Source organism: Pithys albifrons, chromosome 2, assembly GCF_047495875.1.
Source record: "Pithys albifrons albifrons isolate INPA30051 chromosome 2, PitAlb_v1, whole genome shotgun sequence".
NCBI lineage: Eukaryota > Metazoa > Chordata > Aves > Passeriformes > Thamnophilidae > Pithys > Pithys albifrons.
The window spans coordinates 22147887-22219975 of NC_092459.1; the positions used below are offsets into that span (position 1 = coordinate 22147887).

Genomic DNA, 72089 nt, shown 5'->3' on the forward strand with positions numbered 1-72089 from the left:
GTTTGTTTCCCCACCTCAGAGTGGGTGCAGATACTACAGAGCCACCTCTAAGGTATATTCAAACTAGTAGCAAAGTTTGCCTCCCTTCCCTGCAGCAACTCTGGCCTTCACCATGCCACACTGTAAAGAACAGGCTGGAGCACATACCTTAACTCGTCATCGAGCCAATGTAAGCTGCTTAGATACTGCAACCATGGATGTCTCAACAAACAGCAGCAGTTCTGCGTTTGATGCCTCTCATCCTTTCTGAAAACATGCATACAAGAAGTCATGAGGGAAACTTCCAGCCACAACTTTCAGGGCATCATGACAAAATGTTCTTTCACTTAGAGGACACATAGTAGGCCAGAAGGGTAATTTAATGTCAGCTGAAAAGGAATAATAAGGACATGTATTGATGTAGTACCAGCAGGAAAGCACTCTACCTATTTTTAGGGGTTTTCCAAGCATAGCGGTTCATGCTGTGCAATCAGACAGATGCTACTTTGACAAGGGCAAGGATTTCTCTCTTGTAGAGGTGGCAGATAATTTGCCATTAGTCCTGAGAAGCTGCACTGTGAACAAAGTGAGACTGGATGAGTTGTACTTGCCAGGTACTCAATTCCTTTTTTTTGTGAATCTGAAAATGTAGGTTCAAGTCATGCAAGTGACCAACACATACTGCAAATTTTATTTTTATTTCCTTATTACAGAAACTAAATCAGCATATGCCTATATCTTAATTAAAACAAATTCACCACTGCAGAAAAAGAGCACTTTTTATTCTCTACAGAAAACCTGTGAACACAGAACAAAATCTAATTCAGTACATAAAAGCTTCTTCTTAGTGCACCTCTTCATTGCAGTTTCTCTGTTAGTTCTTTTAAAAAAATCATTACACCTCAGGTATTTATATATGCTTACATTGAGCTTTGCATCATCTACCCATAATGCAATTCATGTCTAGAAGTCAGTTAAGAAGCTAAATCAAAAAGGCCCCTTAAATTTGCTTTATTTACAGTTGCAATGGCTAAATTTTAAATACTTTACAGTCACTCCCAGCACCAGCTACCAATTCAAAAAATTAGTGCATTCCAAAATTTCTCTTTATAACTTATTTTCTAGAGGGGGTTAAGTTGTCCAAACTACAACTATGTAGGTACTGTACCCTCAGTTACCTACATAATGTACCTTATAGGAAATAAACATACTCACACAAGTATTTATAAAAATAAATGATGAAATGAGAAACTCAACCCTTACGAAGAATGGACAGGAGTCTGGTTTTGTGCTGCAGTCATTGTTGACTGTGGCAACATCAGCAATGTGGGGGAACAGCCATCAAGGATGCTCAAGTCCACAGTGGTTCCTGGTTCCTTTGTGAAGAGAGCCTTACGTTCAGCTCTCATTTCCTCCTCTACTTCACCACATTTCCTATTACTTTTTTGTTAAATCACTGGGTAAATTTCTGAACCGTGATAGCACACAGATTTATTTCAGAGGGGAAGAAAGTAACAATGCAGCTGCAGGCAGGCAGACTTGCATTATCTGAATAAAAACTCATCTGTTCCTCTGAGTTTTACAGTTTAGAAGTGGATGCAGGTCTTGTGGTAACCAAGAAACTGCTGTAAAGATTAACAATTGGGATGCACATGCATTTATCTGTTCTTACATACTTTCAAAACTCAAATGGAAGGAAGAAGTATCTGTGATTCAGGTAGATCCAGAAGAACTGTTTTTTCTTACACAATAAGGTAAATTACTTAGCACATTCCAGGTTAAAAAAATTACAGTAAACATTTGGTAACTGGAATGCATATAATATACAAGTGCCATTACAATTACAAAGCTGTTCAGGGCAATTTTTCTTTCTAGAATAAGCATAAAAAAGTTACAAGCTAATTCACAATAACTTTAGTTACAATGTTATTAAAATACATTGATGTTAATCATAAAAATATTTTACTATTTACATGTATATTGTATAAACCTTAACAATAAGAATATGCCTATTTCAGGATGCCTTAAACGCATATTTAGGCGGATCAGCCCATTTTATAGTGCAGTAAACCCTGTTTTGGTCTTCACACCATGAAACTGTACCAGATTCACAGTATCTTTGCTAGTGCTTTGCTAAAAGGCTTAAACTTTTTATTACTTAAGAAGCATTCATTCATTACAAAGAGTCAGTTTTGTTTCCGCTTTGTTTCTTATTAAATCCCACTCCCAACAGTTCAGGACACTCTGCCTGGCCTTGTGCAATTTGGTTGCATTTCCAGATAAGGCTGTAATTCATTTCATCAGTTATCACACTGTCTTGCTTGTAGGCTGGATGCTGTGCGATAAACTCCCTCATCCATCGAGCAACTGTCATTAACTCTCCTGTGGGCAAGGGGAAGTCAAATGTCAGTTTACATACCTAACTTAGCACCTGGAGTTCTCTGCATTATATACACAATTAAAGAGTAGTCCGTGTTTTCATGAGAAACGCATTCCTATACTTTCTGTTTTTTGAATATGGCTAAACTGCAGGCATAATTAAACTGACGGTCCAAAAGCCATTCATCTGGTGTGATCTTCAAACTTTCAGATGTTGCAATGACACAGTGCAGAGAGAAGCAGCTACTAGAACAGGTGTTACCAACAGATTGTATAGCAAGATGACTCAAACATTTCATTTAACAGAGAATCTGGCTGAGATGAACCAACAGACACCTCTACACAACTACACCTATACAAAACAATTTCGTAGTTCATCCATCCAACTAAGCTGCTAGTTTTGATGTCTACCTGGGCTCACTATTCTTTCTGCCTCTGGCAGCTATTCTAGCAAAAAAATAGGCAGGTTCGCAATTATACCAACTTCTGGTTTGTACACACTGCCTCTTCTTCACTACACAGTTCTTGGGGTGGTCAGCATGTGCCTAAGGGTCCCCAGCACTTCTAAACAGGGTCATTGAACAGGACACACCACTTGCAGGAAACTGACATCCACACAAAGTAGCAGCTGGAGGCCAACTGGACACCAGTGTCCAGGCTGCTGAATCTTGCTTCTGAATGCAGAATATGCAAGCAAACCTTAACTACTATAAGTTTAAGGTAACTCTGACAGCAAGATATTAAGATAGGCTGGTGGGATGCTCAAAAGGACCTAGCAAAACTTCTCTGGCTAGCTACTGAGATGTCAGTTTCCTCCTGCGAGTCTAAAGATCATGGGCTTCCACTACAGAAGTCTTCAGTTTAAGAACATTATAAAAAGAAAGAGAAATCAAGTTAGAGAGAAGGCATGGAGGAACACACATATAAAAAGTAAAAATTCATGTGGTACATGAACACAAATCAGAAAAATTGCAAAAAATACAGGAAAGAAAAGCAGAATAAAAAGCATTATTAGAAATAAAAAATGTCCTTCAAAAACAAAAAGTCATGTGTTAAAGAAATGAGGCCAGAGTTTACACTTTACAGAAGAAGGGCAGAAAAAAACAATACCCAAGAAGCATTATTTATTGAAGGCAATGAAAAGTCACAGGAAAACTTTCTCACAACCACAAGAAGCAGGGGTCCTGTAAGAAAATCAGTGGAACCAGGAGATGAGCAGAGTGAGGCATAAAAAAGAGACACATTCCTGGACTGAAAGCCATGCAGGTTTGTCCATGCAGGAGTAGCCGGGGAACAGTCCAGAGCACACCAACACAGACACCTAGTGGTTAGGCAGCCCAGGCACTCCCCATCCTTGTCAGGGTGTAAGCCTGCAGAACCTTCAGTATGAGCACAGCCTGTGGCTCTCAAAGAACATACAGGGATAAGGCACCAGACTGACAAAAGGTGTGAGACAGCTTCCAAGCAAGGAGAGAAAAGACAAAGGGAATCAGAAGCTCAGAAGCAGCTGAAGTTGTTCCAGAGGTTATTGGAGAAGTCTGCACAATTATCAATGTTGTTGAGAAGTGAGTAGAAAAACATGATCCTTCAACACAGGAACTAGAAGGCATATCATGGAATAACTGGGAAAAGCATTTAAAGAATAAAAACTAGAGGAATTACATTAAGAGGATATAATAGAACAGCAGCATTTCTTATTGTATGAATTTATGGGGACCAAAAGCGTAACTGGTTCAAGAAGGGTAAGGCAAAGATCACGGAAATCACGTTTGTGAATGGTCATGAAGCACTGTGATTACTGCAGCAGTGTCAGCCGAGACTCCCACACTGCAGGCAGCTGGGAGAGCATGCCAGGAACACGGACCACTTGATGTTACTATCTCAGTACTACTCTCAGGAATATTTGATGGTGGTCAGCATCTGCTGCCTGCCTAGCAAATCTGTAGTCTCACTGAGTGGTGGCAGTCAGACACCAGCTAGACAGAGACCAGGAAGCCAATAGCCAGCTGCGCTGCAATAGAAGATGTGAATGAAGCTCAGATGGATGATATCAGGGCAAGGTTACAGCCACAGCAGCTAAGGCGTCAGTGTTTAACTCATGAGTACTGTGTTCACCATTTGAGGACAGACATCTGAAAAATGGCCACTTTGTGGACATGACTCATGATAAACAGGCTGCAGATCTGGAACATTCAAGATTGAGAGTAAACTGGAATAATCTAAAGCGCACAGCTGAGAAGCGCCATGGCCCAGCAATACAATACCTAATGCTTTTTATTCTGTGAATTCTGGCTCTTAAGAAGCATAATTTAAAAGTCATTTCAGTTCATCAGAGCTAAACTATAAACTCTAGACTCTGATCTACCTCCCTCTCACACGTTTTCCGTCTGTGTAAATACACAAACTGACTTTGGCAATAACTGCAACCTTGCATACCAGGTAGCAAAGTTGTTCTCTGGAGGGGAACACCTGCCACTGGGGATTGGACCGAGGTCGCTAGGTTTTGGGGAAAAAAACCTCTGTTAAGACTCATGCATTCCTTCTTTTTCCAATGGCACTTCTCTTAAGGGGAAAAAAAAACAACAACAGACAAGGGAATATTTAAAAACTTGTTATGATTCTGAAGTACTGCTAAAGTACTGCTCCCCTTTAAAAAGGTCCTTACCTAGAAGCTTCTACAGCAATTTTCAAGAATTAAAAAGGAATGCAACACTTTAGTTTTAAATTGGGGGGGGGTGGAGGAATTGAATTAGGAGACTAAAAAGCTGCTGTAGCCAGTCCTAAGCATCCACTTCTGAATTAACCTTTTACTGATTATATTGCTGCATTTTAAGAAGGAACATAGAAAGTCTTTATACCACCTGTCTTGAAAAACATTGCCACATGAGAAAGACAGTGGAAGAGCCTGGTTTGCTCTGCCTTGAAGGAGTTTTGCTACTTACAAAAGGGCTTTCTTATCAGGAAGCTAAGCTCAGGTCCCGTGCTCTAGCATACCCAAGATTAGACTTATGAATGTTTGGAGTCACACCAGTAACATCAGCCAGGCTACCAGACCCAGCCTTAGAGACACTTACATCTCCCAGGTGACAAGGCAAAGTGGATTAGTACAAGTACAAACTACTGCAAAGCAGACAATACACTGGCAAAAGCAGCAGTAAGCGGTGCTGAAAAAGAAATCTTGGATTGGACATATACTACCCTCTAAACTGTGATTGTTACTTATCAGTTATTCCTAATTTAAGTTCTAAACTGGATCACTAACGGTTAATAATCAAAATTAAACAGGATGAGTTTAAAGCCAGAGAACACACTCCAGTCCTTTGCTCTTATGATTCAACACTTAACCAGACATCAGTTTTTCCCAACTGAAAGCAGAAAAATGCCAGGAAAATCAATGTTCAAAAATGTCAAACATACCAGAGGCTCTCTTTTTTATTAGTTTCAGGTAGTTTAGGATGGTGCACCTTGTGTCCACATCCACTTCCATGTTTTCAAGATAGGAATTCAAAATTGGGATCAAACCAGGAAAGACTCCTTCCTGTGCAAGAGAAAAAAATCAGCATAAAATGCACTCAGGCTGATCTGTGGGAGGGCAGAATAGAGTTATGTTCCAGGTAGAAGAGGCTATGACCTTCCCATTGATAATTGTATCAATGCTCATCAAAGTGTACTCTTCTGTGTCGGTGCCTGTCCCATTCTGTGCAGAGCCACATCCATCCACAACAGCATTTCCTCCTTAATGGGTGACAAGGGGAAAGGAGAAACGGTTAGAAGGCAAGAGATGCACTGAACATCCACAACAGTGTTAGTCAGATTGCTTGTTGTGATACCTTTGCATATATCTTTTCTGAAGTAAAACATTCCCTGTCGGACAGCATCTCTTTTCTGGGCCACCTTCATATTTTCATCCACCTGGCAAAGGAAGTATTTTAGAGATCTGTGACATTTCATAAGAGTAGGATTCTCCCAAACTCTCACATTTTGGTTTCTTAACTTGAAACATCTACTATGTTACTTATTATTTCATCACACAGGCCAAGCTGTGGAAATAAGTCTTATTTCATTCTTCAGTGTCCAGGACAAACCCACAAAGAGATAACATTTTATGAAACTGGACCTCCAGCAGAAAAGGTAATGATAGAATGTTAGAATATGCTATGCTAACTTAAGTTTGGATGAAAACATAGGAATATTTGTGATTAACAGGTTGCTTCCCATCTGGCAGACTTCTTCCTATGTTTGGATGCATTTCAGATGAGTATGGAAAAAGAAAACTGCCATCTCCCTAGCCATGGTTTGCTGCTTTTATTAACAAAATCGTTGTTGCCTTTAGAAGAGTTATCACTGTATTAAACAAACTTTCGGAAACAGCATTGAAGCAACTTTGTATGGGAATTGTATCTATTCTATTCCCAAACATCTGTTAGATATTTAAACTTAAGATGCGTAGTAAAAAAGTCCTTAATTGCAGACTTCTCAAAAATTCTGCAAATTACAAACTATGTGTGCTCTGCAAATGACATAAGCGTTGCTCTCTCTGGATGGAGGATTTTGCCCAAGTTACTTGGCCGGCATGTTCTCAGGGAATTAACATCACACAGCTTTTGGACATCAGCTTTACTGTATTGTCTTCAGAAGGAGGAATATGATTTGCTGAATTCTTTGTCTGACCTTTAATTAAGGGGAATGCAAAATCTTTACTTGCTTCTTACCTTTGCAAAGCTTTGTTTTCTAAAGTCCAGTTTTATTAATTTTATATTATGAAACCTGTTTACACAACAGGCTGTTTTGAAAGTTTTAAAGAACACCAGTCCCAGCTGATGAGCATTCAACCACATTCAACCAGACAGCAAAGATTAGTGAGATTAGCCCCATAACCCCCTATTATTTTACATGAAAGGGGCAGGCTTACCAATGGTTGTGCAATTCTGTGTTGCATTACCTGCCAAATTACTGGGCAAGCTCAAGCAATTTTAAGCCCCCAAGTTCCCCAGTTCTGTTCAGGTTCTTTCAGCACCTAATCTTTTTTTCACTCTTAACTGATAGTTAAAAATTTTGTGCTTTTGAGACACTTCAAATAACCATGTGCTTATGTAATATAAGGGCTAAATTGCTGCATTATTTATCAAGTCTGAACTCCCTGACATCTCATTTTAGAAGTCATACCAAATGTCATTATTGTATATTTACAACTTCAGTATTTTTGTCCATCTTAATTAAAAAACACTATAAAAAGCCACAGGATACTATGGTTATACTGTAGCCAGTACAGGCAGGATTTTCCAGTGTAGAGTTTGTCAAAATCCTTCTGCACTACAAGACCGTTTTTTACAGTTATCTATAACATTGCAGGAATATACACTTAAAAAGACATTTTTTTGGTCCAGGGGCTCAGAAAGAGGACATGCAAGAAGAGTTTACAGAAAAAATTTCAGCAATTGTGACGACAAGATTAAGGAAAAAACACACTTTGCATGACTGGTCTGTTTAAATACTAGTCACAGCTGTGACCAGAATCAGCAGTATTTGTTTTCACTCAAATACTGTGTAACACTAAGTATGCCTAAATCCTCCTTTCTCTCTCCACCAGATACAAACAAAACAGAGAATAATGCCATGTTAAAATAAATATCTGAAGGTTTTATTTTGACCTCCACGGGATATTTGTGTCCCCCATCCCCTCCCCCAATGTAAAAAGGTGCAAACATGCCCTTTTCCCAGCCTCCCAACAGCCTTGTGACAATGGCTCGACATTTCTGCAGTAATCAGACCCTGTCAGGCACCACAGAAATTCCTACAGTGTTTATCTATAAGTTTAATTCCATGAGACAGAAGTAAAATATTTGTTTAATACCACAGAGTTGAAATCAATTCAAAGTACTGGTATAGATGAAAACTGACTGAAAGATAAAAGTGACTGTTCTGTAAGTGCACAAATACCATTTCCTAGCTTGCAGTGGATAAAAATCAGATAATGCAAATACACTCCATTTAGTTGTATTGGATTTGATATTTCACACCTACCTTGGACAAAGGAATGAGAAAATCCAGTTTATATGATAGAATCACTCTGGTTAGCAATACCACAAACACAACATATGCAGAGTTTTCAAAGTCTGTTAGCTGGACCTAGACATGAAAGGATTAGAGATTCAATTACTTTAGTGGGAACACACTCATGCAAGTAGTCAAATATGGAGGACAGTTTAAAAAAGTTTGACGTGAATGTTCATGTTGGCACTTGTATTAACACACACTCTACTCATCGAGATGTGACGCACACACAGGAATGATCAGCAGAGACTTGAAATGCACAACGTACACACAACACACTTCAACAAATTGAACCCTTCAATCCAATGCCAAAACACACTTGTGTTTCAAAAGACTACCTAATAACCTGCACCTTCAGGGTCTCTATCTAATTACAGATGTATAGTAGCTTTTACATTTCTGCTCTAAGGGGACTAAATTCAGAGAGCTCAGAAACAGGCAGCTATAGAATAAAAGCACTTGTGAAAAACAAAACAGTGACAGTGGAATTGTTCAGTACCAGGAAATGTACTGGAAAAATACAGTCTGTAGAAGCTAAATGGGGCTTTGTTTACTGTTGCTTTAATACAAGCCTAATTCCTTTTACCATCACCCCAAATCCATTAGCATGCGTTGCTGTGCTGCAGTGGATTCACCTGTCAGTTACATTCCCACAGTTCATGTCTGATTAAACACTGCTGTCCACTTCACTTGCATCTAGCGATTCAGAGGGGAGAAAACACAGCACAAGTAATGGGAGTTTGATAACGGATGGCAGAATGCCTGGTACTTTTCCATTTAAAAGAAAATGTGCTCTTGTGCATACTGACGTCTTTCTTACCTCCATAGGTCTGAATTCCACTCTCCATCCAATATCTGAATTGGGTGGTGGTGGCTTAAACCTCATTGTCTGCCAGTTTGTAGACTGAATATTCTGCAAAGCACATGAAATAATCTGTTACAATCAAGATATACATAATTCTATAATATAATCAAAGAAAAATAAGCAGGTAACTAGAGTTTTACTATTTCCCTTGGAACAGCCTATCAAGTTGGAGAAGTGCTTCCAAAGTAAGTCACATGACTTCCTAAAACCCAGAGTACAAGTCCCCATCCTATGTTATACTTTCTCATGCTATTTTGGTTATTATTTACAAAATATTAGGGGACTGGCATGTAGCTAACTTAGCTGTAATGTGGGCTCTTCAGATTTTATTTAAAGTATAAGCCATCACCTTCTAAATAAAACAAAAATAAATGTGCTTGTAACTGCAAAGTGATGCTAAAGAACTAGCTGAAGTGAAAGTGTAATGAAAAACTTCTTAGCTAATACAGAAATCCTCCAATTAAGCAGTATTATAAAGAACAAGCAATTATATATATTAAAATATTTACTAAATTCCTCTAAAGCAGACATAACCTCAAAATGGTCGGATTCGTTTGCATCATCTAGATGTATTCTCTCCTCAAACAAAGTCAATGGGTCTCGAATGAACAAGTGTGCAATATGCTGTGCCAAAAGGTGGTCAATACCTACAAAATGAAAATTCAAACAAACAATTTACATATATCAAAACAGGCTCTAGAAAATTATTTGTTTTACAAGACTGAAAACATCCACCTCTGCAATGCTACCTTCAACCCACCACATCCTGTTAAAGTTTAAATGATGACTTCAGGAAGGAAGGAAATGATTAAAGAGAGAACAACAAAAAAAAAAAAGAAAAGAACAGGTTCTTGTTTGGAAATGGCAGCTGAATATTGGTGTGACTGCCATTCTTCCTGTTTTCTGATGCACTCTGTGCCATGTTTCCTAAAGCAGTTCTGCTCTCTCCATGAAGATAAAACATTAACTTCAGCTTGAGAAACTCAGTTTGATGCATTTGGGACAGTTTCTGCTACAAATGAATCCTTTTAAAAAAACTCTCAAGACTATGCTACACAGATACTTCCTGAGTAGAAGTCACTCTGAGGGCTGCACAATGATTGAAACAAACAAGAACAAAAACATAAAATATGCCCACACACTGCAAACATCATTCTTAACCTGCTCATAATGAAGCAAGCACTTACCTTCCTTTATTAGGTGCTCGTAGATATCTTTGTCTATTGTCAAATCAATGTCATTGTATTTCTCACCACATTCAGATAGATAACTGTCTATGGAATCATATCTGGATTTACTGATTCTATAATGGTTGTTCTTCAGTGGCTATATAATTTAAGAATACAATATTTTAACAGCTTGTTAACAACGTTACCTAAGTTTTGCTCACTAATGACACTTATGTGAGAATTATTATCCTGTTTAAAAAAACCCTACAGCCTCAATTAAAATTAGTAAAAGCACGAGTCTTAAATAGGCTCCATAGAAAGCAAACCTGGAATTATGACTAATTTGTTTGCAGATGTATGTATCTGAGTGAAAAACAGTCATCACATATTGACTAGAATTCTCTAGAAGTGGAAACCTTTTCCTCATATAATATACCATTACCCCAAGTACCTGGAAAGTATCATTACACCTATTGCAACACATATCAACACAGTTTCACTATATGCACATTGTTAGAGATACTCTTAAAATGGGTAGCTCAAGAAATATTTCAAGTAGATTTTTAAACTATTTTACATAATTTAGTATCTTGAATGCAAATTCCTGCTTAGAGAAACCCTTTAAGTTCAAGTTCTGACATCTGGCTCTCTTCACATAGTTCTAGTTTTTACTACTCAGCAGTGCCTGCTATTTAATCCAGAGCAATTTTTGCCTTTTAGGCTCAAGAACAAACTGCAAAGTTTCATCACAGGGGGCCTTTCCCAGCAAGCTGTGGATGATTGGGATTCCATACCTAATTAAAAATACATATTTGCTAAGACGAACTGTACAACCAAGGTGAGTGTTTACACACTCTGTCCTATATTTACCAAAAAACCTGACAAGTTGCCTCATTAGGGATTCTGATGAGCACCAGCAGAATTTGATGCTAAAGTATATTTAACTTTTTTGCCTGAAAAAAGTCAGACATCTACTACCTAACACTACTTACCTCTAGCCCTCTCTCTTCCCGTGTTCGATCATCTACAGATGCAGAGATCACTCCCCAGCGACAGTCAATATCAGACACGTAGCCTCTGTAGAATGGAGATGCAGCACTCAATGCCATCTAAAACAGAACAGCCTCATATGAAAAAAAAGGACAGACCAAGGAATCAAAAGCAAAATACAGCCCCACTGTAAAGGGAAACATGCTGGTCCAGAAGTAATTCAAGTATATACTTAAGTTCAATGGACTGCCAAAGCCTGTATAACCAAAAATCTCAACTTTCTCCTACCTCTAGAAACACCTAGGTGGAGGGTTAGCAGGTTAGCATTAATGAAGTAGCATCTGACACTCTGCAAATGTTTTACCTCTACAGATCAGCATTTAAGGAACATAAAAATGATACAGGCAGAAGCAATCGGCTGACAAATCAGCAAGTATTCTGCTTGCACACTTCTAAACTTCAAAAGTTGACCAGGCAGTCGTTTTATTTTATTTTTGTTTGGCCAAGCACCTTAGCAACACAGCTGGAACATACCTCACTCAGGGCAGGATCTGCTCATCATCCAGACCAGACAGATACTTTATTTTTATAACACCTGTTATAAACAGCTGTTTATGACCACATGCTTACAAAAGGGACAGATTTAAATAACTTAAGCTGAAATCCTCTGTAACACCAGGCCAGAGTTGAAAAATTAGAAACTATTTTAAGGAGTGAGCTAGCCTTGTTTCCAAGAAAAACTATCCCAATATATTTCTAGAACTACTCAACAGGAGTCTTGTGCATGTGGGAGGGCAGATGGGAAGAAACAGACAGGAGGGCTGGGAAAGAACAGATATCATCTGTTTTGTGTTGTCATTTGCACATTAAATAGATAACTCATGTGACAACCTAGAAATAGTCTGATACTTCTCCCAGAGTACCGAATTTGTAATTTAAATTTTATCTGTTTTTTCACATGTAGTGGCTTTTGCCATTAAGGAAGAATTCATCTGACAGATGTCCATTACTTACCACAATGGGACAAATCGTGGCTAGCTGATCATAGAGATACCTTGCTTCAGAAATGCTGCAAGCCTGGAATGTTACCTGTTGGAAAAAGTACAATTGCTATCACCATTTCTATAATCATATTGCAAGCACAGTCTTCCTAGACTTAAGATCAATGATATAATAAAATGATTTAAATACAAAGAATTATAGGTTTTTTGGTTGGTTGTTTTTCGATGGAGTTTTTTGTGTGGCTCCACCCCCTACGTCTTGGACACATTTTTGCCTCACCTATCAGTAGCATTTATATTACCAACTTCTTTCCACACTGTTTCCATGTTCATTAAAAGATTTCAGAATGTTATGCTTCCATGATGAGGCTAAATATAGAAACACTTACCAGAATCAAAGAAAACTGAGTTAAATCTACAATACACATGGGTCAGTAATGCACCTCCAGGAAAAGCCAGGAACCTACTTACTTAGAACAACAGCCAGACCTCATTGTAGATCTAACATTTGTTTTACGTGACGCTAATCCTGTTTTAAAGAACAGTTCAAGATGCCTTTGATCCTGCAAAACTGAAAAAATAAATATCTGTGTGTCTACAGTAATTTTCATTAAAAAAAAGTCCAGCTTTACCTGTATTAAGAGGCCAGAATACAGCAAAAGATGGGAATGAAATGTTACTTGCAGAAGCCATTAATGCTGTGGAAGCCACTGGAAAAGGTAACCCATTGTAATCTTTTTGTGGAATTTGCTCAGAGCAGCATCAAACGTAAGACACATTTCTAATAGCAGACCTTACCCTCTAGACTTTTCAAACCAACACTATATGCATTTTAAAAATGCAGAGTGATCAATCACCTCAAAACTCTCTTCATCTTAGCAGTTTACGTACTTACAGATCAGAGGATAACTTAGTTGGGAGTGTACCCCTGTACCACCACCACTAACATTATACAATAGGCTTCAGCTCTAGACCACCATCATTGCTTGTTATCCAGAAGAATGCCAACTGAACACAAACTTTTCTCTGCCACAGATAATAATTAGGGTTCTACAAAACATAAATGTTCTTCTCAGCTTGCCACTGAAACCAAATACTACCTCAAGTTAAGACTTAAAAGAAAACCGACCAGCAAATCCCTTCAAAACTCCTGAATTCACTGGTGCCTCAGTGGTGGCTTTTTTGGGGTGGGATGTTGGTAATGGTGGTGCAGAGAAGCAGCTAAGTATGATTTCTTACCACTAACTCTGGACATTCAGCACTAAGGAGCTAGTCTTGGAGAGAAGGTGGGTTGACAGGACACCTACACTCTCTTCCCAGACACGATATTTGTCTCTCCTGCCCTCTTCATGTTTATTCCAAAATACAATATATCTGAAATGCAGCATGGTTTTCAGACAAACATCCTATTACAGAGAAAAAGGGTATGGCTGCCTTCTCCAGAAGAGGGCTATAGGCACTGATGCCAAAGGGGTTTCCTGATTTTTCATTTTTATAGATTTTAGAAGTATTTGTAACTATAGCAAATGTAGTGTTCCTATTTGTAACAGCTTAAGTTCATTGTTTATATATCCTAACCCCTACCACAGATTAGTAGCCCAAATTCTTTTAGCTATTTAGGCTCTCCTCAAGGTACAAGAGCTGACAACTATCAGAAAGGCCTGCAAAACAAGACCAAACATAAACCAACAACCTTAAGTCTGAAAACACTGGAAGAACTCCAAAGTCTGAAGAAGAAGAGAATGAAGAACAGAGGGTCCCAGTGACCCCAGCCCCAAAATCCTGGGGGATGGCACAGGGGTGGGACTGGGGCTGGACTGAGAGATGTGTAAACTGGGGATTGGGTAAGCAATATTACAAAAACCATGAAAATCAGTGTTCTAGGAGGAAGGGGGCAGCACGAAGATGTCATCATGTATTCCTAAAAGCCCCAAGCCTGGCCATTAAAGAATGTACCTTTTTATCTTATCCTACATTAACTTGGCTCGAAGTCCTGTTTTTGGGGGCACTCATGGCAACAGCACTGCAGGGACAGCACCTCTCACTCCACTGCCAGCAAAGGCTGTCCCAGCTGAGCTCATTAAGACATTTTTCTTAACCCTGGAAATACATCAAACCAAGCTGTGGCTTGGTGCACAGTAAGAAAAAAAAAAGAACAAAACAAAAAATAAACCAACAGAACCACCCCCAAAACACAAAAGGAAGCACACATACTGCAAACTACTTTACAAAAAATAGGTGGTGAATACATGTTTTCTTCTAGTCAGTTATCAGGAATTATCAGTTGTTACAGATGCAGCTGCCAGCCTTGTTTTCATTTTCATAGGAAAGAAGAAAGCTACTTATTTTTAAAAATACTCCAGTGCTCTCTTGCCACTCCCTGCTTTTGCTGTTCTAAGAATACACAGAAAACGGAAAATATGCAAAATGAATAACCAAAAAACCCCTCACATTCCTACAAGACAGCTCAGTTTCCATCTCCACAGTATCCTTTGGTCATGCCTGAAAGATGACCAGAGTGGAAGATGATCTTTGGCACTTGAAAATTGTTGGAGTTCTAGGAGCAGGTGCTCGATCAAATGTGGTTTGACCAGTTGAATAAAACCTTCCAGCAAGTCAGCCAATCACATTTGAGTATCAGCAGAAAATAAACACCAAAGCCACTACCTCTCCTCAGCTGGACAGAGAAAATGTAATGAATGGCTCATGGATAAAGACAGTGAGAAATCACAGAATCAATCAGGTTGGAAAACTTCTGAGATATTTGAGTCCAGTCTATGACTGAACACCACCAAGTCAACTAGACATGGCATGAAGCGCCACACCCAGTCTTTCCTTTAAACACCTCCTGGGCTGGTGACAACACCACTTCCGTGGTGCAGCCCGTTCCAAAGTCTAATTATCCCGTTTATAAAGAATTATTTCCTAAACTTCCCCTGCTGCAGCTTAAGACTTCTGTCCTGTAGCTAGCTGCCCAGGCGAAGAGGCCAACCCTTACCTGGCTACAACCTCCTTCTAGGCGGTTGTAGAGTGTGATAAGGTCTCCCTTAAGCCTCCTCTTCTCCAGGCTGAACACCCCCAGCTCCCTCAGCTGGTCCTCATAGAACATGTCCTGCAGACCCTTCATCAGCTTCACTGCCCTTCTGTGGACACACCTCCAGCACCTTAACATCTTTCCTGAACTGAAGGGCCCATAGCTGAACAAAGTACCTGAGGTGTGGCCTCACTAGTGCTAAGTACAAGGGAAGAATCACTTCCCTATTAATGGCTGGCCACACTGTTCCTGATACAGCCCAGGATCCCACTGGCTTTCTTGGCCACCTGGGCACACGGCCGGCTCATGTTAAGCCACCTGTCAATCAGCTCGCTGAAGTCCCATTCTCCTGGACAGCTTTCCAGACACTCTGCCCCCAGTCTGTCACACTGCAGCCTGTCCAGCACCCCCTGCAGGGCTTTCCTACCCTCCAGCAGATAAACACTCTGACCCAACTTGATGAGGTGGAGATCACTCACCAGTTACTCTCACAGGCAAAACAGCCTTGACTTGGGGAAAATAACTGAATTTATTACTACTCAAATCAGAGTAGAATCATGACAATCAAAACTAAATCTTAAAACACCTTCCCCCCACCCCTCTTTTCTTCCCAGGCTCAACTTCACTCCCAAATTCTCTACCTCCTCCCATCCCAGCAGCGCAGGGGGACAGGGAATGGAAACGGGGGTCAGTTCATCACATATTGTCTCTGCTTCTCCTTCCTTGTCAGGGGGAAGGACTTATCACACTCTTCCTCTGTTCCAGCATGAGGTTACTCCCATGGGACAGTTCTCCACAAAGTGCTCCAACATGAGTCCTTGTCCTGGCTTCAGCTGGGACAGTTAATTTTGCTCCTAAATGCTGGTACAGTGCAGTGTTTTGGATTGTATGAGAATAATGTTGATAACACATTGGTATTTTAGTTGTTGCCGAGCAGGGCTTACTCTAAATCAAGGACTTCTCAGATTCCCATGCTCTGCCCATGAGCAGGTGCACAAGAAGCCAGGAGGGAGCACAGCCAGGACCCGAACTGGCCAAAAGGATATCCCATACTATATGACATCATGCTCAGAACATAAACTAGGGGGGAGTTGGATGGGAGGGGCTGACTGTTGCTCAGAGACTGGCTGAGAATTTGGAAGCAGGTTGTGAGCAACGGTACCACTGAGTATCACTTTTTTCTTGAGTTTTATTACCCCCTCTCTCATTATCATACTATTGCATTTCACTTTATTTCAATTATTAAGCTATTCTTATCCCCACCCACGAGTTTCACCTTTATCCACTTCTCCTCCTCACATGTGTGAGGGATATGTGTGTGAGGGAGTGTGGTATTTATTTGCTGGCTGGGTTTCAACTGTGACAGCCCTTCCCATGCACTACACTTCATGAACTGCTCCAGTGTGGGTCTCTTCCATAGGGGGCAGTCCTTCAGGAACTGACTGCTCTGGCATGGGTGCTCCATGGGGAGACAGGTCCTGCCAGGAGCCTGCTATACTGCAGGCTTCCCACAGGTCTGCTTTGTGCATCCACCTGTTTTGGTGTGGGGTCCTCCATTCGCTGCAGGTGGATTTCTGCTCCACTGTCAACCTCCTGCCTCACCATGGTCTTCACTGTAGACTCCTGGTGACACAGCTGAGATGCCGCTAGAGCACCTCCTCCCCCTCCTTCTTCACTGACCTTGGTGCCTGCACAGCTATTCCTCTCACATATTCTCACTCCTTTCTTCAGCTGCAGTGCCATTGTGCAGCTTTTTACTCCTTCTTAATGTATTTATCCCATAGGTGCTACCACTTTGGCTGATGGGCTTGGCTTTGGCCAGCAGTGGGTCTGTCTTGGAGTCAGCTGGCATTGGCTCTACTGAACATGGGGAAAGCTTCCAACCACTTCTCACAGCAGCCACACCTTCAGCCTCTCTTCTACCAAAACCTGGCCATCCAACTCAATACACCTAGATTTTAAGACTAGATTACGAGACATAACATTACATTTGTTCTTCTATTTCCCCTTTTGCCACACTGACTGAAAATGCATCAGATGAATTAAGAAAGTAGACATAAGGCGAGTCTTAAAAAGGGAAGCATTTAGGGAAGAAAACATGCAGTAACATCTTGAAAGCAGATGCACTTTACCTGAAGACAACAGTTTCCCATTCCAAAACCCATGGCATCCATGTATATATAGTCTGGTTTAGCTGCCTTTGCTGCTTCTCCATCATCATTAGGAAACGTTTCAATAAATGGTGATGGCGTGTTCTTATCTTTAAATACTGTGTGAAAATACAGATACTCAGTAACACAGAGCATGAGACTGAACAATTATTTTGAAAAAGAAAAAAGAAAGAGAGATTGAATTAACTCACTTGGTACATTTATCACAACCTTCTCTCCTCTTCGGTGTCTAATGTTTCTGGTCAGTGTACTATAACAAAAAGAAGTTTGTTGAATGATCTGAAATTTTCTCTTCAAGCAGATGCTTGTTTGTAAACAATTCTCAGGGTTTCAGAATGTCAATTTTCTATTTATTTAGAGTATTTTCCTTCAGGATGCTTTTTTTCCTGGTTGAAGATAGACAACACTGATTTTTAATTCAGTAAAGTCAGTCTTATTTTGATGGATTTCACAGTACTTTGCTGATAAAATAGTCAGAAGTAAAAGGCTACAGACCTGAAGAACACAAGGGCAAGTTAAAAGATGATGAAGAGGCTTTGTGAACAATGATTTGGGAAGGGCTCTCCCCATGTGGGTGTGTCCATCGAGCCTGCGCAGTGGATTTTTTAAGTGAGGCACAGCGTGCACAGAACTGGCCCCACACTTTGCTCCTAAGGTTCATCTGCCACGGCCCAGTGAGCCTGGACGGTGACAGTGAAGTCTTTCGGACTAGAACCTACAGCCTCCGGTATTCCCAGGAGGTCTCCCATCCAAGTACTGACCGGGCCTGATCCTGCTGAGCTTCCGAGATCTGATGGGATTTGATGTCAGGGTGGCATTTAATTGCCTAAGCAAGTTGAAAGATATGCTTAATTTTTGAATAAGTTTCATTCTCCAAAGTCTCACCTTACAGTGAAAATGCCTCTCAGACTACAGAAGTAAAACATGTTCCATTTCAGAGGAACTAGGGCAAGACACTGCTTACACTGAGATGTTGCTGTGATGTACCTAAGCAAGAGCTGGATTAACTGTGATGCAAGCATAGGTATGGGATTTCAAACCGGAAACAATTTTGCAGTAGCAAAATCAACAACCTTTTGCCTCCTAATAGTGTGAACTATTATACAGTTACTTGAACTTTACGGTTTACGTTCTTAAGTCATACATGTCATCGCAACCCTTTCTGTGCAAGTCCTCGTGGTATCTGCAGCAACTAGGCAGAGTGCTCTCTATTCCAGTAACATAAAGAATTTGCAGTTATGTCTAAGATATTCAGGCAAAGAAAAAATATTCAGCTTCTCAATCAGTGCCCCCAGATATTCTTACCTAAATCTAGGATGCTTATTGATGGCTTCATCTGGAAAAAAGAGGGATTTTGAAGCTCCTCCTTCTATTGGTGTTGGCTTATATTCCGGCAGTGTAAACCCAGGACACCCTAACCTGTGTAACACAACAATGAGATCCACGCTGTAATGAAAACAGACTGTGATTTTAAAATGGTCAGATGATCAGAGATTAGGATTCTAGGAGACAACCAGCCAACAACCAGTTTCTGTGGTGGTTACAACAGCCCCTTTTTTCTTTTTTTAAACCACTAGCCTATCTTTATCGACATTTCCAGTGGCCGAAGCAGGAGACTTCACAGGATTATGTAGAGTATACACACAAATTAGAGCGTGTTAGTTCTTGTTGTTAATACTGACATGCAACTGCATTTTGTGCCTTAAAGAGTTTCTCTAGAGGATACAGGTTAATGCTGATTGCTGAACTCATTTATCCAGCTCTGCTCCAAACAACCTACCCCTGTTAAAATACATACCTAAACCAACTCTGTAAGAATTAGAGGTAGTTTTAAATGACATACACATCCCGAGTTTCAGGGGTTTGTAATTTGAGAACTCTGAAAATCCCTATGAGAGTAAAGTAATAACTAAAGAAATATTGCAGCTATTTGCTGTAAAATATTAAAAGATATGCAAGCTAATCAGAACACAACCCTTCCCTTTGGGAAACTCTAAGTTTCAAAATCACCTGAAACAAGACTAAGCTTTCAGTACAGCTTAGACAAAAGAATATTTGGCAAGGTAGAGGTTAAGTAACAGAAGATGAGTTTCTCCACACTGCTCAGTAAAAGGGGCAAAGATTGTTGTCTTGGACAATTGCGTTACCTTGAGAGGCTCTAGTATTTGGATGGATTAAAAAGCTGGCTGATAAAGCTACAAATAAACTACACAAAATACCAGGAAACACATTTCTGAAAATATTATTTATGCTCAACATGTATTTCACTATTGTTTTCTTCTTCCTGGTTTAAGTATACAAGTTGTCCTACAACTTTTAAACCCAGCTTCATCACTTATGTAAGTGCTACACTGTAAACTGCATCCAGTCCTAAAGAAAGAAAACAACTTTCTAGTCCAGTAGCAAGGGCTCATGAATTTAAGAACTAGGGACACTTGCTCAATATCTAAACTAGATTTTTTTAATATTTAAACATTTTCAAATTGTTCATTTTTAACTGAGTTATTTTAATTTGAATAAACTTATTTCTTTACCTTTCTTCTATTGGCACTGTAGCAAGTTTGTCTTTTTAAACGCCTTTTTTTTATTATACACACAAGTATATGCACAGAGGCATATATACAAGTCATTGCAAAGAGAATGTGGCATAAAACTCCAAACCCATGAAACCTCAGAAATACATGTTAGCACAACTCCAGTCAAACCAACAGGATTTGAAGGGCAAGATAGCAAAAGGCAGAAAAAATAAACTAAACCAGGCTAACCTAGAGAGAGCTATCTCTGAGGGATGAAACTATGTTTGGGATGATCCATAAGTAATAAACAAACCGTGTTTTATTATTTACTGACTTTCACTGAAGTCCAATGTATTGCTCCTACAGTGATGTAAGAAGTATTTATCTGTATCTACAAAGTGATGAACAACTCCCCTCCCCTTATTCCCTGCAACACTGTCCAAAATGTTTGTATATAATATTTATTTAATGACATAATGTAGTTGTAAAGATTGCAGGGGGGAAAAACCCGATTCTGTAATACACTGAGAATGACTTAACCACTGGACTTTAAGTAAGTTCTTATTACACCTAATACAGTTCTGATAAAGAGAAAGAATATTTTGTCAACAGACTGTTATTAAAACAGCATTCATGGGGCATAATGCAGGTGTTTTGGCACCTGAACTTCGCTTCTATTTGAGTATTTTGTATTGTTCCTGCCCTCAGCAAGAATTTAGGGCCACTGCATTCTGTAGTACACAAGAAATCAGCCAGTAAGGCCCACTGCTTTTCTTCTACTGCAGAGCAACTTTTTCATTATTATAAGCATAACTATCTTCATTCACTTCACTGACCAGACTAGTTAGAATGAATCCCTGTCTAGAATTATGTTTGAAAAGAATGTCATGAAGTACAGTTTCTCCTAAGTAATGAAGTACATCTTGAATGTAATTTCTTCAAGAATCTCTTAACAACAATAAAATGGAGAAAATCTACCCTTTGTAAGGGTGTTATCAACCCAGGAAAGATACTCTCCGTTCTAGACTCAGTAAGTACAGTATTGTATTACAGAGGTCTTAAGTCTGTGCGTTCCAAACTACCAGAAGCTTACATGTACTCAGTGAAAAAGTAGTGTTAAAAAATAGATCAGGTTAGCCATGTTTTGCAAAACTGCTATTTATAAAGATTTAAGTTTGGAAAACAGGTAAAGAGAAACCTTTTATATATGATTTGCTGTATCAATTCAAGATGGCAGACTACTCTAGATACAACACTTTATGTTATGAATATTCAGGTATTCTCTCCTAATACAAAATCATCACAGGTTAGAAACAAGCTAAAAATATAGAAGATGCTTATTTGCTTGGCTCACTACAATAAAAAATTTAGGAAACATGACTGGAACATCAAGTCAGTACTTCAACTGAATCATACTGTCTATTTCATGTACAGCTTAGCTACATGCAATAAGGAGAAAAATTGTGTGAGGAGAACAGGAAACATGGCATTACACTTCAACAACCATCTCACCTTGGAAATGATGTCACAGTGCAAATAGCCTCATTTTCTTTGAGTACAGAAGCAGCCTCTTGACGTCTCTTCCTCATGTTGTCCTGCACAGTGTTGAATTCAGACATGGTTCCCCCATATGGCTGCCCAGGTGTCCCTTCAATCATGTAACTTCCATATTCAGGTCTCCAGAGTGTTGGGTGGCTACAATAAAAGAATAGCCTCATTTAAATATTTCTGCAACTTCAAAAAAGAGGAATTATTTGTGAGAATTTCAGAAATTAATACCACTTGCAAGAAAAATCCCCTAAATTTGATGATTTGATAGAGTAACACAACGTACCTTCCAATGTACCTCACTGCCAGAAGGTGGTACAATGGTACCAACAAAGCAAGGCACAGTTGGGCAGTTAGAAGTGTCGCTGTATAGTGCAATAAGCATAATTTGCCTATGTCAAATTGCAATCACCTTTAGTATCTGTCTTAAGCTTTGTTTCGTGGGATTTTAACTAAAACTGGAAAGTTCATAACACGCTACTGCTTCCGCAGTAGAAGGCAAGACAGAAGTTATGTCCCAGTTTTTATTTTACTGCCTGTGAATACGAGGTCCTGTTTCACAAATTTCTCAGGTCAAGAAATGAAATGCAGTTTAAGAGCATTAAACTTAAGCCCTACAAAGAAGTACCTTCCCATGCCTTTGTGAAGCCATGGCAGCTCTGTGGAGCATATCCTAGTAGAGGCAGAGCCACTTCTCTCCTACTATTCTCTTGACAATAGTTTTTATGCCAAAGCAAAGGGGTTTTTACTCACAGGCTTTCACTAGTCCCTCTACCAAGAGAGACAGGGAAGCCTTACTGGAAGAGGATGTTAAGGTAGACAGAGAGAAGCTGACAGGCCCAGGGTACAAAAGCCTTTCATATCTATCGTTCTGTAACAAGTGACCTGCTTTTGGCTCTCTTCAGCCAAAACACTTTGCTGTCTCTGGTCTCATTTCTCTGAGCCCATCAATTAGAAGGTAATTCACAGCTCTCTGGATAGCTGAAACAGGGACATAATGAAATTATTCCTCAAAACTCCACAGGGGAGGATAGGGAAAAGCTTTCCTTTGTAGGGGTGTTATCAAACCAGGAGAGATCCTTACATCTACATTTCTAATTCTTACAATAATGGGAGAGTGGTCCTACAGATGACATGCTTCTCCCCATACAGCCCTCAGTCAGAGATACAGGAGCAGATGCACACACGCATATGCTTTATGGGGCAGGGATTACTGTGTACATGTGGACACAGAATCAGAGCAAGACAAAAGAATAAACAAACTACAACTTCTGTGGGCTCACCATTACACCCTCCTTTTTTTCAAAGCAAAACACAAAAAGAACATGGACTGCCTGCAAGTGTGCTCAAAATCTTTCACTTCCTGAACTCCAGATTTATCTGAAAATATCAGTATCTGTGGTTTACAGTTTTACCAACAGAAGTCTTGAATGTTAAGCCAGGTTTACAAAATTCTGTAGAGTATCATTACTGAAGGACTAAAAAAAAAAAGAAACAGGAAACAGCTACTCACTTTGGGTTTACCTTCTCCCCCTTGTCTTGCAGTGTTTGAAGAACTTCCTCACCACAGAGTGCCAGGCGTACTTTCTTGTTCTCATGGTCAAATTTTACTAACATATATTCCACCTTGTAAATAATAAAAACAAAACAAACAATTAAACAGTAAGACTTGTTCAGACACAAACACATTGGCACCCAGTTTTAAGCATCAAGTGGAAAAAAAAAGATGTTTCACTGAACTTTACACAAGCATAAAAACCATCACTAACTATGAATGTGGTAAGCAGTACCGACGAAGATATCTGCAGGCTTATTTCATCTTGAATAAAGAACTGAAATTCCTGGAAATTTCTTTCCCTCCCTTTCTAATTTGGGCTATTTCACACAAAAAAAATCCTGAATTCATATTTGTCTCCATGCTGTTTTTAGACAAGAAAAAATGAAAACCCCATGCAAGCTATTACCCACAAACATTTCACTGACACGCCATGAGTTACAGACTCTGTTGCTGATAAAACACCCATACAAACAAAAAAAAGGGAGTAATTCTACAAGAAATCCATTCACACTCATCACTTTTTGGAGCTTTAAAGACTAGCAGGAATGCCTCATTTATGCCACAGAAAGCCCATAGCTGTTATGAGACATCATCAGTCCTGCCATTAATGCACTCCAGCTCTGGGCACAGGACACGGCTCTGTTTCCCGCTCCACTTGATTCAACTTTGCTGCAGCATTTTCTTCTCCTCCCGCCTCGTGGTGTAACTTCCCCTCAGCCATCTGCCTCCTTGCCCGTCCCTGTCCCCAGGGTGCAACCCACACTCAATCCACCAAGTCACTAATGACAGCAGTGCTGTGTCCCAGCACTAGTGAATGTTGTTTTGCTAACAGAGATCATCTGAAAGCAGCCAAACCTGGAACACCCTCACCTCAAACTTTCTAATCTCCAAGCATACTTGCTGTCTAAGCTCCTGTAAAGACTTCCAGAGTGCTACCCAGCACAGTAATCTAACAGCTGCCTGGACCTTGTAGCCCTTAAATACTTAATGATACACCCTATTTCCTAACACCAGTTTGGCAGGGGATGCTTTGCAGTGTTTTGGGAAGTGTGATGTGTTTCCTGCCATGTAAAAACAGCAAGTCATACACAGCTGTGACAGGCAGTACCTTTTGTTGGAGGCTCTCAAACTGCTGCCTCCAAGACTTTCATAAATCATCCAGTTCAAACAGCAACTTACAGTTAAAAATTCAGGCTGCAATTTCACAATTAGAACCTGTCAGAGGTTTTGCACTGTTATCCTCTGTTTCGTTTTCCAACACCACCCAGAGCCTCATCTCTCTGTACTTAACAAACATTACTGCTCCAGCCCCCACAGGTTCAGATTCATGCAAAATGCTGATGTTACAGTTGCAGAATATCAACTCATGGCAACTTCTATTTTGTACAGAAGTCTGATGGATACAGGAAAGTAGCTTGCCAAAACACAGGGAACTTTTGCCATGTTTTCCACCACACTCTAAGTGGATTTGTGGGCTTCACATTCTTTGGTTGCTTCAGTGTTCATGGAAGCTTATCGTGATAAATCACAAATGGAAGCGTATTGTGACAAACTGTGCTTGCTCCTGTGATAAAAAATACAATCCACTGTAAGGATTTTGCAATTAAATCACAAGCAGCATTACCCAAGAGTGTTTGTAATTCTACAGAGTATGCTCAGACTCAAACTCTGGAAGGGCTCATTCAGCAATTATACATGTTTGCTGTATGTTCTTTAAGATCAAATTTTAATCCCCTAAAGAAAAATAATGATTTCTATTTTCTGTAAAAGACAGCACTTTGTGTGGTGTATTTTGTGGTTTGTGTGTGTTATGCCACAATAATCTACTTGAGACAGCTACAGACTATAGTAAGCCAGAACAAATTCTAGCACTGATTTAATTATTACCTAGTACCAGTCTCTTCAGTAACACTTGACCCTGACTACCGTCAAGAAAAAGGGACTTTTACACCTTCCAGTTTCCTACCATGTTCAACATCATATCCTGCTTTGTAAAAGCATCATTCTCAGTAACAGCTGGCCTAAACTAGAGGGGGTATATGAGTACATATGTGTGAGCCATAAATATGGACACATCAATGGGCATCAATCCCATGCATGCCTGGCTTCCCCCCACACTGCTTGTGGGGGCAGGAGCAGAAGGGAGGGCAAAGGAACTGCAGCCGCCTTTGAGAGACCCCAAAGTTGACCATTTATCTGCCTTTACATGAGTATGCTGCTATGATTAACCTCCTGTCTTAGAAATCCCTCTGCAAATGTAGCTGCAATAAGCTGCTGCTGGTGAGAACACTGTACGTCTCTATAAACCGAATTACAAGTTTTACAAAAGAAAACACACCAAAAGTGTAAAGAAACATTAAGCCAAGAAGGTAAACCCAAAGAAATCAAAGTGTTTCATATTCCAAGTACAGTAGTGAATATATTGTATTTATGGATCTAGCTTTAGAAACAATTATTACTCTTGCCTCAGGAAACATTGACTAAATCTTCAAAGCTGTCTTAACATACAGAAGATCTGCCATTAATTTTAATGAGAAAAGAAAAAAAACTTCAGACTGCTGTCAAGTGTTCCAAGTAACCCACAGAGGGACTGAATGGGCATCCTTAAAGAATGTAATTTAGGCTCATCAAAAGATTTACCCTACAGCTACAAAGAAAGAAACAAATGCAGAGTTCACACATTTTTACGTTCAGCTTCAGCTCATCCTTCACAGCCTTCTCACATGTTTTCAATCCAAAATAAAGTTCAGAGAAATGCAGCCAAACTGAGAGAATAAGCAGATCTACTAGAGTCCAAGGGCCACCAAATATGAGGTTTCATCCAACACTCACAATTTTGTCAAGCTCTTCAGGGTTCACTTTTCTCTCTAATTTTAACTAGGCTCCTTAGCAAGCAGCGAAATACATGTCAGGTCAAACTACTGATGCAGATGGCTGACTTACAACTAGCTAGGACAGCATACACTGCCATGGTAAAGAAGGTGGCCACTTTGGACCCAAGTTCCCAGTCGGTGCTCTCATCCTGCAGCAAAACCCTTTAGATCTCTCTATTCTCTGAGCAGCCTCTGCTGCAAGGCTGCTGAGGACAAGATGCTGGAAAGCAGTCCCATGAAAAGGGACCTGGAGGTCCTGGTTGATGGCAAGTTGAACATGAGTCAGCAGTGCCCTGGCAGCCAGGAGGGCCAAACATGTCCTGGGGAGCATCAGGCACAGCATCACCAGCCGGGCAAGGGAGGGGATTGTTCCACTCTGCTCTGCACTGGGGTGGCCTCACCTTGAATATTGTGTGCAGTTTTGGCCACCAGAATATAAGAAAGACATTAAGCTCTTAGAGAGTGTCCAAAGGAGGGCAACGAAGATGGTGAAGGGCTAAGACAAAACTGTATGAGGAGGAGCTGAGGGCACTTGGTCTCTGTTCAGGAGAGAGGGAGGCAGAGGGAAGACCTCATTTGCAGTTACAACTTCCTCATGAGGGGAAGAGGAGGGGCAGGCACTGATCTCTTCTCTAGTGACCAGTGACAGGACCCAAAGGAATAGCCTGAAGTTGTGTCAGGAGAGGTTTAGGCTGGATATTAGAAAAAGGTTCTTCACCCAAAGGGTGGTTGGGCTCTGAACAGGCTTCCCAGGGAAGTGCCCACAGCACCAAGCCTGACAGAGTTCAACAAGCATATGGACAATACTCTCAAGGACATGGTGTGACTCTTGGGGATGGTCCTGTGTAGGGCTGAGTTGCACTCAATGATCCTTGTGGGTCCCTTCCAACTCGGCATATTCTGTGAAGATGTGGCCTCTCGGCTTGTCTCTGCAGGCAGACATGCTCAGTGCAGCCTCAGTGGATGAACCTCCCTGACAAGCCCAGGTCTGTCTGGCTCTCAGAAGTGCTGTGGCACCTTATCAGGCAAAGGGACAAGAGTTTGGCCAGCAAAGTTGCAAAGGGAAAGCTCTAAATCCCCCACCCCCCAAGCCTAAAAAAGAAATTACTGTTCATAGCTAAATGCATTAAAAAAAGCAAATAAATTTGTTAATGCAAATGCTCTGAGTATAACAGACCTATCCATGAGCCAACACAAAGAAACATTGCTCTTTACAAGCTTCCTTTCTCTCAACTACTGGCTTGCAATGCACTGCATCTACAAAGTACTGCCACACCAGCTCCACTCCGCCACCGAATCCTCTTGCGAAGCCACAGGCACCATTAGCTTGCAAGTGGAACAGCATCCAAAATGGCATTACTTCACTTACTATGATTATTTCTCCAAGTTTGCTACCAAGAAAATTTTACGCTGTTAAAAATTCTTTGATGTTTCCTCTGTAAATACAACTACAAGTGAGACCCTGAAGCCTCTCAACTGCTGAGAACCACAACCACTCTCCTTTCATTAAGTCAAACTTGTGCTGGACTTGCCTGGTGGCAAAACGAAAGATGACAGTTCTATGGGAACAGGTAAGCATGTCTGAAATTGTGTTTGAATGCCCAAGTTATTTGTGTTTGAATGCCTGAGTTATTTGACCATAATTACATATATTATTTCTGCATAAAGCACACTTCTCATAAATGAAGGTGTTATCAGTCAAGCAACCTTTTAGTACGAATTCCAATGAACAAGGAGAACCAAGTTGCCACACATGCTACATACACTTACACAGAATGCAGGCTCATTGCCCGGTGTGTAGTGCCAATCTACACACTAAGACAAGGTATCGCTATCTAATCATAGAATTGTCAAGGTTGGAAAAGACTTTTAAGATCATCCAGTCCAATCACCAGCCCAGCACTATCACTGTAACCCATAAACCACATCATGCACCGCCAGATCCAACTGCCTCTTGGCACCTCCAGGGATGGTGACTCCACCACCTCCCTGGACAACCTATTCCAATGCCCAGCCACCCTATCAGTGAAAAAAATTCTTCTAATATCTAATCTGAATCTCCTCTGTCTCAGCTTAAGGCTGAACATTCCTTTATTCTTAATTTGTGCAAAGTAGGGAGCTAGGTGGTAACTCCAAAAGCTTCCTGATCATCAAAACTTGACACCATTTACACATTTTAGCAAACAAAGAAGTAACAGATTGACTACATAGCTCTCTTATTAATTAGTATTCTACCTTCTATTGGTTAAATGATTTTCTCACTTCTCATGTTAATTAGTCCACATGCTCAGTCCTTCCCTTCTTTTGGGACACCGCGTTTCTTGAGTGGGTGGGCTGTGAGTCAGTGCTGGGAACCTCTCTCTGCCGGAATTACCTTTTATTCAGTTGGAGCCAATCACAGCACAGTTGCTGAGTTGGCTTTGTTAGTTTCTTACTTATCTTGGGAGTTGTGCCAAATGTCCCCATGCCCTGTAAATTCTGTGTTCTTTGTGCCCACTATCAGTAGTACATCCTTCTCCCCAAGCTTTATCAGCCTCACTCTTCAGATCTGAGAACACTGAAGCAGGTCAAAAACTTAACAAGGCAATTCTACAGACAAGTAATTTATCTTTCTGACACCTGGACATCAACACTGTATCACTGTCCAAATACTTGCTTTGGCAGTGGTCTGCTTCCCAATATCAAACCCCCTCCTTGCACACTCAATTTAACACCACCATGCTAAGTACACAGGGAACAAAAGCCCTGCAATACCTGAGAGTAAAACCTCTGCCCTAGGATTAATGTCAAAATCTTTTTAACAAGTAACTGTCACAAAGTATTTCTGCCCATGAGAACATAGGTAAGCACTGAGTTTGGACTTTAGTAAGGTCAAAAGTAAGGTGCTGAAAAGATCATGTAATAGAGGAAAACAGTTAGAAGAATGATCTGAAGAGAAACTTTTTTGAGAGAAAAGCACCAGAAGCTCGCATGCTCTCTACCCGTGCAGAACAGCACCTTGCACTAGCCTTGTACCACACTCCTGACCATCCATCTCGGATGTGGGTGCCCCATTCCTGGGAGTGTTCAAGGCCAGTCTGGATGGGGCTTTGAGCAACCTGGTGTAATGAAAGATGTCCTTGCCCATGGCACAGAGTGCAAGTAGATGATATTCAAAGGTCCCTTCCAACCCAAACCATTCTGTGATTCTAAAAAGACTCATCACAGGGGACTCACAGACCACTGCTGTTGCTCAAGGGCAATTTAAATGACAGCTTCTTTCTTCCACTGGGCAGCTGTTGCCACACATACTTGGAGCAATTGTTACCCATCTCTTCATTACAAACCTTCCCTCAGGCCTGCAGCTTTAAGAGAGACTGAAATTTTTTCTTGAACATTCAATGAGGTCTCATGGCTCTTGTTTACTATTACCAAAATCCACTACCAACACATAAGTATTTTCATCCAGTATGCCTCATATATTTATGTATACAGTAGAAAATAAAAATTGAGGTAAACTTTCTTTTCAAGAGCATTAAAGAAACAAAACCCTTTTCTCTAGTTATTAAGCTCACTTATGGAAATAAAGGTTGTTCCTTCATATATTTATTGGTTAGTTAATGGCATCATTAAAATATCATTACCTTTACATGACAGTCTAGAGAACAAACTTGTAATAACCTGACTGTTCATTAAAGAACCTCTGCCACAGTATTAGATCACAAAAGCAGATACTCTTTCTGTAGGTACAAATACTTCTGAGGGATGCAGAGCATAATACTCAAGATGGTTTTTTTATGCAATTATTTTCTTACCACTGCTGTGATAAAACATGGAGCTACAGAAATAACCAGCTGGTAATGTACCTCTAATGAAAGGTTTACTGCCTTACAAAGGGGAGTCTAAGCCCCGAGGGAGCAAACTTCAGAACAAAACAAGTCTGGAAGTACCACAGAAGCTGGTTATCCTGTTTCTAGCCAGCAAGCCTTGAAGCTGCATACTGGCATGAGAATGAGATTACCATGGATGTTCTCTGCCACAGAAATCATGTCAAAAATCTGCCACAAACAGCTGGACCAAGATTCAAATATAATTCCCAAAATGCTTAATTTTGATCAAGGAGATTGGAAGTGGCCAATCCAATGAACAAAGCAGCATCATGAGCTCTATACAAAACCAACTTGCAGAAACCATGTCCCAGAAACAAAGCACAACTCATGTTTTACATTACACTGACAATAATAAAAACCATAAGACTTTCTATGCCACAATAAAGATGACCATAGATAAACTGGCTGCAGGGGCTCTCACCTCAGTAAATAGAGCCAGCCCCAGCTAAGTGCTCTTGCCCATTTCCCTCGCATATGCCAATATCAGGGCTGCAGATTTTCTCCTGCACATGACACAATGTGACTAGAGAATGTTCTGTGCTGCACACACCACAAACCAGGAAACTGGGTTATTGAAAACTAAAATTGAGAAGTCATAACCATTTGCATGATTCTAAAGAAGTAACATGTGGTGCATTACAGAAAAAAAGTGTCTTCTTTGCCTGCTGTAGTAGGTAATACTTGAGGTTAGTACTGTTAAGACTAGGATAATGATAGTTTTAGATTTTTGCACCAAAGACAACTTTATTTATTTATTCATTCACCTGTGAAACAAGACACTGCAAACTTCTAAGTTGCCTTTTGCATCATAAAGCAAGAATTAAGAAAAACGAACGGAACTATACAACATCAACAACAAAGTCTTTCTTGTTCTCATCTTTCTAACTCACCCTTTCTGACACTTCTAACTAAAATAAGGCATTTGCACAGTAAGAACAGGTCCTGTGGGAAAAGAGGAATTACAATAGAAAATATCCCATGATAAAACCACAGCAATCCATTTGATATCCACAGAAGGAAGTCCACTGTGAACAGAGTATTTCACTATCAGAAATATAAAAACAGTAGGTAACTTAAGGTTTTCTTATTAAAATCTGAGATTGAGAAAGAGGAAATAAATGTTTAACATGGCAGCTGCTACCTATTCATGACAAGCTGCAGCTTGTTTTGGGGAGAAAAAAAAAGAAAGAGAAACACCCCACAACAAAAAAAACCCCCAAACTGCCAATCTGGTTTTCATTAATTACAAAATTCCCTTTTCAAAGAGAACTCAGTATAAACTACAGTGAGTCTTGTACTTCACACGCACAGTGCCCCCAGCACCAAAGCTCTCTGGTAGGTCATTAGTGGTGCACTACAACCTATACATGTGTTGCCATCCAGCCAGTGGAAGAACTGAGCAGCAGGAAGATGAACCAAAATTATCAGCCATTGGGGGGTTAACACAATGTGCATGTTTTGAGAGCTAAAGAGTTTAGTTTAGATGTTCTCTGACAAGAGGAATAAAGCCAGGCAGAAAAAGTAGCTTCACAACCATCAGTCCAAGTAGCCAGGGAAGGAATAACCATGAAGACTCTTCAAAGGCACCTGTCTTGTTCAAGTGAGGATTTAAAGTTATATTTACATGCACTCATTTTGGAGGTTGCATATATACACACACTCACAGCTGTCGGGCAGCGTGAGCTGATGCACCAACATCCAACCTTCAGACCCCGCCCCAGAAACTCTGCTACTTTAAACAGCAACTATCCACACAAAAGGTATTAAGGAAGCACTAAATCTATTTGTAAACGAGTAACTACACTGTCCCTTTATTAGCCAAATAAAGCCCAGAGAGGAAGGATGAGCAGGTGGACAAGTGACAAATAACCAAATCTTCGAGTGCTGCTTCCCCCCAGGCAGGCGAGCACATCAGTTAAGACACTTCCACTGAGATGCATCCACACACATGCCACATTTGGCAGGGGCCATCATGAGGAATTTCTGCATGAAAGAAATTAAAAAATGCATTCTGTTTGGGGAATTTGCTAGGGGAGGGCAAGACTAAAAGCATTCATCTTCAAATGACAAAAATTCAAATAAAAAAATCAAAATGCTTCAGGCTATGTTAGCTTCATTGTAAGCACAAGATTCCCAGGAAAAGCTTTAAAACAAAGCAGTTTCTGCACACTGGTATATTGCAGCAGTTTGTATGAAGTGAGAATGTGAGATCATCATAATAGTGACAATGAATCTGTACAGTAACTTGGCTGAATTTTTTTAAAGACACCCTATTACTGACACTCAGGGAAACACAACAACTATATTTTGTGATTCTGTTTTATTTATAACATATACAACAAAGAGCTAGTTAGAAGGTTTCAGATAAGCATTAAAGAAACTCTGCAAGTCACTCTACAATTATTTAAGTGGTTTGGATAAATGGACAAACATCTAGCAGTGCATGGAGTTTGAAGTTCTGGTCCTTTCTTATCTCTTTTTGAACATTTTCGTGCACAAGTGTCTCTCACCAAGCCTCACTGCTGTCTTTTAGCAACGAGATGATCAAAACTTCAACCGTGTATTTTAGGAATAGTAGCTCTATGTACTTATTTTATGCAGCTGGTGAGCTAGATTCACCATTGCTAAAAATGCCCTAGATTTGGTTCATAGTTTTAAAAGGGTGACAAACAGGAACCTCAAATTGTGTGCATTTGAACCCAAATCCATTTCCTTAATATGCAGCAATAATTTTAGCAATCTGTAGTTCTGCAGACTGTAAAGTAACGTCTCTTAACAAATAATTTACACATTGCTACTACCCCGAGAAAAACAAAAATCATAACAGGATATAAACAGCAGCAAGACATTAATGCAATTCCTAGTTAGCCAGTAATAATCACTGAAAAGGAAATGCAGGTCTTTTCATAGCCCAGCCCCTCAGCAGGATAAAGGAGAAAGCTTTAAAGAGAGTCATGTGTTTTCTGATCAGAAGCAATACCTTTGGGACATTCCGGTAAGAAACCTCTGGCCTGTTGCAGCACCTGAGAAGAGCTATTTTGCTTCTTGCATGAGGAAGTGCTGATTAGCAAATGGTCTTTTTAGTTCTCATTTAACTTATTTACAAGGTATAATTAAAAACCTAAAGGATAACGAGGGGAATAAATTGAATGTACAGGAAAAAGACCAAAGGAAGCTTAAAAAGGGCTGAGAAAGAAGTAACAGAAAGAAAAGAAACCAAGCTAGTAACTTGCAAGCAGTGCAGTGGCACGTTTTTCATGCTGCCTCATACACATCATTATCAAACCTATTTAAAGGCCTCCAAATTTTACTTCAAGTTTACATTAAGAAAACGTTTTAAAAGCTGAAGGTGCTTACTGTGTGCTAGGTCTCAAGACTGATGGGAAAAAGACTCATACAAAACAAAACGGTCATTATGTCCAATTTCACTAAACGAGGCGAACCAGTCAGATTCCCACTTCACTCACACATACTTTAATACAAAACTGTCATGTTTTGTCCATGTTTGCTATTTACACCTCCTCCTTCTGAGGGGATCTCCCTCCAGCACACCTTTCTCAAAACTCTGAGATGCAGAAGCAGCTTCTCCTTAGCCTTTACAGACCGTGGAAGTATTACATGCACATACAAATATTATGTCTATGTAGTTAAGCGTGAGCCACCGTGACTTGCACACTCGTGTGCACGGCCAGCACAAGCAGCAGCCCCTGAGCCCAGACTGGGGCCAGCCTTTCCACTTGTCTGATTCGTGTCCACATAAAGCTGCAAAGTGAAATTTAAGCAATATCCATCATTTAGAAGAAGGCAATCAGCACACAAGAGGCAGTGAACAGCACAGGAGACTAATAATGCGCTGGCACAGAAGAGCTTTTGGAGATAAAAGCTGGGAAGCAGCAGTATAGGCTTTGCCTTACTGTCAAAATCCCTTTAAACTCTTTTGGGTTTAAAATACTAAGATCTGCCAAGCTGTACAAACACAGTGTTTCACATAATAACTGCTACCTCTACTGGAGTTCTAAAACAGTACTGAGAAGTTGCAGGTTTTTGATTCTGCAACAAAACAAAACTTAATGATCACAAGTGTGCAAACCCAAAGTTGAGCAAACATTATTGGATGGAAGAGGAAGATGAAAATACAAGGAGATAGCACATGTTACTGTGACAGGGTCTCATCAGCAGATCTAATTGTTGCCCAACTTTTGTGACCATTAAGGCAAGGATAGTAAGGTGGGGTTTGATGAGGGATAATGAGACAGCTCACTGTTTTCTATTCCTCACAGCCAGGAGAAGTCAAGCACAAACAGGGAGGCCAACCGTCAGTTTTAAATGAGGCAGAAGGATGATTAAGAGGCAAAAGATCTTCACCTGCAAATGCAGATTCAAGGAGACCTTTAGAAAGCTTTTTAAAGAGCAAATATCATTCTGCTACACTCACATTTTGTAGGCTTTTTTTTTACCACTGCAAAGACTTCATGGCTGCAGAAAACAGAGTAAAAAACAACTGACCTCAAAAGAGGTAACAGCTCTTAGTTCTACTAGCCCTGCAAGTAATACGGGAGCTGACTTTTCAAGAGGCAGCAGGACCAGTGTTTTGATCTTTCCAGCTCTTTATTCAAGAGATGTGAGCACTAGGGAATGCTATTCTGCAACGCAAGTTGTGATGCTGTCTTGCCCCCTTCAAAACAGATGCCCCCAGCCCGGTCCATTAGCACTCAGCTTCAACACTTCTGTCTGGCACCCAAGAAACAGAACGCACATGATGATTGCTCACAGTTTCACTCCCTTGGGACCACAGAGAATGGAGGCCCCAGGAGCCTTGAAATCAGCTCAGCTGCTTAGAGCACGGTGCTAATAACACAGAGGTTGTGGATTTTATCCCTGTATGGGTCATTCACTTAAGAGCTGGTCTTGAAGATCCTTGTGGGTCCCTTCCAACTCAGAATATTCTGTGATCCCAAAGGACCACCATAGTTCTATAATGACTTTTACAACACACACTGAAAAGGGGAGTTCTGCTAAAAACAAAACCAAAGTGAAGGCTAGTTCTATCCTGGCAAGCAAACAGAGTATTCCCTTTTTGCTATGGCATCAGACAGATAGGAACAACCTTTAAAGTAATCACACACAGGCCCTGAAAGACAAACTCAGTATATGCTAACAAAATTAGGGTTTGTTCCCTCATGAGCACTCCTTAAAATAATTTTAAAATGCAGCATTTTTCACCAATCACGGTCTCAGAAACACCTCTTCAACAGAAATGTAATTTTGTTTATTCTGATTTTATCTCCACAATTACATGAGGTCTGTCATCTTCATTCCCGATTTCTATCTTCAGTAAGTTCTTAAAACAATTAAACACCCTCAGGCTGATTTTATTCATGAAGGTCAAAGTGCACAAAAGGCTTTTTATGAAAACTGTCCAATTAGTCAGTTGATTCATCTAAGCTGCATTTAAATGTGGCACCACTTTCTAATAACTACATATTTGAGAGGAAAAATGGAAAACATACCTACTGCTTTCTGCACTAGTCTATCTACAGCACAGCCCAAGTAAGTTATGGACAGAGTATGGTTTTGTGTTTGCACCAGAGCAGACCAGCTACAAGTACCAGGTCCGTTAACACACTACTAAATGATGTGTTACATAAAAATATATAATTGCATAACACAGTAGAACAAAGGTAAGCTGCCACACCTGAGTTTATTACCATTTGCTGAAATGAACAGGGTTACCTGATCTCTGAGTGTTCATGGACATTTCAGAAAAGGCTCTTACCTCTTATCAGTCATGGCTTTAATGATAGTGCTCTTAAAATTCTGCCTCTTGCCACACCAGGCATGACAAAAGAAAACTGTGAATCTCTTTAAACATAATGCACCACTATTTAGTGAGCATAAATACTTTGTTCAGGATGGTCCCCAGGTCAAAGGAAGAAGGAGGCTCCCAGAGTCAAGTCTTACCATACAGCTTATCAAGTGAGCAGCTGCAGGTGCTGCAGGGGCCAGTTCTGCATAACTCTTTTCCTCCACACGCTCCTGCTACTTTTCTCACACTAAGCAGAACTTGTTGCATCTCACATTGACACAGCTGAAGCTCTGCTGAGAAAACAAACCACACTAGAAAACGGAATGGAGTAAGAGTTTTCTGCTGGGTTTAACTTTTTGACCTGAGATGGCCAGTAAAAACACCAGGCAGGAAGCAGAAACACAACCCTGGAGCACAAGGGAGAGAAGCTGAACCAGCTTGCTAGTGGATGAACCTTAGCTATCTTGTGAAATTGAACTCTGAGAAAGCAAGGACAACTAAAATCTAACACCCATTGAAAAATGAGTACCCTATCTTAAACATTAATGAGACAACCCTCAAGCTAAGTCTCAGAGAAACAGGGAGACTGTCTATATTCCTGGACTCAAGGCTGTGAGACTCTTTTGTCAGCATAATTTCAGTCATATAAGACCTGTGGGAACACAAAGATGTCAGACAGGGACAGATAAAAGTATATTTAAATTTCCAGAGTCCACACCACTCTGGCTGCAAAACCCTGTAGTACAGACTACATGTACTTTCATTGAACAGATTTTAATAGCCAAGCCCCCACTCACTCATGGAAGCAGCTCCTGTGGGCTGATTCCTGCCCTGCTGGTATACGAACCGTGACATGGATTCCTTAAAAGAAGTACTGACTTCAAGAGACAAGTTCTCTCAAGCTGCACATGGTGAACAGCATTTTCCTCTACTGAAGAGCATCTGTGAACAGCTACTGTTACCACTTGAGTGAAGTTTTCTCACAAATGCCTTTGCCATTCAGAAAACAAACTGTGCATGATACAGAGATGCGAAGGCCAAGTTCCCACACTGTTTGTGTCCTACCCTGCTCTTCCAGCCTCTCTGCAGTCACATCATAGACACCTCCAAGTGACCCACGACGGACCCACCAACACCACGATCAAGGACAGCTTCTAGTGCAGCACATGTGAAGCTGCTTCCCCGTCTCCAGCGAAAGCTGAGTCCATCGGGAAATCCTACGGATCAACAGAGGAGACAGACTCTTCTTTCAGGGTGCTGTCAGGCTGTGGCACAATTCGGCACGGGTTTAACAGGGCAACGCGCCTAAGACCTGTGGCTAGTTACGGTTCGCGAGCACAAAGCAGCTGTAACAAAGTTCCAAGTCGCGACCCGACTAACGATCCTGATCTCGTTCGGAAGGCAGGCTGGCACGCAGCGGAAGCCCGGGAGCCTCCAGGGTAATGCAGGGCTCGCCAGGTCCCTTTCTACAGGGATCCAGGAGCGACACAGTGAGCGGCGAGAGGGCTGGCACTGCAGAGCCACCCGCACACCCTCGGTCCTGCTCTCCTCCCAAAAACTGAGCCTGAGCTGGCACTGCCTTGCAGTCGAGGCACACACATGCTTTACTCAGACCTCGCTCCAGAGAACACAAGCTCCGGGGAAGAAGCGAGTCCTGCCGAGCATCACCAACCTGGGAATACGCCGCCCGAGGGGTTGCCCGGGCCAACCGACCGCTGCCAAGCGGAAACACTCCAAGTTGTTCAGCGTTTCAGCAACGCGGGCAACACCGGGGCAGCCGTGCTGCGCAAGGGCAGGCAGCAATCGCGTGTGTGTGTGCGGGGTAAACAAAGCGCCAGCGGGCAGCCCGCAGCGTCCCGTCCCGCCGCGGCCGAGCCGTGCCCGGCACCGCGGCCCGGCCCGCACCAAGCGGCACCTGCGCCCCCCGGGCAGGCGGCGGAGGCCGCGACGGAGGCCGCGCCCGGCCGGGGTCTCACCCACCTCGTCGCCCCACTTGAGCACGTCCTTGTGGCGGTCGCGCAGGGCGCGGTAGATGTGCAGGAACTGGAGGATGCCGTGCCGCCGCACGTGCTCCGCGTGCCGCCGCGTCTCCTCCCAGCTCAGCGGCGAGCCCTGCGACAGCAGCCCCATGCCGGCCGGCAGCGAGGCGGGGGGCGAGGGAGGCCGGGGAGGCGAGCGGAGCCGCGGCGGGGCGGAGCGGAGCGGGCGCGCCCGGCCCCAGCGCGCTCCGAACCGCGAGTGCGCTCTGCGCTCTGAGCGCCGCGGCCGAGCCCCGAGCCCCGCGCCGCACGTGACGGCGCCGCGCGTCAGCCCGTGACTCAGCAGTTTGCGGCGCCGCCCCCGAGCGCGAGCGCGGCCTGGCGCGGGCAGCGAACCGGGCAGGGACGGAGCGGCCCCGGCGAGGCCAGGACGGGAATCCGCGGGCGCCGCTGCCCCGCGACCCCTGCACGCCCCGCGACCCCCGCACGCCCCGCGAACCCCGCACGCCCCGCGACCCCCGCACGCGCCGGGCACGGGGCAGGAGGCGCCGCTCGCCTGTGGGAGGCGACATGGCGGCCGCGAGGTGTCCCCGGCCCGGCCGGGGCAGCGCAGCCCACGAGCCGCCGGGATCATAGAATCATAGAATCGATTGGGTTGGAAAAGACCTCCGAGATCATCAAGTCCAACCCTTGGTCCAACTCCAGTCCATTTACTAGATCATGGCACTCAATGCCACGTCCAGTCTCAGTTTAAAAACCTCCAGGGCCGGTGAATCCACCACCTCTCTGGGCAGGCCATTCCAATGCCTGATTACTCTCTGTGTAAAAAATTTTTTTTGATATCCAACTTAAATTTCCCCTGGCAGAGCTTAAGCCCGTGCCCCCTTGTCCTATTGCTGAGTGCCTGGGAGAAGAGACCAGCCCCCACCTGGCTAGAACTTCCCTTCAGGTAGTTCTAGACAGTGATGAGGTCACCTCTGAGCCTCCTCTTCTCCAGGCTAAACATCCCCAGCTCCCTCAGCCTCTCCCCATAGGACTTGTGCTCCAGTCCCTTCACCAGCCTTGTTGCTCTTCTCTGGACCCACTCCAGCACCTCAATAGTGGGATGATGCACTTGTGGGACAGAAAGCGAACACACATCACAAAGAAAATGGTTAGAGTGAGATCCAGAAAGGTTACACCTCATCTCCCGCAGACCTCTGGGCATGTCGTCCCTTGCAGAGCCTGTGTTCCGCCGTGCCAAGCACAGGTCTGGCTCGTGGAGATGCTGAAAATGAGTTTGTTACCTGGGAATTGTCCTAGAGGGAATCGAAACAGCATTGTCTCAGGAAAGAGGATGAGGGGCTATGTCAAGGCGCTGACACAAATTAGGAGGAAGGTTTATCAGTGCTAAGTCTTTACAAAATGAAAAGTCAGAAGGCACTGAACATTAACGGGAAGGGAAATGCTCTCAACTGCTGAGCAGCAGAAATTCATTACTCCTGGACCCTAATTTTTGTTACATTCACAGAGCTCTTCATAGGCCTCAGGGATGAGTGCAGCTGGTATGCAAAGGATAAGTAAAGGCTCTGAGAATTAGTAAGGTATTTAAATTGTGGTATAGCCTACTAATGGATGAACTGTATTATTAGGTATTTCATTAACTGAATGACTATACTGTCAAGAACTGCCTAATTGCCTTTCTTCCAGGATATGAGGAGCCTCGAGGCTAGGACAAGCTCCCAACACATTAGAATAATAAATCTAAAATGCATTAGTGGAAGATATCAAATATTAAAGTAAAACCACTTAAAAGTATTTTCTTAATTAAGTTTCTACAGAAAGGGTAGCATTGACAGAACAAGCAGTGGCCATTAAAATTACAAACATTTAATTTATAACCTGCTGTTTTTAGGAGCTCATGACTTCTTTAAAACTCATATTTTTGCCTGAAATTGTAAAGGCTGATCTAATTGAAAGCAATGCTCTTCTTGATACTGTTGTACATTGGAGATGGCTGGTTGGGTTAGTTTGAGGGAGAAGAAAACAATCTTTTCTTGTAGTTAAAAAAATCCCACAGCCTTTTTTATTTTTGAAAAATCAGGTAGTCAAAAGCCATACACTTAGCAATGGAGTCTGGTGAGGCATTTCACTCATGCAAAAGCCAAGTTGTACTTTATTTCAGATCTGAGGGGATAAAGAGACATTGTGCACTACCCTGCATGTTTGAGGGCAGTTGCACCAAAAGATCAAGATTCCAGGTTGGTGCCACCCAGCCTCAAGTTTTCCACAGCTTAAAGTTAAAGCTGAAGCATCTGAGGAGCCCCTGCAGTGATAAGTAGCTGTGTCAGCCCCTTTCCTGCTCTTGAGGCAGTGAGCCTGGTTTTGGAGCAAATGTTATTATATCAGATCAAACTGAACATTGTTGTCTTATGAATCTGGGCAAACCTGTCTGGGTCATTCAGGATCCATGCTCCCAGTTCATTTGACTGATGGTGAGAGCACTGTGTTGCTGAGAAAGTTTTTTGAAAGAACTGGGTATTCGGTATGATCCCAGCTGGTCTGATTATACAGCTGTGTAAACGGTAAACATTTCTGGCAACAGAGAAAATTCAAAACTGAGATCCAACCTAAGATAAGCTTTATTATAATGCAGGCTGCTAATATGCAGTCTGCATTCTTCAGCTGACTACTAAGGCCACTATTTGACCTGAAATTCAAGACCACATTTTCAGTGTCTGTCTTTCTCAACATTTAAACGCTGCTTATTTTTGTGTTATTTCAGTGTCAGTATCTGCTCTCAGTCCTGTGTGTGTAGTCTTATCAACTATAGAGCTAAAACATTGTTTATAACAGAACTCCCAAGATATTTTCCTTCTGCACCAGTAAAACTGACAAAGATATAAACTTTTCTCACACAGCAGTCTGTAGTGTAACAGCACAAGAAGTCAGCTCTGTTTATGAGGTGTTCACCATTTTCAGCTGAAGCTTTTTTCTCTCTAGTTCCAATTAACATGCTCTGGCTGTGCAGGGTGATCCATAGTCTTTTTCCTTTGCAGGGGACTGTGGCACAGGGGAGGATGAGGCCATTCCAAGGCTGACAGCATCACATGCAGAAGCGTTTGCTTGCACATCACCCAAAATATGACTTCAAGACAAATCACCATAGTGTAATATCTGCCTACATGCATAATGTTGCGTAGTTATTTCCAATACACTGAGTATCACGTGCAATTACTTCCCATACAGTTAATGTGAAAAAAGCTTTTCTAAACATACAAGCAGTACTTTGAATGATGTTATTACTTTACTCCATACCCACATCTCCAGCCCCAAGACTTGATTAATTTCCCTGTACTGTCCAATGCAAAATTCAGCCTTTCTTGTTTGTTCTCCTCCCTTCTCTGTTTTAGAACAGAAACTTAATGGAGTTGCATTGTATGAAAAGGAACACAAACTGTCTGCATCAAGTTGTAAAAAGCAAATATTATTTTTTTTACAGAGATAGAAAAATTTTTTCCAGGTGAGATTGAGCTATTTTTTATGATAGTGTTTATGCAGCATGATAGTGTCCAGAAATGTCTGTGCTAGGAAACAAAAATATTCTAAGAAGTAAAGATGTACTAAAGTTACTGAAGTTGGAAAATCATAGGAGATCTTACTGATTCTTGGCTTGAAAACCATTAGAAAGACATCAGCTGTTAGAATGTAGGTGAAGATCAGTAGGGATCTGGAAGTGCTTTACAGTTGGAATAGTCGAGGGAAAGGCTGATGTACTTTTAATTTAGAGACAGTAAGTTGGTGGGAGGAGAATATGTGACTTGGAACCTGCATAGCAAGGAGCTGTTTCACATGTTCCTCCCTTTCTCCACAGAAGATAACCCACTTTGTGTTCTGTGTAGCTGCAAAGCTATTCAAATCAGCTGTCACTAAATCTAAAGAGAGAGCTTGGCAGTTTGAGAATATACCCACTGGGAGAGATGAAAGATATTTAGACTCATAGGTGAGGCCACTTCTATGGAATTCTTTCATTTACTGGCTGTCATTAAAAGTAATACATAAAAAGAGGTTGTTATTACAAGGAAGAAAGATTTGTTTTACTTCATGAATCATCTGAAAAAAAATCTTAAAGCAGCTTTGTTCAAGGTGATTGTTGAGCTGGCATTGCTGAATCTTGTGTTTTTTTCTGAGTAAAATGAAAAGACTGCAGATGAAAAAGTCCACTTTCAAAGTTTTGAAATGGTATGTTTGGTAGAAAAATAGATAATTATATATATTTTAATAAAATTTTTATGCTTCCAGGTCTATAATTTATGATATGCACTTGTGCCCAGTACAATTGACTCAGGTGAGCAGCAGATGCAGTAACTGCTTCCTTTTGAGTGAGGAGGCCTCCAGGCATTTCCTGAGGCACTGGAGAGATCTGTGCTCAGGCAATTATTTCTTGATGCCAAAAGTCTTGCTGACTGGCAGGTTGGATTAAATAATCTGTTTGAGGGAAGAAGGAAGTCAGGACACTGAAAAGATTCAAGTGAAGGATCTTCTGATGTATCTCCAAGTTAAAATCTTCCTGCTTTGCAGTGAGAAATATGACTAACAGAGGCTTATTACAGCCTAAGTTATAATGCTGATTCCTCTCTAAGCTAACTTCTCAATTAGTGTATGAAAGACACTGTTGTGGCTTGTCAGTATTGCTTTAAAATTTCTTTTTCGTGCTGTCATCGATGTGGAAGTGACAGTAGTAGAATTAAGTTATGTCATGAGTCTGAGTGGTGCATTTCTAGGATTGGGGTTTTTTGGTGAATTTCTCATTCATAATTGATTTTGAGGGTTGGAGTTTTCTCTTACTTCAGTAAGGATGAATTTTGCATTCCAGTCTATAGTGTTTATGTAGAAAGTGAATATCATCACATTTTTTACCACTTTTGTTTGTATTAGCATGTTCCTTTTGCAAAATACTTGAATTTCTCTTTTTTTTTTTTTTTTTTTTAGTAGCCCACTATTCTTTTGCTACATCTGTGGACTTGATTATGGTGCCTTGACTGAGTCTGGCATATCTAATCACAACATGAATGCTGCTGGAGGTAACAACAGACATGGTAGTGTGTGAGTTATTCTCTGTGCAAATTGCTGAGCTGCTGCCCCTCAGAGTGGTCTCATGTGGTCACTGACACCCATTGCATCCTGTTCACCTTGTCTCCTGCCACTGCCAGTTCCCTTAGAGGTGCCCTCTCCAACCAATTTACCTGTCACTGTGTCCAGATATCTCCTAAAGAGGCACTCTGATGATGTTCACAAGATACAAAGTACTTCCAAAGAAAGTAAGAACTTCCAAATCAGTTCGTGTTTTATCTTCTGTCTAGCATCTTCTAAGCAGGAGAGCTTTTATTACAGGATTGTCTTTATATTCTTTTGCATTGACTGACCTGTGGGGTGTTTTTTCTAAGTAGATAACAACTGTGTAATATAAAATAAAAGAATGCCAGGTGCTCAATAACAAAACAGAAGACTGACTATCTTTTCATCCTCTCTGCATGCTGAATTGTTTTCTTTAATGCATCTTTTCATTCATTGTGAGTATCAGAAGCAGTGAAACAACAGAGAAACAACAGAGACACTGCCTTAAACAGGGGCTGTGTGCAAAGTCCTTCCAAAGACTTTGTTGATGCCTGGGCTTTACAAAGGCCTGAATTCACACATGTGCAGCTTAAAGAAGTGACTGAATTCCATAGTTACTTGAATTCCCACTACAGGCAGGAGTGCAGGTGTGTGTGCTTTTCTTGCACTGAAAGGATACACCAAAAAGTCCTAACTCCATCATCCATATCTCCTGAAAAGAATCCACAACCTCCCAAATATTAGTTGAATATTGGTTGGAGGATTCAAAAGTTAGTTGAAAAGCAGAATACATATGTCATGTTTTTGTCTTTACCAACTGCCTCATCTTTCTTGCCACACTCAAGCTGAAGCATATTTTTTTACATAGAGAAGCTTGGCTGCTATAAATAAAGTATGGATCCATAGTGAAAAAATAGCAGAATTCCTAAGTAAGATGCATTAGTAACAGATTTTATGTCTGTTTTAACACCAGTTTTCAGCCTTAAGTGTTTTCCAGACTGGGAAATAAAAGCATAGCCAGCAAGCTGCTGTGCCAGGTACACCCCAGGCCACAGAAAGGCAGAGGAGCCGAAACACTGTCCTGTGCCCCTGCCTTGGGGTGGCCTGGGCTCAATGGTCCCACTTGGAGGTATATTCCTTTGCCAGGCACCAACCTAAAGCTATAAGCTTTTCCCATCCTGGGAGAACTTTACTGCACCATAACGTAGTCAAGTCTCCCTGTCAGAGAAAGCAGATGTCTGAGCGCTCTGTAGGTATCCAATATGAATTTGATTCTTCCATACTCACAAGCCTTCAGGTCAGGTCCAACTCAAGATACTAAACTGCCACAGTATTGAATCTGCAAAGCTGGGAATACCACAAATTTCTGAAGACAGGATCTATTTCCCCCCACTTTTGTGTATTTGTTCATTGCCTGGCAACTTTTTGTGTGTAGCAGTTCTGTCTGCTTTCATTCTTCAGTATTGTTACTGCAGTGTAAGTTAGTTCCTGGTGGCAGTAGTCAATATTTACAAGGTTGCTCATTCTGTAAGCTTTTGGTCAGGTAACAATGAACCAAATGGGAGTAATCCTCTTGCATTTTAAAGATAGCAGAGTAGGATTGATAAGAGCTCTTCAATCCCTTAAGTAAGTCCAGAGTGTCAAAAACTTGCTTGATTTGAACACCTAATGTTTTTGTCAATTTGAAGCAAGGATAGTCACAAAAAGATTACATTTATGTTTCCTTATGTTAAATTTTTTCTCCAAAATGCGAAACCCCGGACAGTAGCTTAGCCCCAAGAACTGTACCTAGTTAGAAAGACTGAGACAGTCAGCAAATACCTTTTGGTATTTTTTCTAGTAACCACAATATCATTTTCCTTAACAACTAACCCATACTTCACATGGCAAGAAAAATAATAACTTACAGGCCTTTAATAGTATAATTTAGCAATAGCTGTTATAAAACTAGTGAAAAGCAAGCTCAAACTTCTTAGTGCCATACCTTAGTTGCTCAGGCTTTTGACAACTAGTGAAGGCTAATCTTGTTGCAGACATAATATTACACCAAAGTAGTTTTTTGGTGGATATAGTGAATAAACAGGACACATTAAGTAGCAGTAGTAGAGAAAATAGTCTCCTAGGAAGCACACACTGAATAGTCTCCAGAGATCAATTATGCCTTTCTCAGTTGCATGTTTATCTCCAAATCTTTAATTACAAAGTATTTTCATCTCTTCTGTTTCATACTGTCTATTGTGTATAATCAATTTCATATGGAGTATAAAGTTCTACTGAAAACCTGAAAATTATTGGAAATGTATTCCTCTTGTCTCTATGAATGAAATTGGTTGGTTGGTGATTTTTGAAAGAGTTTAGACAGAGATGAGTGGCAAATCAAAGCAATATGAAGAAACCTTGACAAAAGAGAACATTTAGAGAGAAACTCAGCATTTGCTGTGACATACTCTTTGTAGGTAACTGTTACCACCATTCACACTTTTGAGTTGTTTCCACCAGGTCAGTGCTTGTCAGGGTCTCTCTTCCAGAGGCAGTTTAGAAATATTTTGAAGACTCCATTTGAAAGAGAAATCAAAGATAAGATGCTGAAATTTCTCCAGGTGGACTGATTGAAGCAATTTTAAAAGTTGGCCTAGTACTTCAGGGTTACAGCACTTTTTGATATGTTATTTATAGCACTGCTGAGGAAATGGCAAGAGATCTTGTGTACAGGTAGACAAGCAGAGGATCAGAGGTGTCAGACTTCGGGTGGGACACAGAATGCTTAATTTAAGTACCTGATATCTTACCTACAGACCCCCCAATTTGGGATTGATGCAGTTATCTTTGAGTAAGAGCCTCAGTTTCCCAGAAAGTCTGCCATGGAATTAGTGCATAGCAAAGAGTAGTGGCAGCCTGCCATGAATGCCGGCAGTGGAGAGTGACAAACCTGCCTGTGAGGGGTGACAGCCTGTGGGATGCAGAGCGCTTTGGAGGCAGGGCACACAGTTGCCCTCCATGCTGAGCCCTGCTGCCGTGCCCCCTTCCAGCAGGGACCCCCAGCCAGGGAACTGGGCAGTGATTCAGCAGACACATTTTCTTATCTGGCTCTCTCTCATCCCTCTGTATGCATCTGTGTAGCTAACAGGAGCCAGGAACTGGTTAATGGCATCCCTGTCCTATGCCAGCCTTTAAGCACTTCTGAAACTGTGTCCTTGGTGGGCTGTAACTCAGAAAGGTATTTAATACAGAAGCCCAGTGACTGAGAAATGCAGGGGAGAGCACTGGCTCAAAGACGACTGTTGTGAAAAGGTCAGGACTACTGAGGGACACACTGGTCTGAGCTGTATATTCCCTGGCGAACCCATGATGGACTCAGAGAGGGATGGTGACCTACTTCTCTCCATGTGCAGAAGCTCAGAAGAGATGTGGATGAAGTATATATTGTGTCCTCACCTCTTCTTAGACTTGGCCATTCAACAGTTGGTACTAAAGTTATAATGTTAAAGTAAGAAATATATGCAAAAATATTTTATAATAGTGATACACCTTCATATAACTGAGCATGTATTTTTAACCTTGTTTTGCACAAGGTTCATGTTTCAGGTGTTTATATTCCTTGTTTCTGCTTGGTTTCTGTAATATTTATATGTCTTTCAGAGGCATTCAGGAAGACTTTTACTTCAAGTATGAAAAAACCTGAGCAGGTGAGGTAAGAGTTGGAACCCAAACCATGCTTTGCGTTACCGAATTCCCCAAAGCTCCATTGTCCTAGTATTTGTGGTTTATAGAAAATAATTGCCTGGTTTCTCTCATATGCCTGTAAATGATTATATGCCTCACATTTCTAACCTTTTGGTACTGCCACTAATAGCAATACAGCCTCCATGTGGTAACACAGTAGTTCACATCCGTAACTTCTTTAATCTTTGTCCAAATTCCCATTTCTGCCAAAAATGTATCAGGACCAAGATAAGACCTAGGGAAATGTAACCCTTGCCCCAAATAACCTGTAATGAACTGCACTGTTTTATCACAAGAAGTGTACTTTGGACAATTGTGTAAAAGAGCAACCTGCCAAGAGCCTGCCAAACATACAGTGCTCTCACTCTCCATGACACTGACACCAGGATTCCCATGTTTTGCCTGTGGGATTAGCTGCTGCCTGCTGGTTCTTTCCAAAGCCATGGCTGTTGAGTAGCAGAGCCAAGGCAACGTTGTTGGGTTTGTGTCCTGCATGAATCCATGCATGGTGCAGAGGGGCAGAGAAGGCTGCAAGGTTCCCTTATGCAGGCTGTTCTAGGCATACACAGCAGAGCTAGAAGGAAGCACTGCATATACAGCCAAAAGACTCTATCCTTAATTCAGTATAATGCTAGTTATTTTCTTCTCAGACTTTAAGACAGCAATTATGGCACCTTATTCTCTCCCTTTTAGTGTATGTATGTGTGCAGGTTTTGGTCATATGGATTGCCCCCTGAGAAACCTTTGTTGTTCCCAAATGTCTCATGACTCCAGTTCCACCAGTCTGCTCTAATCTTCCTTTTCATGAAAGCTATATAATTCTATGGCACTCCACCAAGGAAAAGGCTTAAACTACATCATGAAATAGTTGTTCAAAATCCCAAGTAGAAACCTGTTTATTACTATATGTAACAGAAGATTAAATTTATTAATAAGCCTAACCATGTGCCAGGCATCTCAGGTAAAACACACTGTTAGCTAGCTCAGCAAATACTAGTGAAGCTGAAATGCCAATTTGCAAATAGACCAACTATATAAAAAAATGAAACATTGACCTTCCATTGAGTAGTTCAGGTATTTGAATAATTTTACGTCCCACTTGTATCTTTCTTTGACAGCTTGTATTTCTGGATAGAGCTTCAGGTCCTGAAAAATGGGTGGAATATGAGTTAAATAGCTCTGCTTTCTCCCCTTGAGGAACTGTGTTATGTGAGGGAACAGCTCCCAGCTGCTGTCTCGCTGCTGCTCCCATGCACTGTATAAACACCACTGTTGAAAGTTGCTGTGGATCATGGGCTGTAGGGTCTTTGGTTGTTACCACCCTTCTTGCTCAGCCTGTACTGCATAAAGCAAAACACAATTCTAAATGACCATGGAGGTTGTTGAGAGGTGAGGGATAGGTCATCAAAGATAAAGATGCTACAACTAAAAAGACATGCAGCCCTCAAGTGATAGCTAAGTGCTTTGGAAACACCTCAGCAGATGCTACTCAACACTTCAGGCCTCTGAACTTGTTTAATATCTGGTCTCCAAGATAGTTTTTTCTTGGAGTTCTTTATGTTGACCTTATCACATTATTGCTCAGTCCTCTGAGCCAGGCTATGTAATTACAGACTGCAGATGGCTACTAGGACAAGCCTGCAGGACACATAACAAAGAAATTAAGTGTCTGCAGCAAAGCTACACAGGTGAAGTTGCATGTTTGGGCTTGAGGTTGTCTAACCGTGCATTTCCACATAGAGAGGTTCTGTGCTCTTCTCTCTGTCCTACTTCTGCCTTTGCCCTCTTCCCTTTACATGCACTGGCTTGTGTTTTCTGACCCTGCACCAAGCCAATTCAATTTACTGGAACTGAGAAGAATATTAAACTAGAAAAAAGGTGAATTGTTTGTGATGGCATATGGAATTGATTCAAAGCATGAATGTACTGAAGAGCACTAAAGCTAATGCAAAAGATGCGACAGGATTGTGTGACTGGGTCTGAAAAAGGAAGAGGAAAAGGAAACAGGAATTTTATAGCAATGGCAAGCTGGTTAATATGATTTGTGGTAAAGTGCCACTACCCTTGAATAACAAATAGCCAAATTCTGTTCATGGACAGTGCACCTCCAGCATCATCCTACATTAACGTGTCATCTTTGTTTGTCATTATGGATTTGTCTTTCACAGAGTGGGTATAAGTGGATGGAGCTGGGACTGCAATATGACAGATCACCCAATGAGACACCAGCAATGAAGCTTTGCTCTAAGGGAAGATGGTCAATAATATTGGCATATTTTGTGAGCTTGTCTCTCAGATCCCTCCAGGAGATAACAATAATCTCTTTTGTCATCTCCATGGGACCTACATAGGCTTTCTTTCTCCTATTGTTTTTTTCATTTGTTTGTTTATCTGTTTTTTCTCCCTATCATAAATTCTGAAAACAGATCAACTTTTCATCTTACTCTCAAAAATCTGTAGAGAAGCAAGACAACAAATAAATAAATATCAATGAAATGTACTGCCCATGAAGGATTAAACATTATTCAGTTGGAGGAAAAGGAGAAAAGCTAATGATTGGCCACAACTAGCAATCACTCCAGCATTTCAAAGTTCTTTTCCGCAGTAACTGAAGACATTTTCTGTTTCTATTGAGGTCAAAGACAATATTTCCATTGGCTGCAGCTGGGGCAGTTCTAATCCCTTAAGTTTTGAACAGTCCTGTTTTTTAATCTGAAATAATAAGGATGATATTCTTTCAGAACTTGGTCAGTTATGTGGTGTGGATTCATCATTCATTTTGACATTTATCTGATTGTATCCTCATTCTTCTGTTGAGGTTAGTTTAAAAGAAAAGGCACCTCCCAAGCTATCCTCCCTTGAAATGTCATCTGAGGCTTTCTTTTCCACTTTTTAAGCTCTGTGGGAAGTAGAGCTTCAGCCCGATTAGAAACAAAACACAGCAAGAACAACTCGTATTCCTCACACAACGGTGTCTTGAGATGAACACCGCAGTGACTCACTGTTGCCATTGGCACCCTGCTTTGGCCAGGCAGGTGTAGCTGGCAGGTATGTGGGAGCATCCTGTGTGTGACAGCAAGACATGCCGAAACACTGACAACCCCAGCTGTCAGGGAACAAGGCAGTTGCTTGGGCATAAACTACAGAGAGTAGCCAAGACATCCACATAGGGCTGAAGATACAGCATAGGACCTATTGGATTCTCATGGCCTCTGTGTTGGCAGCTGGGAGCTAGTGGGATATGCTAGAGTACTGAAGAGGGTGTCTACATGTGAAAAGTTGCATCTTTGTTGAAGCTCCCTAGAGCTGGTGTGTTAAGAAATCATGGATAGAAGAGCTAACACACACAGAGAGCATACTTGCTGGTTTTCCTGTGTAGATTCTCCTTTGAAACCTTTAAATGGATTATGGATTACACTTTAACTTCTTTTTTTAAGAAACAGGCTATTTGTGCTGCTCTTTTCTTTGGAATAGCATACTGGTCCTCTTGGCAGCCTGAAGGTCGTGGTCCCCATGTTGCAGTTGCCACTGCCTTACAGGCAGTTCTCTCAGCCCAGTGCCTCTGGTCTCACAAATTGCCTCCTAGGAAGGTGGAGGAATAGTCCATCTTCAAGTGGACAGATAACCAAAACTCAAAGACAAATCTGTCCTTCAGGTGGACAGATCTCCTTTGAAGAGAGGAGTCTGTCCTTCTTTGTGTGTACATGTAGGCATTGGATACAGTGGTCAGAGGGAATTTCAGGCTTTCAAGTCCATGTTTCCCTATGATACCTTCAGGTATTCTGTACTTTGTAGTATTCTGCACTGTGCAAACATATCCTATAGTCAGTCAACCTGAGGACACTGGTGTAAGCGTGCTCAGTGAGAATAAAACCCATCTATTTTCTGAAATATCCTGCTCTCTGAGAGATTAGTCTTTCGGACTTGAGTGAGGAACTTTCAGGGAGGACGGGAGTACTGCCACAGTAAATGCAGCTGGACATGGCTCTGTCACACAGCTTGGAGACATGAGGCCTGAAAACTTGGTTTTCACAGCTTACTTAGTCTGCAATTTTCATTTTACTGTCTTGGATTACTGAGTCATGAACTCAACTGTAGTTGAGTTGAACTTTGAGAATAATTACATAAAATATTACATTTTTAATTTTCTATTCAGCGCTTTGCTAGGAATGAGTTCAGTAAACAAAAGAGGGTGAAGAAGATCAGTGCTAAGAAAAATCCTGTCTAGAATCTCATTAAGAAATCTCACTGTTCCTGTGAACTGAATGAAGAAGAGTTCTCTTGAAAGGAGCATGATGCAGCTGTATCACTAAAGAAGTGTATCATAATTTATACACTACAGGATGTCACATTAAAGACAACCTCAATTCTAGCATTTCATGATATAAAAGGGGTTGACTTTGCTATAACAGTTTTCTTTCAGTGTAGGGCCATTTTTGCCTGTGTGGTGTGTGTGAATAACCTCCTAGGCTTACAAAAAAGGACAGTGAAAATGTGGGCCTTCTATGTACACACCCCACACATGTTGGCATTTATGCAATCATCAGCAAGTTAAGACATTCTTGATTCATCACACCCTCCTCTGCCCCTTGAACTTCTCCCCTCAGAGATGGGCTACCCTCCCCAGGGAGTCAATCCCAAAGGAGATGCTAAGACGCCTGTGTTCCGACTGCTTTTCACACATTATATGCTGATAAAAGAAACTTGTTTATTCCCAGCTGCAGAAGAAATTGAGATGAACAGAGCACAGAACTGTGTGGCCATTTGCTTTCCACAATTTCTTTGTGATAAGTGCATACCTGGTGCTGATCCGTTGGCTTGGTGTGCTGATCGTTGCCTTAGAGCCTTTACAAGAGCATGAGGCAGGCTCAGCCAGAGCAGCTGCAGCATCACTGTGTGGGGATGGCACATCTGTCAGACCCTGCGTGGTTCAGAAACCTCCACAGACTGGAGGAGCAGGGCCTCCTGAGAACTTCCAACCATTTTTGTTATCCTTGGAATTTGAGGAGTTCATGATATAGTGCAATCCTCGCCTCTCCAAATGGGAGATTCTTCATCAAATTCATAGTTATCGAAGAGCTTCCTGAAGAAACAACTGTAGTTTTGTTAACCTAGGAAACATGGCACATTTCCCACCTGCTCATGTTCTCAACAGTGACTGAACTGCTCCACCCTCTCACCAAAAGAAGACATACTTCATGTCTTTTCTTATTCTCAGCAATGACAACCATTTCTGTCAACATTTTCTAATGATAAGCACTGTTAATGATACCAAGGGTGAAAAATTTCAGCTGTATGAAAGTCTTGCAAAATCATATGAAGCACTTCAGGTGAGAGTTGCTGGGCATTCTTTCCTGTAAATGCTGCTGCCAGTTATGTACCAGTCAGAAAACACTAAACAGAACTCAGCCAGTAATTATTTGTTTCTATCCTTATTTTATAATTGAAACAATTTAGAATAATTTTTATCCTGATTTTATAATTGTTTCTATCCTGATTTTATAATATTCTTTTTCCCTAAGGAATATAACTTCATTTTCCCCAGAATAAAATAAAGACATTATCAGCTACTCAGTAGCATATTACACTTGTATTTGTGAAGGAAGCAAGTTTCTGCATCTCAGGTTTCTGCATTTAATAAGTTTTCCCACGTGCACACCAACTTCTTCAAGATCTACAGAGCTGCCGAGTAGCAGAATTCAAAATAGAATTAAACGTGAGAAAGGAATCAGAAGATAGAAACTGTCCTAGTTGATGGGGAAATGTTTGATTGACTGCACTAAGGATGTAGTTTATTTTAAATATTCTAATCCTTTTGAAATACAAAGAGATCTAAAAGTAGAAAGTGCAACTTTGAAATGGAACATTGTTATTTGTGGGGATGAAACCAAAAGTAACTGTACTTGCCAAATAGAGGAGCTGTTCTGGATCAGGCTGTACATTAATTACTGACTCATAAGTAGGGTCTGTGCTTCTGAAAGTTTAACACCACTATTTTATAACAAACCCATAAGCTGCTATATTTTAGCAAATACTGACCGCATTCCATGTTCCTTCTGTCAACATGACCAATTCCATCTGAACTGAGTAGCTGTTCTCATGTTCCCCTAAAATCTCTGCGTGGACTGCCTTGAAATGGTTACAGTTTGTGGATGTATTTATTTGTCGTTGTTATTTGGCCGTACTATGGTTATATATAATCAACATGTTTATCATGGGAAGCTACATCAATATGTAGCACCAGTGCTATGAAAATCGAGTCTCCAGTTCCTTAGTCAAGAGACCCAATATGATGCTATTTAGAATCATCTAAAAGGATCAAATATTCTTTAAGGAAGTAAATGAGCAGATCCTTTTCATCAATTCATTTTGGTTTTCTGTTGATGTACCACCAAAGGAAGCCAGAAAGACAAGGCATTCTTTTTATTTTTTCAGAGAAAATTTATCCATTTCTTACCTTTGTAAAACTTTGGCTGGTCTCCATCCTTGAGCAATGTCATATTATTTCTCTGAGCTAATAAAAAGATCAATGACTCAGTATCTGTAGCTTGTAATTCAGAATCAGATGAAAAGTTTGGACAGCACACTAGCATTTCATCCTAATGTTAATGTATTATCTTCATGAGAGACCAAAGGGCAGCCTTCTGGAATGCAAATAAATGACTACATTTAGCCTTAATTGTTTTTAAGGTCTCTGTGTGTTTTCCAGGTGGCACCTGTTCCTCCTAACTGACTTTAATTCCTCATTTGGATAGAACAGATCAAATCTGCCACAAACTTTACCACTTTCTTACCAAAACTGGTAGGAAACATTCTAAAACAGAAAAAAGGATTGTTGTGAATTATGAGAAGCAGTATTTTCTCTTCTGGCTGGTGATTTGGTTTATTTTAATCCTCTTCCCTATCAATTATTTCCAAAAGCTTCAAGTGGAAAATGCAGATGTAAATAGAATTCTGGTACTCCAGAGAGTACAGCTTGCACAGGAGTTTCAGGAGAATAAAATAGTTTCAGGAATTAAACTCAGGTGACTTTCTTTTAGGTGCACTTATCTTTGTGGAGAGAAGGGGAGAGCAGAGGAGGCAGTGTCAAAGAATTCATGGGGACAATACTTTGCATTGGTCCATGATTTCATGACACCCAGGGCCAGGCTAGGCGAGAAGAGCACTGTGTCTGGGTCTCTCTTGCCCATGTCAATTAGCAGCACACATGAAGGTGCCTTTTACATTTCTCATGGTCTGATATGAATCAAATTACTAATTCACTTGTCAAGGTGCTTAGTCACTACCAACTTGGAGCATAATTAAAATAATGACACAAAAAATTGAAGCACAGCTAAAATAAGGACTCAAAATGCTCTGTATACTCTGTATACTGTTATCTCTGTAACATAATAAACACATAATTTGTTTGCAAGATGTTTCTACATTTGCTAAATATTTCTGGACTTAGCCTATGCCATGTCTCATAATCTGAAAGGTCTCTTTACTTTCTGTCCAGTCATAGATTCATAGAATCATAGAATCATATGCTGAGTTGGAAGGGACCCATCAGAATCATTGAGTCCAGCTCCTGGCCCTGTGCTGTTCACCCCAAGAATTACACCATGTATCTGAGACCATTGTCCAGATGCTACTTGAACTCAGACAAGTTTGGTGCTGTGACCACTTCATTGGAGACTCTGTACCAGTGCTCAGCCACCCTCTGGGTGAAAAACCTTTCTTTGATACCTAACCCAAACCTCCCCTGACTTAGCCTCACTGTCAGTGGTCACAAGAATGAAGAGATGAGTATTTGCCCCTCTGCTTCCCCTCAGGAGGGTGATCTGGTGGCCCCAGTTCACATGAGCAAACTTGCTAGCAAAGCAATAACTTTGTATTATGATATATTAAGCATGAAACACAGCCATGTGGCACAGCTCTGCTATGCTGTCAGCAGGAGGAAACTGGCGCTCCTTCACCAGGCTAATAAAAAAACACTATCAAAGACTTTGAAGAAAGTCTTCGTTTTATTAATGTCTTTGTAACACATTATAAGGAATATGCCATTTTTTCTTTTTTTTTCTTCTGTTTGTAATCTTAATTACCACAAAATAGTGATTTTCTGTAACTCTCAGTGGACACAGAAACTTTGACCTGTGAGTCAGTTCCCCAGGATTTAGAAGATGCTCCTTTGCCAGTGTGACTCTCTGATGCCTCTAACCCTATATTACATTCATTTGTCCATGAAAGAAACCCTGGCCAGTGAGGTGGGGCTCTGGGGAAATTTGCTGAAAGATTGATCTTTCATGGGGAGCTGTCAGATTCATTGGAAATGTTTTGTAGGCACACAGCAGTTTTGACCAATGTGACAAACCAGAGTGGTTCCCCTGGAATGTGGCAGGTCATGACTGCTGGTCTGGGGTGCTGAGCAGGACACAGTCTTGCTGTACTCACTGCCCATAAGCTGGCAGCTTGGGCTTTCTGCAGCAGAGCTGGAAGAGTGGAAAGTGTGAGATCCTCAGCTTTGTGAGAAGATTCAGCAGGTCTGTGCTTGTTTCCAGAGGAGCCAGCCCGTGAATCCAGCTGCTTCAGCTCACCCTGTCAGTCCCACCAAAGAACAGGCAGTGTGACCTGAGGGCTGCCACGAGGCTCCCATGTAATGTGGGCAGCTGACTGCTTCGTTTAGCATTTCAAAATCTGGTGACTTTTCTGAATCAAATACTTTCAGGGCCTCTTCTGGGATTTTCAGTTTGCAATCCAGTTCAAAACAGCAGCTGCTCTTTGCAGACTCTATGACTTGTGTGGCCCAGTTGCAGAAGCAGTCATGTGCTCTGCACGTTCCTGGAGAAAAGGCTGAAAAGGGCTGCTCTGCTAGGGCTGAGAAGTTTGTTCAGGGGTAGGAATTGTATTTTTGAGTTGACATTAGCCAGAATTGATGCTAAAAGATGTAGCGTTGCCTCTCTCACCTGCTCATTTCTACGCTCTCCCTTGATTTTGCACAAGCCTGGTCTGAACAACAGAGGAATGAATCCACCTGACATCTCAGACAATTAAAACAAAAACACAAGCTGCAATCTGGCTTGGGGTTGTGGTGTGGTCTTCCATCCAGCCATGTGAACATGTATGCTCACAGGAGACTGGAGGGGAGGGAAAGAGCTATCTCTGCAGAGGGCTAGGAAGGTGGTCTCTGGGAGCTTGTGCTTCCTCACAGGGTTAAGTGATGTGGGATGGCTGAGCTTGGGGGTGGCTGTTACCTGGGGGCAATGACAGCCATCTCTAGTAGAGCTTTGAGAGTCTTGGTAAGAATGATCTTTACTTTCCTATGCTGGGATGGCACACACATAAGCACCAAGCCCCCCACCACAGCGCGCCACAAGCAAGATGAGGGTGATGGAGCAGCCACCTCTGAGCAGGAGCTCTCAGACAAGATTCTCTGTGCAGTCACTAAAACTGCAGTGATGGGCATGTGGCAACTGGGGCTGAATATGCAAAATGGTGCATAGTTGATGCTGGGAGGTGCCCCCAACCCAGCTGTCCTGAGATTTCACTCATGAGGTAAGTCGTGGGCATTTATTGTACAATTATGTGTTTAGGGCACTTTTTCAGAATGAAGTTGCGTAAAATAGACTTTTTTTGTACATTGAGAAAATTTATTCAGAGTTGTGAACTACTTGTACATCTGCACAGTAGCCCTTAACAGGGATTTTGCCAGCTAGCTCCAGGCTTAGAGAAACAGAGGCTGTCCTCGGAAGAGGGCATGCGAGAAAAAGTTTCAAGGTCCTTTACTAGTTAATGGTTGTTTTTTCTGTTTTGCAATATAGAACAACTAAATATTCTCATCTTGTTGGAACCACTGTATCTTATTTGACTTCTCTTTCATCTTCTTTCTTTCATCACCTTCTTTCTTTATCTGTGACTGAAAAAAATATACATTAATTCCTGGAAAAGCTTGCAAAACCCAAAAAGGTAAGTGAACTAACTTTAGCTTTGTAGAAGACGTCAGCTTGTTGGCACTTGTTCTCAATGTGCAGTGGTTTTATCTTCTGGGAAGATGGTGGTGACACCAGCACTGAGGTGCTTTGCTCTGACCACTCACACATGAACAGGGGCTGCTGAGCAGGTGGAGAGAGCTCAAAAGTGGCAGAGAATGACTTGGAGACAAAAAAACCCTGTTGTGTAGAAGCTCACATGTTTTTAAAGCTATTATGGGGATAAGTGGAATTTTCTGAATTTATTTTTTCAATGAAAAAGTTGTCTCAGTTTGAGACACCTATCTTTTTCCATATATTCTCTAATGAGCAGCTGTGAATTTTATGCAGGAACTATTTGGTGCAGCTTTATGCAGTTTGTAAGGTGGGAGATCAGACCTTAAACCAGATTTACAGGCATGGAAACTACAACAGGCTGGGTGAACACAACAAGTAATTTATTAATTGAATGTAGCATTTTCCTCTGTGGTAATATGCACAAATGTATTTTTATTTTCTCACTTTTCCCATTGGGAAGACTTTTTTGATTTTTCAGCCTAACATCCAGATGAAAGAGGGCTACAGTGATCTCAATGTCCATCCATCTGTCCCATTCTGGAAACTTTTAAGCCAACTGCCACACTTCAATATCATGCAGTAGTGTGACAATGCTCAAAAAAAAGCATTAGGTGGGATTCATTAAGTGTCGACTTCTATAGCATCAATGTCTTCATCTCAGATAGTCACCTTAGGTTGTCCTTACAGTTAGTGAAGACCAGGTTTAACAGTGATTTGAGTGACCTGATTTAGATGTCTATTTTGAGATGGGATGAATTATGGACTAAGAGGGACTCTCTCTTTTCTGCTTAGTTAGGATGATCAGCTGAGATGAAGAACAGTGTAATAGTGGAATTTTCTGCATGACTTCTAAGACTGGCTCTACTTAAGAAAGGGAATTTAATGAGGCAAAGCTGGAGTGTGTGTTCACTAGCAGTGGTGGGGCAGTCATTGTGGCTATCAGGCTGCCAGTCAGCACATGCCCCTGGTCAGGGAGTGAAGGGAGTTTATGCTGCCCTTCACCTACATGGTATTTCGAGGTTTTGAGGAGAAAATGAGTGCATAGCCAAGGTGAAGAAAGTCATAAAGACATTTAGTGTCAGAAGACATTATTGTGTTGTGCAGGTAAGAAAATAAGACACTGGTTCAAATAAAGAAGGCTTCGCTGGGATTACTGCTCACAGAAGTAAATGCTTGTTTCCAGGAACTCACCACAACTCTGTATTCCATGACAGCTCAGATAAAACAACCTCTAAAATAACTCTTTCTGTAGTTGGAGGTCAAGCCCAACCTGTGATCAGCTTGTGATGTAATTTAGTAATTTTCCATTTCCAACCTGAAACAAATCTCCAAACATGCACTTTTGGTGGTTTTTTTTCCCCCAAAGCACTCTCTCTTCTCTGAAAAAGAAATCATAAACACCTCAAAGTCACCTAATTATTTTCTCTGAAAGTCCCCAGGCCTGCTGAAGTCTTGATGATGATTGAGGGGTTGCTATACTGAAACTGCTGCCTAGGCTCAATTTTTTCTGTTTCCTGTTACTTTTTTACCTCATGGATCCCAGTCCAAGTTTCTTGATTCAGAGCAATTCTTTGTTGTACACAAAAAAAGTCTTGGTCAACACACCTGAGTCTAAAATTTGTGGTAATGCAAGTAAATAAATGAAAGTACATTACTGTATTGGTTCTGTCGTGAATGTGTGAATGTCAGTGATGTTCCTTCTAAACTGAAGGATCTGGGAGTTGTTATGACAATGTCTCTACAATACACTCACCACTGGTAAATTGTCTGGTTAAGCTCAGTAACTCAGTTGTTTGTGGAAGGAGATTGAGAAGCAGGATTGAGCCATCCCTGCAGAAGGGGCAGCCAGGGACAACAGCAAAAGGAGGAAACAAAACTCCAGAAATGGCCACATCTTCTACTGATTCCTGTGATACCATTGAATGAAAAGTGTCACCATCACCTTAATAACTATGGTAACAATTTGTGCTTTGTCACAGTGACTTTCACTGTTTCATAAGGCAGGGTGTTATTCAACACTGGCCTTAGTGAAAAAACAGTTACTCCCACAAGCATATTCTCATCTTAGGACCACTTATTAGTGCATATTTGTGTAGTAATTTACTTTCTGAGAAAAATTCTGTTCACTTTTTCATTATCAGCAAAGCATAACTAATTAGCCTGTTTTTCAGAAGGCATAACTAATAAGGAAGTGATCTTGTTGCTTGCTTAAAGCCATGGAGTGGGTCAGTGAGTCATCAGCAGAGCAGTTCAAATGGCAGGCAGGTTTTGTGTGTGTTTCATTCCAGGAAAAACAAAACAAGAGTGCAGGCTGGGAGAAAAACTTCAAAACAAATGAACTGGAATAATCACTCACAAGCTGATGTTGTCCAGAATGTGGTTCATAGTCCTACACTGAATGATAAACAGTGAATGCCAGATCCTCATTTCATCCTCAAAAGCTTCAGTCTCCATACATCTCCAGCAATATTACTGTATATTGTCCATGATACCTCTTTCTGGGTGTCCTCATTTGTCTCGTGGAACAGCAGAAGGAAGTGTGGCACGTATGACATCCTTGTTGCCATCCTCTTGCTGAGGGAGCACAGTCCTTCTGGTCATGATGTAAATGAACAACTCATTCCTCAGCGTTTTCCAGTCTTGACTGCTTCTATTCATGTCCTTGGTTAGCAATACTGATCATTCCTTTGTTCTCACTTTACTGCTTTTTCTCATGCTGTCACATTCCTGTGTCATCCACAACTAGCCTTAACAATTTTTTGTCCCTGTACTCTGAAGGAGAGCCATAGGTCTGCCTTCCAGGGACTTGCTTGAAAAACACAAGTAATCCAGAGTTAGGAACATTCAAATGTGGTCTCTAAATGCTGAGCTACTTGCATGAACATGCATTTGTTCTGCGCCAGCCTGTTAAGGCTTAAGAATGTGGACTGTTGATGGACAATATTTCAGGTGAGTGAAATAAAGAGTGAGAGCTTCTAAAATTAAAAGATATGTCAGCCTCTAAATGCAACTTCAAGCCAACAAAATTTTCAAGTGCAGAGTAAAACAGGTAATATCTAGAATGGAATTCAGTTCAAGGTGGAGGCCCTTAATGTGCCTACATGTAGGTATGGATAAAAATATGCTTGCATGTTGGTTTTTTTTTTACTATGGAGCTCAATAGATCAGTGGAGACCAGTGGCTTGATTCAGTTGCCTAAATGTTGGTGCCTTTGGAAGTATTTAAAAAGTCTGAGATGTGTCTGGCTCTTGCAACACAAGGGAAATCCATGTCATTTTAGGATGGCTGGATGCCAAACAGAACACCCTCCCAGTGCTAAAGCAGTGCTGGACATTGATGTGTGAATCTTGTCTCTAGTCAATACAGTCAGTAAAGCCTAAGGAGCGACTCAGGTCATCCTAAAGTAGGACTTGTGGGTGACCGAATAAATCACTTTATGTGCCTGTATTGGCTGATACTGTACTTTTGGCTGCATTGCCTGTAACTGGAGGTTTAACATCTAGTGTATATATAGATGCCTAAATTTATACTCCCTGACCTTGGGTTGCCTTGGGTGTTTCAAAGAAGCATTGGCAGGTAGGAAAGCATTTAGGTTACACAGCAGCTAGTGGCTGCAACTCCTCAGTTTCATACCTTGCATGACTGATCTGGCCTTTTTAAAGCAGTCTTCCCTTCCAAAGAGATCATATGGGAATTCTTTGAACACTTACTTCTTATATGAACAGATCCTGCTTCTGGTACTGTGACCCAAACTGACATATGCTCCAGCTCTGCTTCTGCTAAATAAACCAGTCCATTTACTGTGACTCCCTGCCAGAATTTTGGTCTAGGAGACAGGCCTATCTTTTATTTCAAAGGGAGGTTTGATAAAGAAGAATTCAAGCTGCTGCTAACAGCTTAGGGTGTTATTACTCCCCTAACATCATGAGAGAGCTCTGCATTGAGTTTTAATACATGATTTATGATCTTGACTTTCATTTTTTCAGCTTTGTTAAGATTCCTTTGGAGTCTATGTGATTTGAAGTTCACCTGGCCTGCCACATCTGTTTCTCCCTCAGAAGAGCTGTTACTTCTGGCAATGTGGCAAAGATACCCTTTTGCCAGTGTTTGACATCAGTAATGAAGCAAAGAGACCCTGAAATGTCACTCACGGCCACTTTGGCTCCTTCAGTGCATTTGCTATTGTTCCTCCGAGTGTGATCTAATGGGAAGAAAATATTCTTATTATAGCAAACCATAATTCATTGGCTGAACTCTCAAGTATATGCAGTGACCAGTGTAACTACTTCAGAGCAGCAGCTGGGCCAGGAATCTGTTGGCTGCACCATTCTCCCAGCAACATAGGAAATAACTGTTTTTCCCATCTGCTAAATGTCAGTAATTTAAAAAATGTGTTCATACTGCACTGGGATGAAAGCAAAATATGATCTTGCAAGAACTTGCCATGAGTTGAGATATCAGCATTTAGGGTACTGGTTTGGGAAGCTGAAAAGAAATGTGTTCACAAGCACAACCATGCAAGGGTGGTAAATATTAAATTTATGTATTCAAACTGGAGCAGCTCTGACAGGGGAGACTGGAAAACTTTCAAATAGGTTGATGGTCAGATTATATATCTGAAACATCAAACCAAGTTCTTGGTGTGAGTCAAAAAGATGAAAGATATATGTCCACCCCAGTCAAGGCTGTGTCCTTTTCCCTGTGAAGGAGGGATGGTACTCTCTTGGGGTAACAAAAAATTCATTCTGAAGCTGAGGCCTTTTCCTGATGCTGATGCTGCCAAACCTCACACAGCATTGTGCACTTTGTTAGTGAATGTGAATTTTTCAGCTCATCGTTGTTTTACACTGCATTTTTTGAATCCTGCCACTACCTGTTGGGACCCTCCAGAGGTACGACTCTTTCCTCCCAGAAAGTTTGCGGGGGCAGGTGGCAATGCCGCAGCAGGGCAGGGACCCTTGTGCTGGGGCTGCTGCCGACAGGGACCGGCTGCTGCTGCCACCGCCCCGCTGCCCCTCCGGGCGCCGCCGGCTCCGGCCTCTGCTGCCCTCCAGTGCCTCCTCCCAGAAACAACCTGGGAGAGCAAAGCCCTTAGGAGAAGGTCCCGCATGGAGGGATGCTCCATCGGGGTGCGTGAGGATCTGGCACCGAATTGAAGATGGAATTTATTTTACTGGGCAAGCCCGTGTGTCCTTGACTAAAGGCAAGAAATCGAAGCGCTCAGCTGACATTAAAGTAGGCTAAGAAAGGCAAACTTTGCTACGCTCAGGAAAGCAACAGGACACACGTGGTTCTCTGAGTGGCACTTCGGAGTGCTGCCTTATCAAGGACATTTCCTGCATAGCCATTTGCACCGTGGCATTACTCAACACAGAATGATAAGTCGTGATTTGTTCTGTGGCCGATTTAAGACACAAGTTGCAGACCTTTAATCTGAATTTATTCTCTTCCTTTAGGTAAGTAACTTCAACAGATTTCCTGTTTGGCTCAGAGTAATCTCATACATAAATAACACAAAACAAAAACAGTCTGTTTGATTTAGCTGGTTCTAATTAAATCCAACAGATTTCGGATTCTACTCAGTTATTCTCACATGACTACAGAGTCATGGAGTCTCAGAATGGGTAAGGTTTGAAAGGACCACATTGAGCCATTTGGTGCAACTTCCCTGCTCAGCCAGGAGCATCCTGGAGCACATGGCACTGAATTGCATCCAGATGGTTCTTGAATATCTCCAGCGAGGGAGACTCCATGACCTCCCTGGGCAGTCTGTTCCAGTGCGTGGTCACCTGCAGAAGTAAAATTCTTCCTCATATTTAGGTGTAGCTTCCTGTACTACTCAGGGATTCTAGTTAAAGAATGCATAATGTCCTTCAAATGAAAAGAAGAACATGTTGCTATAGGCTTTGGTAACATTTACCTTGTGAGAACTTCACAGCATACCAATTTATAGGCCTCTGCATAGGCCTCTGCATACTGGGTTTAAGTTATTATAATGGACACCATAAATCTATGCAATATCTACAGCTAAATTATGGATAATCTACAAAAAACCAGCTTTCACTAAGTAAATATTTCGCTCATATTATTTAACTGCTTTTGAAGGAAAATGATGACATAATAAGCTCTGAAATATATTTGCAATACAGTTTTCTCAGACCCTTAAGAAACAAGGAAAATATTATAAGAAATAATGGATCCAGATAGTTTCTACATTAATCCATGTTTACCATTGCCAAGCATTTTGCATTTGTCAAGACTTGTTTAAAATACTTTTGCTTTTATATCATAGCCTAGTTGCAAGTTGTCTTTCTAGCAGTTTTTACAATACAGATTCACGGCTTGACTCCTCAAAATCATCCCTGAATTTTGAAGCAAAATCATCCCTTTTCTTTCCTCAAAATCATCATCATCGCTGTAGGTATCCAAGGCAGCCAGGACTAGTGGACATATCAGCCTATACATAGGACAGCCATGCACTTCTGGACCACTGTGTAGAGACCAGAAGGACAAATAAATCCTATTCTCCAGGTTTGAATTAGTGGCTCATAAATTGACACCTAGTGCCATTTGAGATGCTCTGCAGCACCTGGGGCAACTACACAAGGTACATTCAGACAACTGAGTCCTGCCCCCCTGACTTGATCCACAGGTGAGCAAAGCCACAGGCATGCAGCAGCTTTTCAGGTGCCTTAAGGAGCCCAGCTGCTGCTCCAGATGTGTGCAGGTCCTGGTTCATAGCTGGCAGGCTCCCCTGGCTGCCTTGGCTCACCTGCTGCGAGCAGCCTGGTTAGAACAGGAAAATTGCTGAACAGAAGAAATTGTCTGTTGAGAATCCTGACAGAGAAAGGTCTGCCAGCCTGGGACTGTGAGGCTGGAGTTTTCAAGCATCCTTGAAAAGTACAGCTGGGGACCCAGAAACCAGAGACCTCCCAAGGTAGCACCAATAACTGCAAGACCAAGAAACAAATGACAACATCTGACAAAACAGAAAAAGCCCCATAGAAATATAAAATTGCTCTGAAAAAGCAGAAATCAGAATCATCTATTGGCTGTTAGAGGTAAAATATAGAAATTTACATCATCTATTAACTGCCCAAAGTAGGATCTCCTACACATGCTTATGTCCCATTGTTATAAAAAGGACTTAATTTTTATCCAAAGTGGAGTGTCTCTGAGAACTTCCCAGCTGAATCCCACATGAACTGTCCACAAGCTCTTGGACTCTCACTGGGTTTGCTGGCTGACTCCAGACTCCATGTCAGGAATCTTTTTGGAAGGGAGACTTGTCTCACTGCTTGTGTCTGTTCTCCCCTCTTTTGGGATGGTTGGGTGTCCCCTCCAAGATCAGTTTGTTCCTCCCTTTTTGGTATGATTTGGCTTCTTCTTAAGTCTGTCTGATTTGCTTTATGTAAGCATAATAAATATTAAGTATATCTGCTGTTATATTGATAAGTTTGCATCACTGGTGATAAGTTGCAGTAACAGATTGTCGCTGTCATTGGTTGTACTACCACACCACTTACTGCTATTATTGATTGATACTATTGATTGATACTGTATTATTGATTGCTGGTAACAATTTGTAGTAGTTTGACATATATTCATTCATATTGACTTTATTAATCATTATATTAGCTTTATTAGCTACCAGTATACTCGTCAGCACTGATTTTTGTGGTAATCTGTAATAAAGTAGAAAATTTTAGAGGATAAAGCCTCTGTGTCCTTGTGTATTACAGAATCCTAGGAACCCACAGTCACAATCTCTGCACTGCCACAGACCAGGTAACCCTTCATGTTGTGACATCTGCCAAATCTATAGAATCACACTTTGAACCAAGCCCTTGGTGTCAAAACACAGGAAATGATTTTTGGTATCTCAAATCCTCTCATCTATGGCACAACTTAATTGCTTTTCAGAATTCAGACGAATTTTTTTACTTGAAATTTAGTTGTTTTTATTTTTGATATTGTTACTCATACAATCCAATTGAACACATGTTCAGTTGCTGATCAGACATCTGATTTATCATCACTTCTTGTTAGGCATTTTATTACAACAAAAGACTGTGAAATGCATTGTTAAAAAGCAATGTCCTTGTAATAAAATGGAAAAGATAAAAATGGCTCTAGTGTCACACAGTGCAGCTTATTGTGAAGGTGGTTTGACAGCCTGGGTGTATCAAACATTCCAGTTGGCTGATATGAAAGCAAGGATCAGCCCGGGGCTCAGAAAACAAAGCATATTTCAACTGCAACCAGGCGTTTGTCAGAAAGGGAGTCTCGCAGTTTCCAACTGATTTTACAATAAGAATAATTTGTTTGCACCATGTGTCGACAGTTTTATTTAAAGCACACAATGAAAAATACCAACATGCTGTTTTCCTCTTAATGACAACTGCTGCACTACAAATTTTGATTTTTGAGTAGTAACATTCTCACATTACACTTACAGATTTTTTTCTGTTGAAATATGTTCCCTTGTGTTATCACAGTCCATCCTTAAAGTGTACAATTACAAAATCCTTCTGTATAAGCAATATGTCTAACACTTATAAACTAGGAAGAAGCTTTATACAAATAAGTTATATGTTTAACTTTTCTTGCTGGCAAAAAACTGCCAAAGCTGCAAATAGCATAACATCCAGTGTATCTAAATGTGTGTGTTCCCATTCTACCAACAGAAACTGACTATATATTCCATATAAGTTTATTGATTGCCTGTATTGTTATTAACAATTTTCATTGAGACAAGCATGTCTTTTGCATGACAAAACTTACCTGATATTAACCAAATTTGTCATACCAGCTGTATAGAAATGCAGGTATTTTCCTTTATTCCTTAGGAAATTCCTGGGAACAGAGCTCTGAGCAGTGTCACACTTGCAAATTAGCACCAGCAACTCATTTTTCACCCTTTTTTTCAGCAGACATTTCTGAATGTGTCCTTTTCTTTTTTTTTTGTGGCCAGCAATGAGATTTTTTAAAATCAGACACACAGATGAGCTTTTATGTGCTGTTCCCATCTGTGCATCTTCTTTGGTGCCCTGTTAGTCACTCAGGGGTAAGAAAAGAGAAACTAAAAGGGACAAGAGATCTTCCTCTTGCATGGAGGAATCACAATATAAATCTATGCATTACAATGTTTTTGAGTACTTATGCCAAGTAGATCTTTAACAAGAAGATGAGAAGACTGATTGCAAAAAGCTCAAGGAACTCTAGTAGGACTATTGGCTTCAACCACATACTCTGATTGGGTGGATCCAGGCACTGAGAAAGATCTCCCAGCTTGGGTAAACAAAGTGGATTGAAAATTCAGTTCAACTGAGAATTGAAGGTAGAGGCAATTGAAAATTGCGCCTTGCTTTTCATCAGAAAAATCTGTTATGGAGCCCATCTCAGGTATAGGACATAAGCAAAGCTGCTTATGGAAAGTATGTGTTGAAGTAGGTGCTTGTTTCCGGCCCATTTTTCTCAAATATCCTTGAGAACTGGGAACAAAATCTTAGTCTGCTGACTGTACTAAGTGGATCCATCTTCTCCTTTCCACTGACTGAAGCCTCTTGCATCACTCATTCTGTGTGTTGCACAAAAATCCTTGGAGCATACATAGGATCTCATAGAGCAGCAATTCCCCAGGAAATAATATCCTTTCAGGGTCATGTGTCAACATGGTAAGTGAATGGTGATGTTGAGGATCAGTCTAATACCTTCATGTTGGCTTTTTCTAACACTGATATTTGTCTACTCATGGATTTACTTCTAGTATTTTAATTTTCCAAATATAAACCCATGGGAGTAACTGTATATAACAGAAGTCCCACTGAATTTAAGGTACACGTACTTATAGAACTATTTATGTGACTGTTTGGATTTGCAACCAGAATTAAAACTGCCCCAGTATTGTTTAGGAAGAGTTACGACTATGAGATAAATTAATCTAGGTTTCAGGATAATATAAAGCATGGTTTTACTCAGTCATTTCATTTATTGCATACTTTTCCCTGCAAAAACTGCCATTTAAAAATCTCAACACAAAGCACTTTTGAACACCTCATTTGGTTTGGTTAATGCTGATTTTGTCTGCTTCCCTCTTTGTCCAGCTAGAAGTTAGCATTTAAGTTTACTGTACTATTGACTGATCCATAGATGATTTTGCAGATTAACTTTAAGAACAGATTAAATGATCATGATCTCATCTTGATTAAGAACTGAACACAACATCTTCCTTTCAGCACAACTTTACAACAGTAAGTTCCCCCCTCACCACCTTGCAACATACTCTCCCATGCACCCCAACAATAATGAATAAACAAGAAAACGAACCTTAGCAAACTGCTTTACTCACAGACTGAAGAAAGCTTAGTTTTCAAATTTGAATTTGAAGCACAGATGTTGACTATAAAATGCATGGGCATTTTAAAAGGAATTTTGAGGATAACTGCTTATATTAATTTTTTTCCTACTACTAGAATAGCATTAAATAAGATTCCTGTAGTGTTTTAACAGTCTGCATCTCACACAGTTGGAAACCCTGTGCTCTATTTAATATTACTGTATGCAGTACTTCCTAAAGTGTATTTTAAAACTTCTTTTTGGGATATACAATATTTCAGGTTCAACTGAGATTTTGTTATTAAACATCTGGAGATTGAAAATGCAATATTGGACAATGAAAGAACACTGTCTCATAAAACACAACATACAAATAATTTTCACAGTTCTAACAAAACAAGATCATACATAAAAACATCACAAATAGGCCATTTCATGGTATCATCAACATAATATTAAGTCCAGCTAATAGTGTCACATATTAAGGGCCAAATTCTGGCTCAATGCGCAGTTGAAGCCTAAACAGATGTTCAGAGAAAATAGTATAAAGCCATCCTGAAGTGTTATACTGATAACAGTAACATTTGTTAATCTAGGTAGGATTTTTGGCCTGAAGTATATACCTAACTTGTGCTACAGAAGGAACACATGGCCACTGGTATGTGGCTCCTGTCCTAGGACACACCTTCATGGATTTGTTGTGGCCAAGGGCAGTGGAGGCAGAGGAGCAATCTTCCTTCTAGGTATGACAGTTTTAGCAGGCATCTATAGCTCCTGTCCTGCCAGAATTTGGCCAAGAGTTCAAAATCCTGTACATCTTATTCAGTAGTCCCACTGAAACCAATGGAAACTTTCTTGTGAGTAAGATGAAAAGGATTTGGCCCCCAAAGTTTTTAACCCTTTAAGTAGTAAAAAAGTAGTTTCATTGCACTTAGCCCATCATTCACAAAATAACTTTCTACTCAAACCCAAAATAGTTGTTTTTGAACAGGAATTGGTTGCTCACAAACAGGAAAGCATGCAGCAATGTGTGACTATTCATAGCATTTTAGAACTGAATTCCTAAAGAGAAAAAGAGACACTTGCATACCACAATTTTGTCCAATGTGTGTTTGAGGCCAGAATAGTTCTTTTTTCAATTCCTAAATGCCATCTTAGAGAAACCTTAGAAAAACTAAGTAACTATACTATGTATACAGTTATAATCGAATATGTGTACAGGTGTCTCCACTGGACTGGATGGATAAACAACTTCATCTAGCAGTATTAGAATTCTACAAAAAATTTTGTATCAGACGATTATTTCTGAAGAGCTTCTTAAATACATTCATATCAAACACATGGTCATGATTTTGGGAAAAGAGAAAATTTGTTCTCATCCAGGAGAAACTTGGTGACTGGAGTGGGAAAGCATTTTCATACCTAAGTAATGTTACTCTGTTACACATTCCAGGTTTTGTTCTCTGACTGTTGATTTGAATTGTTATTAATTTGAATTAAGCAGGATAAAGGACAACTCTATGCCAATTAAATTAATCAAAACTATGTGACAGTACTACTCTGACCACAAATCATTGCAATGCAGTATAGTCTAATAACATGCAGCACTCAAAAATACAATTTGAAATTTAAAATTTTGTACGCAGGATGCAAACATGAACACTAAGTTAGAACTGGAAAACAGGACTGAGTACCATGGAGTTTAATCCCAACCAACAGAGTGAATTACTTCATCTCTAATACCATGTCATGCTCATGCTGATGCTCAATATGCAGCTTTAACAAAGCTACAAAGAGGGCAGCATGGGTCCTGAAAATGCTTGACTCGACAACATCTGCATTTCCAGACAATGTTATAGTGTTCCCCTTTTGCCAAAGAGATAAAAATTTGTCTGCCTCATAAACATTTTTAAGAGCATGGCTTCTTATTGGCACCAGAAGCCTGGAAGTGTCAATGATAACCTGAGGAAATGGTATGTGAATGAATTAGTTAAGGTGAGTGACCTGCTGCCCTTTTGGTTACATTAAATCATTTTAATTCCTTGTATTCCCTATTTCCTCCCCAAACAGAAGGATGTAGAGATTTTGTTCTGACAGCATTCCTTTAGTATCAAATCCTCAGGGGACATGATGGGTTGCATATCTGTTTGGACAAGGAAATAGGATGAGGTTTCATGCTTAATTCTCCTACTTCATGCTGAAGTCAGGAAGAAAAGTTTCTTGGAAGGTAATCTAAGTAAAGTAAAGACTCCACTCTGCTCACAGGGTAAAATTCACACACTTCAACAGGTAGAGAATTAATCTAGCCTTTGGAATAACGAATAGAATCTAGCCATATTTGACCTTAATTTTGGGTTCTGAAAGCATTTAAAGCTTAGTATTAAAAAGTCTCATAAAAATCTTCTACAGAAAGTTTATCTCAATTTTACATGTAAGCAAACCAAGGCATAAAGAAATTAAATTATTTGCCACAGATAGTGTAGTAAGTCAATGGCAAAGTCAGGAAGAGAATGAAATTCTGTGGTTATGGGTTAATGCTCTCTTCATGCTAAGAAAATTGATCTTATTCCTAACGTGCTATTTCATGCCACCTGTACTAAAGTTCATGAAAACTGGCCAGTTTGCACTTTTGAAACATTTTCAAAGCCAAAGATTTTTTTTTTCCATATAAGCACAAAAATTCTACTTAAAGGATTAATTATACTGCTGTGCTGGTAAACATTTTTCACTTATTGCTGGTTAGACCTGTCTTTAAATACTAACTGGGACAGAAGAGACTGAGCTGGCTCTGGACTCCCTTGTCTTGGTGTTGGGCATGGATATTGTACAACAGGATACGCCTACAGTGGCCTCAGGCAGCTCATCTTCCTCTGTCCATTCATTGAGATCTGGGTTATAGCACTGAATGCATTTCTTGTACTTTTTCTCTATTTCATTCCAGCCACCCACTAAGTAAATTTTCCCATTGAGGGTGGAAGCACCAGCTGTACTAACTCCAGTTTGAAGTGGCGCCACGTAATTCCATTGCCCCGTGTAAGGACTGTAACACTCCACAGGGAGAACATCAACCCTTTCCGCTCGCCCCCCCAGCTGAGACCCACCCATGACATAGACCCTCTCCAGAAGGGACACCGCACAGTGCCAGCCCCTGGGGGTGCTGAGGCTGGCCTTATCCTGCCAGCTGTCTTTGCTGGGGTCATACATGCACACGGAGCGAGAGTAAGCGTTATTAATGTAGCCTCCCGTGACAAGGATCTGACCATCCACCACTGCACTGGCATGGCAGCACCGGGGCACCTCCAGCGGCGCCTTCATCTGCCACTGGTTAGTTGCAGGCACATAGCATTCTACTGAGGAGAGGCACCCCTCAGAGTTGCGACCACCCACGGCAAAAAGGAGGCCACTGAACACATTCAGGCTAAAATGGGTGCGCCGCTGATTCATGTTTGCCAGGTGAATCCAGGTGTTGAAACGAGGATCATATCTGAAAGCATTAAAAGAGGATAATAGTCTCACATGCTGCTCTGCTAAACTACACAGGACTTCCATGTCACTGCTACAAGACCAAAGTTGCTAAAATTTTAGTTAGTTATTTAGCCTATCAAAAGTCAGCATAATGAAACTGGTATTCGTGGTTAAATTTCCAAATAAATGTATGTTTTGTTTGGAGAAAAATCTGTTTGTATCATTCAAACTTATTATTTCAATGAAGTAAATCTGATTCTTTCATAATTTGATTTTTTATGATAGTCTCATTAGAGTACTGGGAAGAGATGCTTTCAAGATACAATAGAAATTTTAGAAGTTTTTTTTTGCAATTTATGCCTACAGAAAAACTGTCTAAATTTACTCAAAGAATTTTAAAAAATGTTTGGTGCTGATTTATACTCATATTTTTAGAACTTTCTTAATAGTGAGTATGCATTCCCTGCCACTCATGGAGTAAGGTTTATGTGGAAAGAGCATCTGTGCTTTCTACACCATTCCGCTATCTGAAATGACATTACTTGTCCATGATATTTAAATGAGAAATTTTGAAATAGGAAATGTCAAATTATGAGTCCTGAAGGTGTTGGGTGAGGTACATTAGTAGACCCACACACTTCTCCTGTTTCATGATAAGGGGACTAGAGAATCACATGAGAAAAAGACTATGAAAAAGTAAATACTAATTGTTACCTGTCATTCAGCATTGTCATCTGCAAGTCCACAGAACTACTGATGTGACTTGACATGCTCAATGTTAATGGCACAACAGGGAGCAGAATCCATTCAGCCATGGACAAGGAGGATTCCCCCACCTCCTCCCCACAACCAAGGTGTGCACTGAGAATGTGAGGCACAGCTTAAAGGCAGAAGGTCAGGAGAGCAACAGCATCATCTCTCTTACATGATATATTTTTCTGACTAAGTAGATTACATAATAAAATTGATCTGCAGAAGGTCCCTCATTCATTAACTTTGTATGTTGGTTTACATCCTCAGAAGAAACTGCCTGTCCCCTCTGAGAGCAGAAAAAGAAGGTAGGATCGTGACATATATAGCTTTCAAAAATTTGAAAACTCTCACCTTGTTTGATTTGGTGCATTTTAATGGTTCCTTAAAACATCCCAGGACTTCCCATTTATGTTCATATTTATTTCCTGTACTTGGAGTAATTTTGCTCAGTTTTTCCTTGCTTCTGATTGTGCATGTGCAATCATGGTGAAGTTTTTCACATAACACCAGTTGCATATTTCTGTTCTTTCAAACTTTAATTTAGAGTAGCACCTATACCTCCCCCTCACTGTCCCCTTTCTCTGAGTGGTTCATGTTGCATGACACAAACCAGCTTAGTCTATCTACTTGCCTTCTGTGGAATAGATACCTCCATCTCTTTAAAACAAATAACCAGTTACCTGCAGAAATTGCTGACTGCATGTTTGGCTTGGTTCCTGGCATCATTCTGGTCTTCCCCACCAGCCACATAGAGAAATCCATCCATCACTGTGACACACTGATTAAAACTTTTAGCAGGCATTTCACTCAGCTTCTTCCATCCATTTTCAGGATCTCTGTATAAGATGTCTCTGCTAAGAGACTTTTCTGTTAGTGCAGGGCGTCCCCCAACAGTAA

At 41.0% G+C, this 72089-nt stretch overlaps 2 protein-coding genes across 2 annotated transcripts in view; both read right to left on the bottom strand.

Annotated features, from left to right (window-relative positions):
• Positions 1-647: 647 nt before the first annotated feature.
• On the bottom strand, positions 648-38107 carry GCLC (glutamate-cysteine ligase catalytic subunit). The gene is made up of 16 exons (XM_071548481.1): positions 37793-38107; positions 23220-23332; positions 21671-21853; positions 18948-19061; positions 17834-17892; positions 17604-17740; positions 12451-12525; positions 11439-11555; positions 10465-10603; positions 9812-9924; positions 9233-9325; positions 8383-8487; positions 6189-6270; positions 5990-6093; positions 5776-5896; positions 648-2361 (listed from the first exon to the last, which is right to left on the bottom strand). Exons 1-16 carry the CDS (start codon positions 37940-37942, stop codon positions 2156-2158), a joined length of 1911 nt encoding a protein of 636 aa, XP_071404582.1. The 5' UTR covers positions 37943-38107; the 3' UTR covers positions 648-2155.
• Positions 38108-69725: 31618 nt separating this feature from the next.
• The window catches only part of KLHL31 (kelch like family member 31), a 3319-nt gene continuing 955 nt past the window's right edge, over positions 69726-72089 (bottom strand). Inside the window, exons 1-2 of the mRNA XM_071547815.1 lie at positions 71873-72089; positions 69726-70458 (exon numbers count right to left, since the gene is read on the bottom strand). The exon at positions 71873-72089 is cut by the window's right edge and continues 955 nt beyond it. Of these exons, the coding sequence (XP_071403916.1) occupies positions 69726-70458; positions 71873-72089 (950 nt within the window). The remainder of the gene's footprint in view (positions 70459-71872) is intronic.

Excerpts from the sequence above, each read along its gene's own strand:
- GCLC (XM_071548481.1), bottom strand. The coding sequence starts at position 37,942 with ATGGGGCTGCTGTCGCAGGGCTCGCCGCTGAGCTGGGAGGAGACGCGG. Across the intron at positions 12,526-17,603 it reads TGGGAAACTGTTGTCTTCAG|GTAACATTCCAGGCTTGCAG; the intron begins GTAAAGTGCATC and ends TTTTTCCAACAG. Across the intron at positions 9,925-10,464 it reads CGAGCACCTAATAAAGGAAG|GTATTGACCACCTTTTGGCA; the intron begins GTAAGTGCTTGC and ends TTCATTTTGTAG.